This window comes from Oryza glaberrima, chromosome 1, assembly GCF_000147395.1.
Source record: "Oryza glaberrima chromosome 1, OglaRS2, whole genome shotgun sequence".
In the NCBI taxonomy this organism is placed as follows: Eukaryota; Viridiplantae; Streptophyta; class Magnoliopsida; order Poales; family Poaceae; genus Oryza; species Oryza glaberrima.
This window is the reverse complement of record NC_068326.1, coordinates 12,120,936-12,191,897: the sequence shown is the minus strand read 5'-3', so window position 1 is coordinate 12,191,897 and position 70,962 is coordinate 12,120,936. Positions and strand designations below refer to the sequence as shown.

The following is a 70,962-nucleotide window of genomic DNA, read 5'->3' as shown; positions in this document are numbered from 1 at the left end:
AGATATAATTGTAATGAATATAATGGTGTAATCAGATTAAAGAACGAATAAATATTTTAGATATAAGTTGTGATCCGATTGCACCGTTGAATTTGTTGCAGTTAAGTCTTTACAAAGAGATCTCACATGATTATATTTTGTATAAATAAAGCATATATATTTATATTACTAATCGAAACATTTCTATATTATAAATAGAACATTGATTTGTAACCGCTGAAACATTACAAAATACACGTTGAAATATCGGTTGAACAACACATGCAACAACCTAAATGACCTAGTGAAACATCTGCTAAAACATCCAAATAATACCATATGCAACATTTCAAATGAACTAGTAAAATACCTTCTGAAGCATTCAAATAACACCACGTGCAACACTTCGAATGAGCTAGTGAAATACGTTCTGAGACATCACAAAAATACCTTATGAAACATCCAAAGAACACGACATGGAACATTCCAAATGCAATAGTGAAATATCATAAAATACCTAGTTAAACATCACAAAATACCTAGAAAAACATCAAAATAATACAATGCAACACTTCAAAATGACCTAGTGAAACATTAGCTACAATATCACAAAATACCTTCTGAAACATTCAAAGAACACCACGTGTAACATTAAAAAAATGATACCGTGAAACATCAGCCGAAGAAATCACAAAATACCTCCTGAAACATTAAAAAACACCTTGGCAACATTTCAAAATGACCTAGCGAAAACATCATTAAATACCCATTGCAACAATTAAAAAATCCATTACAACAAAAAAATAATAAAAAAATATAGTCAAGTAAGATCTTGTTATGAAGATTTAATTGCGGTGAATACAATGGTATACTCAAATTACGGATTAGATAAATACTTTATGAAATAAGATTATTTGAAGTTATACATTAAGAAGTACAAACAAGCATATGAAAGGGAATAAAAAAAAGGAGAGGGTGGAATACTTTATGTCATAGTAGTGCATGCTGCATGCAGAAGTTAGAGTGAGAGGGGAGGGATTGCAACGGGCAGGATAAAAAACATACATCACACGGTTTAAGAAGAGACGCGTGGGTGTCCGAATTTTTTTCTACCATCGGGCGTCCGGATAGGAGCGTTTTCCAAAGGCTCAACTCTAATCTCATTTTTTGCGTGTAGGAATCCAGATCTTTGAGAGGATTATGTCCAGTACCAGTATTCAATGTGTAGATCCTAGAGACACCAGTTCGAGGCGTACGCGGAATTGGGTCGGGTCAAATCGAATCTCTTGTGCAAGTGTTCCTATCGTACATTTTGATTACCAAGGTTTAATGGAATATTATCTATTATATTATTAAAGGAATAGAAAAAGAAGCCTCCACGTTCGCTCTCATGGCATAGAAATTCTCACATTAATCGGAGAAAAAAAAGCAGAGTCTATATAGAAATACAATTTAGAAATAGCTGAAATTCGGAAATAAAAAATAAGGAATATTAGAAGAGGAGACTAGAGTCCATATAGAAATACAATTAGGAAATAACTGAAATTCAGAATTAAAAAAAAAGGAATATTAGAAGAGGAGACTAGAGTCCATATAGAAATACGATTAAGAAATAATTGAAATTCGGAATTAAAAAATAAGGAATATTAGAAGAGGAGGCTAGAGTCCATATAGAAATACAATTAGGAAATAACTGAAATTCGGAATTAAAAATAAGGAATATTAGAAGTAGAGTATAGAGTCCATATAGAAATACAATTTTAAAAAAATAGAAATTTGGAATTAAAAAATAAGGAATATTAGAAGTAGAGTATAGAGTCTATATAGGAATTTAAAACTAACTAAAATTTGGAATAAACATAATAAAATTAAAAGTAGAGTTTAGAGTCTATATAAAAATACAATTAACAAATAACTAAAATTCGAAATTAAGAAAAACATGGGAAAAAGAGTTTAAGGTCAATATAGGAATACAATTTAGAAGTAACTGAAATTCGAAATTAAAAATTAAAGAATAGTGAAAGATGAGTTTAGAGTGCACATAGAAATACAATTATAAATAATAAAAATTCAGAAATAAAAATAAATAATATTGGAAGAAGAGCATAGAGTCTATATAGAAATACAATTTACAGAAAATTCAGAATTGAAAAAAGAAATATTAAAAGACGAGTCTAGAGTCCATATAGGAATATATATAATTTACAAATAACTAAAATTTGATATTAAAAATAATTAATAACTAACACGTATATAAAATATAATATGAATATTACACATTAATAGTTTTGTAAAGTTATTACAAAATTTAAAATTATATTGTTATTTTAATATATTTGAATAATATAATGAGAAAACATATATGATATTATATGAGAGAAAATATAATAATGTTAGCCGCGCAATCTGCGTGGGCTAAAACGCTAGTTTCAAACATTGGGGCTGTTTGGGCTATAGTGAATTGCCCAATTGGATGTCTATATTTAGGACGTTCCATATTTATTGAGAAACAATCAATGTTTAAAACAGCCATATATTTTACACTGTAAGTTTGATATTTACGCTTAAATTTCTATATATATTTTAAAAAAAACTCAACTGACGGGGAGTTACCACATCATGGCTTTTTATTAAGAAGAAGAAACCTCAATTAAACCTTTGTGACGAAATTTCAGTGGCACCGAAATCTATGATATTTTGGATTTTCAGCAGTTTTTAGCATGAAATTATTTGAAATTTTGACTGAAGTTAAATAAATTTTAATCAAATTCATAAATAATTGAGAAAAATGAAAAATTTCAGGTGATATAGTTAGTTGCCGGGTATCCGAAATTTCTAACACAGAAATTGCAATCACTGATCTGAAAGCATGTGTGATGGTGAGGACCTAAGGCGCGAACCGCGCTTATGGTGTCAATGCAGATTAGAGTGCAAGGGCCCCATGCATATGTGTTGGCATGTAGCAGTGGACATGAGCAAGAACAAGAATGGGATGATGAGCATTCACAGGTTGTTGATCAGGTGGTCAAACATGCAGGTGGCATAGAAGTGGACGTTGATTCTTTGTTTTGCACGAAAATATTGATCCATGACAAAAGGGAGCTGGAGCTGGAGCTGGAGCTTTTAGAGCCCTAAATATTGTTTCCAACATCTGGATAATGGCGTGGATTTTTCTGATGAACACTCATCAGATTATGATTTGATTGATGCCAAGTTTAACTATGTAAAGCTTTCCAGTAAGCTTTGTGTCAGAACTAGTTAGAAGTTGGTACACCAAATCAAAACAAATTGAAGTAAACATGAACTATTCAGTTTCTGTACTAACTTCTTCCCACTTTCTAGAGGCCTGTGTAAGTGTAACACCAATGTTTGTTTGCACTGTTTTTCGGACTATACATGAACATATTCCAATTCTTGATGTTAATCATGTAAACACCAAAAACGAAGGGGTTAACCTGTGCAACGCATAACATCTTCCACTGACATACACCATTACTACTGAATTATAACACGGCTGTCTATGTAGTATGTACTCTGTATTTTTACAAAATTTTGACAGCAAAAATCTCCAGGTGAAGGTACAGATTCCCCTCGCTGACAAAACTGCTAAAACTCTCTTCTGTCAACTTCTGGAAGATGAACAGTGCCAGACTGAAAAAACTATCTGATCAATCATATATCTTCATTTGTAACCTAAGAGGCTACTAAGATGTGAGACGCAACGGCGACATCAGCTGAATCCGGCGGCCGCCCTTTTCCCCAAAATTGCCGGACTAATGATCTCGCAGTGTCTTTGCACCTGACTAGGAATTCACTAATGCATCTCCCCCAAATTCTCGCAATCCATGGACAGACTTAGACTTACTCGCAATGGCGGAGCTGATGCAGGCGAGATCAGCTCCCCCGATTCTTGGACTGCGTGTCGCTGGGATCGGCGGCGGCGCCACCCGTGCTGCCACGGCCACCGACTGGGTGATGCATCTGATCGAGGCGGTTGGCCGAGCTCTGCGTCGCCGTGTACGAGTAGTCGCCGACGACGTTGCTGAAGCTCCGCAAATCCGGGGACTGCGTCTGCGTGTTGCTGGGCTCGGCGCCACCCGTGCCACCGACTGGGTATTGCATTTGCATCTGATAGAGGAGTTGCTTGGCGTTGTCGATCTGGTTTCCGATCCCGTAGCCCGAGCTCTGCACCGAGTAGTCGCTGACGCTGACGCCCGTGGTGAGGAAGTTGTTCGGTGCGTTGATGAAGTCGGCGCCGGCGGTGCTGAAGGCGAGGGGCTGAGCGCGCGGCGCGACGAGAAAGCTGCCGTGGCGGCCGGTGTCTAGGGTGGGGGGATACCTGGCTGGCGCGGTGGCGGCGGCGGCGGCGGCGACGTCGATGCTCCCCGTGGCGAGATCGGGCAAGCCGTTGCCCGGGACTTGCGACGGGTAGCCTTCCATGGGCGCGTTGTATTGGATGCCGTGCTCGGGCTGCACCGCCTGCGGCTGGGAGGGGAAGGTGCCATCCCATTCCCACGGGGGGGGAACGTACTGCTCGGCGAAGCTGATGCCATCTGCGGCCGGCGTCGTCTGCATCTGGATGTCACCGCCCCCGCCGCCGCCGCCGCCGCCGCTGCTGCTGCCGATGTATTGGCCGCCATGGACGACAGGCACGGACTCGAACTCCTTGGCGTCGGAAGCGCTCGGCGGGACGTGCTGCTGCAGATCGAGTCCGCCGCCGTCGTCGCCGTTCACGCCGTTGTCGTCGACGTCGCCCAGCTGCAGACCCATCGCCTCCATTCTCGCCCTCGCGGCCTCGATCTTGTCGCTGAGGTACTTGTGCAGCTTCCGCGTCTCCTCCTCCGCGATGCCGTCGAGCGCGTCGTCCCACGGCTTGAACGCGCCTTCCTCCCGGACCTTGGCCAGCTTGGCCCTCTGCTTGCGGAGCTCCCCCCGGAGGTACTCCCGGTGCGTGAGCGAGCGCTTGGCGCGGACCTCGGGCGGGAGGGCGCACGCCCTCCTCCGACTCCCACGCCGCCTTCTCCGCCGCGCCGCCGCCGGGGTCGCCGACGACGACCGCGACTTGGGCGTCGCAGAGCACCGAGAGCTCCTTCGCCATTTTCATCACGGTCTCCTTCCTCCTCGCGAACGTCGCGGCGCGCTTCTTCGGGAACGGGATGAGGCCCATCGGGGTCTTCGCGCGCGGCATGGCGGTGGCGGCGGGTGCTCTTGCTCCTCCTCCTCCTCCGATCGAACGAACGGACAGCTAGATAGCTAACTTGTTTCGCAAGCTTTCAACTCCGGCAACGGCGAGCGGCGGGCGGTGGCGAGGAGTGTGTATATATAGGGAGAGAGAGGAGTAGGGGCTAGCTGGCTTAGTTATGTGCGTTAATTAGTTGGCTTAATTAGTCGAAGCAAATGATAATGCAGCTTAGTAGAAGACTCCACTTTAATTCGCATTTTTGCGTGTACAGAACGAGATTTTTGAAGGGATTATGGTAGTATGGAGATCAACATTTACGTGGAAGCTCAGGATTCTCGCTTTTCTTCGATCTGCCTGCTATTTTATTTGATAGTAAAACAAGTCATAATGAAATAAATGATATTTATATAAAAGTTTTAAATAAAATAAATGGTCAAACATTATATGAAAATTTAACGGCATCATACATTTTGAAATAGTGGAAGTATCAACTAAGGATTGCAATAGAAGTTCATATTTGTGCAGAGTCTTAAAAACGTAGACAGGTCATCGCTCATGAGGGTTGTAACTTGTAAGCTATCAATTCTGAATGTTTGATTCTGGTGTAGTAGTTTTTTTTTTTTTATTTGGGCACCGCCTGGGCGTCGTTGCGCCGGCCGCGTGTGTTGCCGCTGCAAGCTAGCCGCAGCGACCAAACCCGCATTACGTTACGTGCCTACGACGAGCTTGCATCAGCCAACGCACGCGTACATACCGACGCCGTGCACGCACAGCGGCGCGGGCGCGCGGCGTACTGCTGCTGCGCTGCAAGCCTGCAGCCTGCACTACCGCGCCAATCGACCACCGTCCTCCCCGGTTTCGACCCACGGCCCATCCACTCCGAGGACGCCCAATCGTGGTGTGGATTTCGCTGAGATGCACTCTGTTTATCGTTTTGGTACGTGAGTGACCTCTGTTTGTTCTAATTTCTGTACTAACGTCCTTCCACACTTCAGAGGTTTGTTTAACACCTTCAGTTGATTTGGACCATCTAAATACATTCGCTTTTTAGGCTTTGAACTAGAATCATGAAATGCCAACAAAAAAAAAAAGATTAACCGGATGGCATGTAACAAAGGGATTAAACAACCTGTACGCACGTAACAACTTCCACTGATATCACACATACACTATTTTTTATTACTGAATAATAATATGGTTATCCACTTTTACAAAATTGCCCGATCTTCTCCTTACTTGATTTACTGACAGAACTGCTACAGGCCTACAGCTCGTCTGTTTGACATAACTTATCATCTTCATTTATATTTGACATGTCTATCTAATAATTATCCCGTCTCCCTCGCTGGTTGGCTCAGGAACCAGGCGGCGGTGGCGGCGCGACGGCGACATCGGTTGAATCCGGCGGCCATCCTTCACCCAAAATTGCCGGACTCACGATGTCTTGCACCTGACTTAACGATGTAGTATCATGGACAATGCCGGAGCTGGTGGCGAGAGATCAGCTCCCCCAATGCCGGGACTGCGTGTCGCTGGGCTCGCCGCCGCCCGTGCCACCGAATAGGTAATTCATCTGATCAAGATGGATTGCGGCGTTGCAGTTGCACTGCGCCGAGTCGTCGCTCACGACGTTGATGAAACTCCCCCAATTCTGGGATTGCGTGTCGCCGGGCTCGGCGGCGAACGTGTCACCGAGCTGGAATCCTCCATCGGCCGAGCTCTGAGGCTGCGCCGCCGAGTAGTCGCCGACGTTGGTGAAACCGCCACACAGGCCCATGGTGAGGAAGTCGTTCGGCGCGTCGATGAAGTCGGTGCCGGTGCTGAATGCGATGGGTATGGGTTGAGCCGGCGCGGCGAGAAAGCTTCCGTGGACGGTGTCTAGGTTGGGGGGATACATGGCTGGCATGGCGGCTGCGGCGGCGGCGGCGTTGCACGAGCACGACTCGTTGGTGCACCCCGTGGCGAGATCGGGCCAGCCATTGCCCGGGGCTTGCCACAGGTAGCCGTCCATGGGCACGAAGTGGTCACCGGTGCGCATCACCTGCAGCTGGAAGGTGTCATCCCACGGAACGGCGCCGTACAGGTCGGCGCAGTTGATGCCATCTGCGGCCGGCGTCGTCTGCATCTGGTTGCCGCCGCCGCTGCCGGTGTATTGGAGGACGCCATGGCCAACAGGCACGACGACGGCGTCAGAACCGCCCGGCGGGACGTGCTCCTGCTGCTGCTGCAGATCTAGTCCGCCGTCATCGTCCACGCCGTTGCCGTCGTCCGGCAGACCCAGCGCCTCCCGCCTCGCGTTCGCGGCCGCCCTCGCCGCGTCGATGGACTCGAGCAGCGCCCGCGCCTCGTCCGCCGTGATGCCGTCGAGCGCGGCGTCCCACGACGGGAACGCGCCGTCCTGCCTCACCCTGGCGAGCTTGGCCCTCTCCTTGCCGACCTCCTCCTCGAGGTACACCCGGTGCGCGTGCTGCGCGCGAGCCTCCGACGGGAGGGCGCGGTACTCCGCGAGGACGCCCTCCTCCGACTCCCACACCTCCTCCTTCCCCGCCGCGCCGCCGCCGCCGCCGGGGACGACGGGGCCCGCGCAGACGAGCGCGACGCGGACGCCGCAGAGCGTGGAGAACTCCTCCGCCTTCTTCCTCAGGCTCTCCTTCCTCTTCGCGTACGTCGCGGCGCGCTTCTGCCGGTGCGCGATGAGGCCTATCGGGATCTTTCGTCGCGCCATGGCGGTTGCTCTCCTCCTCCTCCTCGATCCGATCGAATCGAACGAACAGACTAACTTGTTTCGCAAGCTTCCAACTCCGGCGCGGCGAGCGGCGAAAGGTGGCGAGAAGTATATATAGAGAGAGGAAGAGGAGACGCCCCGCGCCTCGGTGGGGGCTTAGCTAGCTTAATTAGGCGCTAATAATGACGTATTAGCCGAAGCAAATGATGGTGCAGCTGAGTGCAAGGCTCAACGCTAATTAATCTCATTTTGGCGTGTAGAAAAACGAGATTTTGAGGGGATTATGGCCAGTATGGAATGTGTAGATCGTAGAGAAATACGTAAGGTAAACCAGTTGGAGTCGTACACCGAATAATCGGATATCGAGTCGAATCTGACCGGTTTGCAATCAATGCAAAGAGCTGCGGATCATCATTATACATGGAAGCTTAGGATTCTGACTTTTCTTCGATCTGCCTGCCTTTTTTTTTCAGCGTTGACTGGGTAATACACAATGGAAAGTCTATTTCTTGCTGACATGCGGGCCCACCCAGAGCTATCTGCTGCTGAACTGCTGATACCTTCGGCCAGGTGAGCATCGACGAGCGTGGGCACGACCCGCTCACATGATCACATCCAGCCGTTTCTTCTAAATGAACGGCTGTGATAAAAGCAAGAAACCAGGCCCGTGGATGGCCATGTGCCAAATAGGCAACACGCCCCCCTTCTTTTGGGCCCCATATAAACATGAAGGTCCACTTCAGCTATAGCAATGTAAAACAACATCAGCTGATAGACAATAGCCCGTTAGGTAGATCAACAATGCTAGGCCTGGCCCAAATTCAAGAGGATATTGTGCGATCATTGATTTGGTCCTGTTGTTGGTTGCTGAGCGATCTAATTTCGCGTGGCGCCGATTTCAAAGACCGAGACGACGAAACGTCGATCCCAATTCCATGCGCAGTAACAGCGATACAACTTGTTGCTTGTGATTCCAACGCTTCAAGCTGCAGCGGCCATGGCTCTGCCCTGCTCCCATGTCTCGTCTCCTTGCTCCTGCCTTCCTCCTCCTCGTCTGCTCGTCATCGTCAACTTGAACCTCAACGGCTCGACCTCGGAGGCTCGGACAGGTAAGATTAGACAGTGATTGAGTAGATGATAGATCGTAAATTCATAATATTAGTCTATATAATTGAATGAAAATATGTTTTATTTTATATTAGACATGATTTTTTAAATTATAGGGTCCAATTTGCATTTCACCCCGGGGCCCCAAATTCCTAGAGACGGGTTTACAAGAAACGCTTTAGTGCTCCTCTTCAGCACTAGTCCTCACCGAGAATGTGTTTTTATCCCTCGAAGTGGTATCATCTCGTTTTGTGCATGTCACCTAAATCATCTCTACTATTATAAAAATTGAAGATGTTTTTGTCGGTATTTTGATACGTCATCCGTGTATGAGTCGATTTATAAGTTCATTCGCTTTTGGAAATACATATCCGTATTTGAAGTCGGTTTTTAATTTCGTTTGCTTTTGGAAATACAGGAAGAGTCGAATAAGAAAACTCGCATGCTAACTTTAGACGAACGGACTCCGAACCGCGGCTCATTATTTTCTAAAAATATATAGATCCAAGCGAATTCTCACAGTGAATGTCATCTTAACTAAACCATATAACAATAATAAGATTAAAATAGTTTTCACCCGTTATAACGCACGGGATTTTTTCTAGTCATCAAAAAAATTAAAAAACATTGGAAAATAGATTAATATGAATATATCATTGTACAAACTTTTACAAGTTATAACAAATATAGCTGTGAATGTATGATAACTATTTTCAGTTGAATTTATTCTTTAGTTGTAACTTGTAGAAATTGAATTTGGTTATGCATATGTTTGTGGATTGATATGTTTCATATTAATTTGTGTTGTTAATTTTTTTCAAAAAAAATTATAACTATTTAGATGACATTCAAACAACGAGAAGACATCCCCTCGAGAGATGAAAATTAATATCAGTCATCACCGTCTTCTAAATTGCTTCTAAGTTCTAAATGAACATCTATGCTAGGACAATCTTCCATGCCGTGCCTTGGAATTTATACACATCTTAATTAATTCTTGTAAATTATTAGGCCGCCTGATCAAGACAATGTTGTGATTGAAAGTACGCCTATTTTTGGAGGATGATAACTACCATTCAATTAGTCCTGAACTACTACTTAATTAAAAGATGGTATCAACAAGATCAAAACATATTGAACTAAGAATGAACTATTCCAATTTCCATACTAACTCCCTTCCACCTTTATACCTTTTTAGAGGTAAGCTTAACACCTAGTTGATTTGCACCATCTAAATGCATTGGTCTTTCACTCTTTGAACTTATTCCAATTCTTAATGTAATCATGTTAATGCCAAAAAGGATAAAGATGGGATTTACAACTTCCACTGACATAATGGCATACACTCTTTTATTAATAATAATAATATGGTTATCCAAGTATGTACTCTGTATTTTACAAAATTGCCCGATCTTCTCCTAAGTCCTAACAAAGTAACATTATGTCAACTGCTACAGCTCCTATGTTATAACTTCTGGAAGATGAACTGTGCCAAGCTGAAAAATTAGCTGATCATCATCTTCTCCCTCCGAGCTGAGCTGCTGCTGATGCACACAACTCTCCTGTCGATCATATCTTCACTTGTAACCTAAGATGTATGAGACGTAGCTAAATAGCCCGTCTCCCTCGCTGGTTGGCCAGGAAATTGCTCGGGAACCAGGCGGCGGTGGCGGCGCGACGGCGACGATCGAATCCGGCGGCCGTCCTTCTCCCAAAAAATTGCCGGACTCGCAATGCCTCCGCACCGGACTCTTGGACTCTCTAGACTTTAAGGATGCATCCATGGAGGATGCCGCGAAGCTGGTGGCGAGATGAGATGAGATCAGCCACCCCAATTGTGGGACTTCGTGTCGCCGGGCTCGGCGCCGCCCGCACCACCGAGGCAATGCGTCTGATCGAGATGGATGTCGCCGCCGTCGACGCCGAGCAGCTGGCACTCATTGGCGGAGCTCTGCGCCAAGTAGTAGTCCCCCCAGCTATGGGACTGCGTGTCGCCGGGCTCGGCGCCGCCCGTTCCACCGAATGGTGGGTAGTGCGTCTGATCGAGCTGGTTGGTGGCGTCGCTGAGGTGGTGGAACTCGTCGGCCAAGCTCTGCGCCGAGTAGTCGCCGACGTTGATGAAGCTGCCGCCGACGCCCACGGTGAGAAAGTCGTTCGACGCGTTGATGAAGTCGGCGCCGGTGCTGAAGGCGAGTGGTTGAGCTGGCGCGGCGAGGAAGCTCCCGTGGACGGTGTCCAGGGTGGGGGGATGATACATGGCTGGCACGGCGGTGGCGGTGGCGGCGTTGCACGAGCACGACTCGTCGGTGCACCACATTGCCTCATCGGGCCAGCCATGGTAGGCGTTGGCATCATCCGGGGCTCCCCCCACGTAGCCGTCCATGTCCACGCGGTAGTCGCCGGTGCATTGGAAGCCGCACGCGGGCAGCATCACGTGGGCGTTGTGCGCCTCGAAGGTGTTGCCATCCCACGGGAGGATGTCGTCGTACTGGTCGGCGTTGCGGGCGCCATCTCCGTCGGCTGCCGGCGTCATCTCCTGCTGGCTCCCGCCGCCGCCGCCGCTGCCGCCGATGTACTGGACCTGGACGCCGTGGCCGCCGACGACAGGCGCGACGGCGTCGGAAGCGCTCGCCGGGACGTGCTGCAGATGGAGCCCGCCGCCGTCCAGTAGAGCAAGCGCCTCCTGCCTCGCGGTCGCGGCGGCGATCGCAGCGTCGATGGACTCGAGCAGCGCCGGCGCCTCCTCCGCCGTGATGATGCCGCTGAGCGCGTCGCGCCCCCACGACTTGAACGCGCCTTCCTCCCGGACCTTGGCCAGCTTGGCTCTCCTCGCGCGGAGCTCCCGCTCGAGGTAGCCCCGGTGCGTGTGCGCGCGCGTGGCGCGGACCTCGGGCGGGAGGGCGCGGTACCGGTCGAGGACGCCCTCCTCCGACTCCCACACCTCCACCGCGCCGCCGACGGCGCAGACGAGCGCGACGGGGACGTCGCAGAGCACGGAGAGCTCCTTCGCCATTTTTATCACGGTCTCCTTCCTCCCGGCCATGGCGGTTTGCCGTTTCTGCTCCTCCTCCTCCTCCGATCGAACGAGCAGCTAACTTTGCTTCGCGAGCTTCCAACTCCGGCGCGGCGAGGCGACCGGCGGGCGGTGGCGAGGAGGAGTATATATAGGGGGAGGAGACGCGGATGGACTCCGCGTCTAACTCTCGCTCTGACGCCGCGCCGCTAGAGAGGCGCGGCTTAGCATTAATTAGGTGTGTTAAGAACGAGATCTTGAGGGGATTATGGCTATTATGGAATGTATACTACATAAATTACGTATAGGTAAACCAGTCGGAGGTCCTGCACTCAATTTTGACCGTATAGATAGATCTATCCAATTGAATCCGATCTGTTTGGATATAAGGAATTCTCTTTTTCTACTTACCAATTTTCACCGTTTTACTGGGGGCATTGGAACTACGTAACGCACCGTTTGACGTTTGTCCTGCGAATGTGGATAGAAACTTAGAAAGTACACAATCTCGTTAAAGGGTCAGCCCAGTTCAAAAAGGCCCAGCACGCCTATATGTTGGGGCTTAGGGGTTGTTTGGTTCTTAACTAATATTGCCATAACTCACTTTAGGTAATGTTAGGCAAGTGTGGCTTGCCACACTTTTTATGGCCTACAAATTGTAAGCCACACTTGTGGTAAAGTTAGGCAAAGAATTGAGTCTATGACATGTGGGGTAAGATAGTAAGAAAGTGTGGCTTGCCATAACTATAGCAATGAACCAAACACAAGGCTAAGGAGGTGTGGCAAGTTGAAGTAATGAACCAAACAGCCCCTTAGTAGCGGTGGTGACCAAATCATCCCTACCACTAACTTATGACCTTACGATCTATACTACTCTCTCCATTCCAAATTGATCTATATATTTCATAGGTACACCAAGACTAAAAAAAACTAATAACTCTCTCATACTATATTTACTCTAGCAACAAACTCAATGCATGCACCATCCCCACTATTTCCTAGCCAATAGCAAATCAAGATATTGCCTATGGATTATAAATACTTGTGTACATGGATGCATGCATCAATGTCTATTTACTCCAATGCACAAATAACGAATAGACTTAATAAATGAACACAAATATGTAGATCATTTAGGAGTAATCTCAAAAAAACTATATGTAGATCAATTTGGAATGGAGGGAGTATTACACCACCATTCAACAAGGTCACTCCTATTTCACTATTCACTATTGACTCCCTCCAAATTTCAAAATCATATATTTGTTCAATAGGAAAAATTATAGTGTTACCTAAATAAGTGCTTATAAATTGATTTAATAAGCTAAAAACTTAATTTTTTTTTGCAACGCATGGACTCTAGGCTAGTAATCTGAAAAGCTATAACCAGGAAAAGAAATCACACTACCACGTGCTAGCAGCACGTAACACATCCTAAGAATCCACTAGCACCAAATCGACCATCGTGGAGAGTAGCCGAACGTCGCTAGTCCTACCCCCCGGGGGGGGGGGGGGGGGGCGGGGGGGGGGGGGGGGAGCACCTGGCAGAACGTAGGCTCCACCCAAAAGATCGCCATACGATAAGTGGCTAAAATAATCCTAAGTTTTCCTTATTAGCTATAGTTATTATCGCTTATCTCTTCTTGCTTAATTTTTTTCATTGATTAATTAATTTACGATTCAAATGGTATCTTCTCTCTCTTATTTTTTTCTCGCAAACAGACATCTTAATTAGGTCCCTCAATTAAACTTTTTTTAATGATTAACCAAAGTGCATACACAAAGCAAGTCATGTCGTTTAGCTACAAAATGATTCATCTCCCACCTATTATCTAAAATTGTCGTACTAATTTTGTAATGATTATCGAAAGTGCATTATTAGAGCAGATACAATAGGGATATTAGGAAGGCTCCAAAACTTATTAATTAGCCTAAAACGAGATTAAGGAAAGAAAATCACAGATTGAGAAAGAAGCCGGCTCGCGCCGGCGCTTGCATAGCGCCCCACGCTGTATCGGCCAGAGGATACAATAAAAAATCCGTTTGTGGGTCCTACTACTTGTTAATTCGTTTGAACCAAGATAATTTATAGCTAACTTGTAGTTAGCTTGTTGTATGAGTTACTCTTTAAGTTAGCTCTACCTGAGACAACAAAATTTTAGAGCCTACTGCTAGCTGCACTATTGACCTTGCTCTTAGGACGAGCACTACATGGCTAACTAATGCAATAGCCACGCGGACAGATGTTAGCTCTACCTGAGACAACAAAATTTTAAATTTTGGAGCCTACTGCTAGCTGCACTATTGACCTTACTCTTAGGACGAGCACTACATGGCTAACTAATGCAGTAGCCACGCAGACAGATGTTGTGGAATATGATGCTACACTCCGTATGTCAGTATGGCGTCGCTTCGTTTGTGAATGGCCAAGAATTACACAAGTTACACTAGTTTTTTTTTAACAGCCGGGTGCGGACCAGGCAAAGACACCCAATGCAAATTACTTGCTATGTCCACGGGTGCTGCCCTGGCCAAAAGTTCTGTACAGGCAAAAGAACACCATTTGGTGCATTCAGCTTTGAGCGATTCAGACCCATGAGGGTACTTTATTATCAGACTGAAATTCAATGTCGTAACATGTATCAAGGTTAACATCTTTCTCTCCACCTGACAGTAAACCCCTATTTTTTTTACTACAAACTGAATCCATGTAACCATGAGCAAAGAATTAAAACATCCGCACCAGGCAATAGGATACATGTATGCTTAAGGGAAAACCCACAAAATTAGTTCTACCGCCAACGGCCTCTCATGAACACATTCCTAATCTTTCTGTCATTTTCCCTTATACCTATATCCCAAAGATAAGAATGGAGTTTGACATCGCCTTAGGAAGAGAAGGTTGAAAGGACGTTCTTCTTGATGATGAATTCATCGGCCTTTGATGGGCCGATGGACTGCAGGAAGCAAAAAAAATAAAAAAGTATTGTATAAGTACAAGTCGTTCATTATGTAAGATGACAAGTGATAGTAAAGTTTGGATTGGCGATCACGGTTTCCCACCTTCTCCAACATGCGTTCAAGCCTCTCTGTTTCCTTCTTGGTATAGTCGTGACCTTTGTCCAGGATTTTCTTTGCAATGGCAATGTAGACCTTTCCATGCCTGATTTAAATATGTAAATGCCAAGGTTCAACTTGCATGTACAGATAACGTCATTGCAAAAATAATAAATGCAACTTAGACTAGAGTTTACTTTGCAGCAGAACCACTGAGCTTCACAACCTCCTCTTCCATATTGGAGAGGATTTCCTTCCGCTTGTCATTGGCAGCACCAAGGAACTCCTTTGCGAGGGCATCCAAACTTGCTATGCGCCCCGCCTACCACAACAATAAACAATGTATAGTCAGAACAGGTAGTCTTTTGCATGAGCTCACCCATGCAAAGAAGTTTTATATGCATTCAACCAACCTCTGAAGTAAGTTGGCCCTTAGTATCACGGCTGGTACCACACTTCTCATTAATGAACTTGACAAAGTCATCCAACTCCCTGCCGCCATCGTAATCTTCACCAGCTTTGTTTCCCTTTGGGAAGAACTTCAATGTAGGATAGCCAGAAACTCCATATCTAAAAGTCATAAAGCAAGTCAAAACTTATGTAGTGCATCATGAAATCAAAATATAGAACAAGACATGAGTTTAAAGTGCTGGAAGCATGCCCATAACATGAGTTGTTTTGTGTCCATGGGAAAACTGTAGCATCTCAGGGCACAAGATTAACAGCAATAGGAAAAACAGAACGCAGATAATAACATTACGGATAAGTCAGAACATACTTTTTGGCCAAGTCTTTGTGTTTGTCAGCATCAAGGTTAGCAATTACAACTCCATCGTCCAACTTATAAACAGAAGCCAGCTTCTCATATATCTAAAATAATAAGAAGAATATTAGTTGGCACGTCGAGAACAACTGAAACTTTCAAAAGTAAACATAACATGTAGAACAAACTTTGGGTAGAGTTATCCACTAACCGGAGCAAGATGCTTGCAGTGGCCACACCTATGGATCAAAATTAGCATCCAGTCAAAATTCATTCATGAAAAATCATGCAAAAATTGTGTCAAGATTATGGAGGAAAAAAGTAAGACAACTTTACAAAAGCATACCATGGCGCATAGAACTCCACAAGAATGTCTTTGTTTTCATCAAGAACAATTGAGTCAAAGTTGTCTGGGCCAAGCACTACAACACTTGAAGGAATGGTTGCCAGCTTTACATTAGTGCCTGAAATCAGGAAAATTCATGATTATATGCTGTTGTAACCGAGTGAATAGATAAATACAAAAATGAATTAACTCAAGAAGCTGTTTGTGGAAACTAAGACTTGCACACCAAACAGAATTTTCAAGGAAATATGAGATATCCAGAACTCCCAGCCCATGACACCATACCAGCTACTAACCGTCTAACTCTATTATTATAAGTTTGAAGTGTTACCTCCTTCAGTGTTAACAAATTCAGCAAGGGCCTCTGCACTGCGTTGTCCTTCATACCTACATGGTTGTAGTGATATAAATCATGAAAATTTTGTCTGGTGTAGATGTTCAAAAGTATTTGAACAAAAGTTATGCAGCCTCACTTTTTGGGCTCCAGGGATCCTTTGGGGAACCATTGAATTGTTGGGTACCCAGAAACTCCATACTTGCTGCACACACTCTTGTGCTCATCGCAATCAACCTAAAGCGAGAAATAGAGTTGAAGTGAGAATCCTTAATTTTATCAAACCAAATCAAAATGAGGATGGCAACACATTTCATGAATATGCATGTTCTAACCATTTTCTGACCACCTCTGAGTAGCAGGATGGAGATGAGAAAACATTTTCAAGCAATGCCCAAATAATTAGCAGGTATTGAACTTGAGAATATACCTTTGCGATAAAGACAGATTTGGCTTTCTTGAAACTTGCACCAAGCTTTTCATACTCAGGGGCAAGCTTCTTGCAGTGACCACACCTAACCAGATAGATAGACCGATGAGTAACACTAGATATCTTTGAAATGCTGAACTGATGCACAAATATTTAAGCATGGTTTTTCTAGTAATACATCTGAGAAGGCACAACAACAGGAGCAAATATGGCCTCACGAGCACTGTGATAAGCAAACTATAGAAGCTTCTCTATGAATATCTCCAGATCAGTTATATTCATATAATCGCATTCAACATCTCACAAGACTCCCTCAAGATATAATGAACTAAAACTTGCTGCATTTACAGGATTCAGCAAAAATCAATCGATACAAGTTACTAGGTATTTACAGCAGTGTTTTGTTTCTAACACAGTATAAATATCCCGAATCGCACCCCTTAGCAATCATGAAATAGGAAAAATATAATTTTGGCCTGCTTCTTTTGTGAATCCATTTAATAGATAGTAACATAAATACAAAGTTATGGTATTCTATTATTTCCATCAAGAGGCAAGTGCAAAATTAGCCGGAATTTTACAAAACCTAAACTGCGATATCATAAACAGAGTCAGGTATTAATTAAAAAATGAAATGCCAAATTGGATTTACGTCACTAGTAGAAGTAGAGCACAAGTAGACTGCACAACAAGTAACTAAGCTACAAGGCACATTTAAACCTCCTGCTTAAACCCTAACAAAAAATTTGCCATGTGTACTCTAATTTTTGTTTTTTTAGATAAAAGGCTTAGAATGCGCCCTGCTTTTATAGAAATACTCTAATTTTTGTAACCAACAACAGTATTAAATTTCCACCCATCAATACCTGATTTAAAATACTACAAGTCGAAACAAGTTTACAGCTGACAATCTAAATCCAGATAGACAAAAAGGATCGAATTCGTATGGATGATTCTTTCCAGTAAGGCAGCAAGTTTATAACTATCCAATCAATTTCATAAGATAAGTGCAAATTATGAGAAATATATAGAGAGAGAGAGAAGAAAAAATCTAAGAGTCAAAGTCCGCTAAACCCCGCAAAAACGTAGAGATCCCCAGACCTCGCATCCCGCATCACTATTCACGACCCACACACGGATCCGATCCGACCCGACCCGATCCAGCCGAATTACGCAGGGATCTGGCGAGACAAAGGGGACGAGAACGAACCAGGGCGCGTAGAACTCGACGAGGGCGCCGCGGTCCTGGCCGACCTCCTTCTCGAAGGTGGACTCCGTGAGGGCGACGACGTCGTCGCCGTCGGCGAACGCCGGGGCGGCGAAGGCCCAGGCCAAGGCCAGGGCCAGGGCGGCGAAGAGGGGCAGGGTTTTGCGCGGCGAGATACGGGGGATCGCCATGGCTGCGACTTGTCTGGGTCTGGGGGCGGCTTGGCGAAACAAGGCCAAGCAGCGAGGTGACGTAAGCGGATATACGGTTCTCGCCTCGCCTCCTCGGCTCCGTTTTAGGAGTATTTGGGCTGTCTTAAATTTATCCGGGATATACTAGTAAAATACTGCCTTTTTCGCGTTTCGTTGAAAATTTCTCTCCGTGTCTTATTATTACTATAGGAGTAGTAGAGCAAGTTTAATAGTATAGCCAACTACTGGCTTTAATTCATCTATAGCCAATCTAATAGCTCATTCATACAATAGATACATACTACATTATTAATATCTAGTCCTACCTATCATACACACTGCGTCTTGGAGTCAGTGCTACAGTTAGCTATAAATCTGTAGCCCACTGCCCTTATGTTTGCAGCTGGCTTATAGCCTGCTATTGTACCTGCTCTTATTAGGCTGTATATCCATTTATTAATTTAGGGATTATTATAAATACGAAATAGAATAATATTACTCTTTTCGTTTCATATTATAAGTCGTTTGATTTTTTTTCTTAGTCAAATATCTTTCAATTTACCAAGTTTGTATAAAAATATACTAACATTTCTAATACAAAACAAACATATTATCAAAATATATTCAATGTTAGATTTAATAAAATTTGGTGTTATAAATAATGTTATTTTCATATATAATTTGATCAAACCTAAAGAATTTGACTAAAATAATAGTTAAACGACTTATAATATGTTATAATATGAATACCTCTTACGGAAAAAAACAAGGTTACATTGTTAGGGCTTATTCATTTCAAAGGATTTGTACAGGAAAAGTATAGAAATATCCAATCCTTTGGAATGAGCACTATACTATCATTCGTATCAAAGGAATGCATCAAAGGAAAAATTCCTATCCCTCCACTTTTAGGGGGAAAACAAAGGAAAAAAATAATCCACTCCAACCCAATGTTTTCAATCCTTTAGATTGTTTGCAACTCAACCATAGGAAAATTTTCTATGTTTTTTAATCCATATATTTGCACATGTATTCTCATATTATTCCTATGTTTTCCTTATTCCTTTGGTTTGAAAATCCTACAAACTGAATAAGCCCTTAATGGTTGACTGTTTTGACCAGTCAAAATGTACTGAGAAGGTAAAATAACACCTAAAAATCTATTGTCATCTCGTGGACATGAAAATAATTAGGCACTATCTGTTTTTCTTTTGATTCGATCTAGACCCTATAATCAAAAGAAAAAAATAAAAAAAAATAAATAAACTTGATTTTGGAAGCTAATTCTCGTAACTAAAATATATTCTTAATTCCTAAAATCCAAAAGATGATATGGAGTTGCTTTTGTGGATTTTGAGTGATGATATTGTTTTCTAAAAGAGAAAATTCATGAAATGCCATCGACAAGCACTCTAATTCTAGAAATAACATCGACAAATGCAACTTCCCAAAAATATCATTGCTCAAGCTTCATTCTCCCAAAAATACCATCACCGTCAACCCCACACCGTTACAACCGTTATTTTTTTTTATAATGACCATTTTTGCCCTTGGTGCAAAATATACCTAGTTTTCACAGTCAAAGAAAAACAGAGATGAAACAATATTTCTAACCCTAACCATACCTATACCGATTCAGCGTTCTCACGGCGGCGGTGGCGCCACTATGCCGGCGGTCCACAGAGGCGGCGCGGCAGCGCGCGGCGAGGAGGTCCAAGGTAGCGGCGTGGCGAGGAGGTCCACAGGGGCGGCACGGCCGGGCGCGGCGAGGAGGTCGCAAGTTGCGGTGCGGGGGCCGTAGGGCCAGCGAGGAGAGGCCCGCAGGCGCCGGCGAGAAGGGGGAGGAGAGGCCCATAGCCGCAGTCGCTGAGGTCGCCATGGAGGAGGAGGTTGCAGTCCTAGCAAGTTCTCTGATGTTGAAATTTTTTTTCCCTTTTGTTTGATTTCATTTGAACCCTTCATTTTGTGAAAATTCATGTTGATTACAATTGGTACTTTGTGTGTTGATTGCCATGATGTTTTAGCTCAGATTGATAGCAAAAAATTTCTGAAATTATTGATAGTCCTAGTCTTGTGGTGGTCTCTGCTCTGAAATTTGATTTCTGTTAATTTAATTATGAAATAATTTGATTGATAGCAAAATAATGATGTCTGTAAATTTAGAAGCTAACAGAAATATAATGTTGTTGTGAGCAAACAATGCAAAATGATGTTGTGTGAGTAAATGGTTGCCTTAGGGTAAGATTGTCTTTTCATACAATTTAACGGAAAGATGTTAACATCAGTTTGACGGTGATGGTATTTTTGGGAGAAAGAGACTTATGCAATGGCATTTTTGGGAAGTTGTCTTTGTCAATGGTATTTCTGGGATTAGGGTGCTTGTCGATGGCATTTCATGAATTTTCTCTTTCTAAAATTGTTGCTATGAGTATCAATCATATTAATTGTGAGTTTCATTTGTATCAAAGCCAAATTCACAATCAGCTTTTAAGAATCCACTTTGTAAATTAAAATCACGATTCCAAAAGCAGCATATAGTACTCAAAAGAAAAAATAACAAACACGGCCTTAGAGGTGGTGAAAGATGTCTAATAATCCATGAGGTATATGCACAAAGGTTAAAAAGACGTGAGACCACACGAGTATCACGTTGACCAACGAAATCACCAACAACCTCTAAATGATTTTGAAGTTTTACCGATATAAGTGGTCTTCAAAACCAAAAGAAAATAAAATAATGATGATATTGCTCGATCCATAAATCTTTAATTCAGAACGTACGGCTCTAATTCCAAGTATATTTTCAATTTTTGTTTAATGGCGCTTTATCCCTTAAGATTTGCTAAAAGACTTCCAACAGTTTGTCTTCCTCAAAACTTTTAAATTTTCGATCATTGGATGTACTTTAAGATTTGTGGTGGTGGGTAAGAGCATCTCCAACAGTCTCTCCGAATCCGACTATCCAAATGTCTATTTAGCCAACTCTCCATTTAATCCGGCAAGTCAAATTTGTTGTTTACTCTAATAGTCTCTCCATTCATCCTCTCTATTCTAAGTGTATGACAGTGGGACCCACATGTCAGCCTCAACTCTTTCTTCTTCCTCATTTTTCTCCCATTTTCCCGAGCAGCGGCAGGAGCATGTGTGAGAGAATGGGCGACATATGTGCCGGCCTCCAAGCCGGTCCCCCGTGGCGGTGCCGCGGGCGGCGAACGGCGGCGCGGCCACCGCCGATGGTGCCAGGGCTCGTGCCCCCGCCGCAGATGTACAGGGCAAAGCCAATGTAGGCGGCGGCGGAGCCGACGCGGGTGGTGCTGCACGTGCTGCCTGTGGATGACGCTGGTGGTGGTTGGGCTAGTGTTCCTCAGCGCCATTGTAGTCTCTCATCTCTTCGGCGGAGGGGCTTGACCCGGCGGCGACACTCCTACCAGCGGCAGTGGCGAGCACACGTGGAGGATGTAAGCGAGCGACGGCGCGCCTTCTTCCCCGTAGCAGCGGTAGGCACAAGCGGAGGGAGGAATGGCGCGGCGATGAAAGGCAGAGGGAAGGAGGGCACGGGCAAGGGATGGTGGAGATGGTGGGGAGAGAGGGAAAAAAGATGGTGGGGTCCACGAATGGCCAGTGGCTGAGGGTGGCCAACGGCTAGCCACATTTGGCCATCTCGAGCCCATCTTTGGCCATTGATATATTTTTTTTTGAGGGGAAACACTGTAGGGGAAGCCCCCACAGTTAATAAATTAAATTAAAAGAAGGAATACAAAATATTTACAAATTGTATTTTGGCCATTGGTATATTTTGGGAGACAGCCATTCTGTTGGAGTGGATTTTTTTTTCTAAAATTGCTAAAATTTAGCTTGGAGAGTGGAATGAAGAGGCTGTTGGAGATGCTCCTCCTGTTCTAACCTCATAAAGATACAGATTTTTCCTCATTTTCCGTTAGCACGTTTTTCAAACTGCTAAATGGTGTATTTTTTACAAAAACATTTTATATAAAAGTTGCTTTAAAATATCAGATAAATCCATTTTTCAAGTTTGGAATAATTAAAACTTAATTAATCACGCGCTAATGGATTTCTCGTTTTGCGTACCCGCACCACAACAGTGCAAGTCATGTGTTGCTCTAGAGAGGGTATATATAGATTATTAACAAAATTCCATCCAAAAAAAACGACCTTGAAATACCAAATAAATATGCTCCTGAAAAGTGCTTTGCTTTCACCAATTTTAGGCCACGATTTTTTTTTTTTGGAATAGTAACCGGAGGGGAGAGGTTCCCCTCCTGAATCTTCCATTGAAAACCATTGTTTAGGTTACATGGGGGGTACATGCTTCAGCCCTAGGGCTAGCTATTATGGGTGTAGAGAAGACAGGCTATTTGAAAAAATATTACACCAAACATTAGCCTCTAATCTGTCGTTAACTTTAAGACGCTCTGCCCATAGCAATGATTCTTCCTTGCAGCGTAGGATCAACCGTTGGACTGACGGTTGGAAGTCACGGAAGACGACATCATGTCTGCGATTCCAGAGACCCCAAAAGCAGAGTAGATAGAAGGTCTTGAAGTGTTTTGATGGAATGTTAGGTGGCCGGGCTAAGAGATGGATGTTGCTCACTTCGGTCACATTAGGCGGAACTCTGATTGTCGTCCAAAAAGCTGTTGCAAAGGGGCACATGAAGAAGAGATGATTTGACGTTTCTTCCCCTGTCTGGCAGATTGCACATTGAGGTGATTGCAGGATTGTTTTGGTAAATAGGTTTTTGGCAGTTGGCAATCGGTCCTTCGAGAGCAACCATGCAAAGAATTTAAGCTTTGGAGGTGAGGCATTCTTCCAGATGAAGTTGTGAACTGGATCTGTTTCTGACGGTGGCAATAGGGCATGGTAAATCCCCCTCGTAGTGAGATCACCTTGTTGTGAAAACGGCGATAATCTGAGGTCCTCTTCCTCCGAGAGGGAAACATCTTGCAAAGCCAGTGTGAAAGTGCATCTAGGCCCCTAATGATTTTGGTGATTAATTACAATGCGATTAGAGAGGACTAACATTTTTATTTAAGCAAATGTGAAGGTTGTTATGTCCTCAATGAGTTAGCGTAATGCATATCCCGCCGAATACGTTGATGTGATGTGATGCGGCAAATGAGCAAATGGCATTTTGTACGTTTTCGTTTTTCTTGAGTTAATAGGAAAGCCGCACTATTAAGAGGGATGATGCATTTACATACGAGGAGTGATCAAAGTGCTCAAAATCTTTTTTTAAAAAAAGTGTTTCTCCTCAGTTTGGTGTGTTCTGGATTTTTTCGGAGTTTTCCGAAACTCATTTTCGGACTTTCCGAAAACACACAGAACCAGTTTTTCGCTTCTGGAAATTTTCGGATATGTCTGAAAGTGATTTTCGGACTTTCCGAAAAAGACTGCGAAGGCAAAAGTGGTTCTGTATATTTTCGGACTTGTCCGAAACTAATTTTCGGATTTTCCGAAATTCTTCAGTAGAGTCATTTTCGCTTCTGTATATTTTCGGACTTGTCCGAAAGTTATTTTCGGACTTTTCCGAAAACATCCAGAACGATGTTATTGGTACTGGAAATTTTCGGACTTGTCCGAAAAGTTTTCGGAATGTCCGAAAAATCCTTCGTTTACTTTGCTGTTTGTGCTGACTCCGAAAATTTTCGGATATATCCGAAAATTTCGGAAATATCCGATAATTACTACTTCCGCTTTTAGTTGATTTTTGAATTAGCCTATTCACCCCCCCTCTAGGCCTAATTGACACTTTCAATTGGTATCAGAGCCTAATCTCCTAATTAGGCTTAACCGCTTGGAGAGATCATGTCGGGCCAAGCGGGGGATGGGAACGATGGTGATAAGGGAGCTAAGATCCCTTATGACTATCCCTCTACATCTACATCTTATGTGAGTACCTCTAGCGGCAAAGCTCCGTACTTCAATGGTACGGACTACGCCGCTTGGAAGCATAAGATGAAGATGCATTTGAAATCTATTAACCCATCTATTTGGAGAATAGTCGAAAGAGGCTATGTTTTGCAGAATCCCGAAGATCCCACCAAGGAGGACGACGAGAACGAGCACAAGAACGCTCAAGCCGCTAATGCAATACTTAGCGCCTTAAGTGGAAGTGAGTTCAACCGTGTGGATGGCATTGAGAGTGCCAAGGTGATTTGGGACACGCTTCGGAACTTGCATGAAAGCACGGATAGTGTTCGTGAGTCCAAGGTGGAGATCCTCAAGGGGCAATTTGAGAGATTTGTGATGTTAGATGGTGAGAGCCCAAGCGACATGTACGACCGGTTGAGCAAGATTGTCAATGAGATCAAGGGACTTGGCTCCAAGGACATGACCGATGAGGTTGTGGTCAAGAAGATGGTTCGAGCAATCACTCCAAGGAACTCTACCTTGGTGACCATCATTCGTGAGCGTCCGGACTACAAGACTCTCACACCTCATGATTTGCTCGGACGTATTCTTGCCCATGACATGCTCGTGCAAGAGTCCAAGGATGTCATCCAATATATCAATCAAAGTTCAACCACAAGCATCAAGAAGGAAGACTTGGCGTTGAAGGCGAAGGAAGAAGAAGAAGAGATCCGCAAGAGCAAGAGCAAGACAGAGATCGATGATGAAGAGATGGCTCTCTTCGTCAAGAAGTTCGGCAAGTTCATGAGGCGAAGCGGCTTCTTCAAGGGAGGTTCTTCCAAGCACTACTCCAATAAGTCAAGTGGAAGACATTCTGCAAGAGTGTGCTACGTGTGCAAAGAGCCCGGGCACTTCATTGCGGATTGCCCCCATCTCAAGGATGGTTCCCACATCAAGGAAGATAAGAAGAAGGGTGAGAAGAAGGATGAGAAGAAGAAGCACAAGCATAGCAAGCGGGAACACTATGGTCAAGCTCACCTTGGGATGATCTTCGGCTCCGACTCCGAGTCAAGCTCAAGTGATGAAGAAGGAGTCGCCACGTTTGCCGTCAAGCCTTCATCACCACCGAGACTCTTCGACTACTCAAGTGATGAGGATGCTCCCATTTGCGTCATGGCAAAGGAGCCTAAGGTACCTTCTCCTCTCAAGTCATTTAATGTTGATTTTGTTAGTGACGAGGAGGATGAGGTTGAGAATGAGGTTATGGATGACGAGTTGCTTAAATCTATAACCAAGGAATCCATACCACACTTGAGTGAGTTGCTTGGGAGAATTGAGGATCAATATGCAACACTTGAGAGGCAAGAGGAATTGCTCATTCGTGAGAAAGAGCGATCTCATGAACTCAAGTGTGAACTTGCTAAGGAGAGAGACAAAAATGAGGCTTTGGTACGGCTTTACAAGCAAACCAAAGAGTCTCATGCTAATCTTGAGGTGGCAAACGCTCAACTTCAAGAGAGAGTGGATGGATTGGATAAAGCTTACCTCTCTCTTGAAGAGAAGTTTGAAACCTTAAAGAATAGTGTCTCTCTCCCTAGCAAGGCATCATGCTCCAAAATTGCTCCAAGCAATGAACCTTGTGCAAGATGCAAAGATATTGATATTGAAGCTTGTGCTACTAATTCTATCTCCTTGTGTACTTTGCAAAAGCAAAATGAGAAGCTTATGGGACTCCTTCACAATGGCCTACTTAAGTGCCATATGGGTAGTAAGGCCCTAAAAGAGTACCTAGGCTATCAAAGGGACAACTTCAACCATGAGGGTCTTGGGTATGTTCCTCCACCAAAAGGAAAGGTGGACAAGAGTGTGATGATCAAGAGGCCCCAAGGTCTTAGCAACTTTGTTAAGGCCAAAAGTATCCTTCCTAATGATTGTGTCTCACATTGTTCTTTTGATGCATCTTATGTTCTTAGGAAGAGTACTAGTGGTCGTGTTGTTGCTAAGTATGTAGGTCCAAGGGGCAAGAATATTTCAATCAAGAGAGTACTTTGGGTGCCTAAGGCACTTGTTACTAACATGAGAGGACCCAAGCAAGTATGGGTACCTAAAATTAGAAATTGATCTCTTGCAGGAATATGTCTCCGGTGGAAGAAGTTGGGTGATTGATAGTGGATGCACAAATCACATGACCGGAGAAGAATCAATGTTTTCAACTCTTGATCCAAATGGCACTTCACAAGATAACATAGTCTTCGGGGACGATGGAAAGGGAAAGGTTATGGGATTGGGAAAGATTGCAATCTCTAATGATCTTTCCATTGCCAACGTTCTCTTGGTAAAATCTCTAAACTACAATCTTTTGTCCGTTTCTCAATTATGTTCTATGGGTTACAATTGTCTTTTTACCGATGTTGATATGACCGTCTATAGAAGGAATGATTCCTCCGTGGTCTTTAAGGGTGTTCTCAAGGGAAAGCTTTACCTTGTGGATTTTTCCTCAAGTAAAGCCAAACATGAGACATGCTTAGTGGCTAAGTTCAACACGGGGTGGCTTTGGCATCGGAGGCTAGCCCATGTTGGTATGAGGAATCTTCACAAGCTTCTAAAGCACGATCACATCCTTGGACTAACAAATGTTCAATTTGAGAAAAATAGGGTGTGTAGCGCATGTCAAGCCGGCAAACAAATTGTTGCACATCACCCCGTCAAGAATGTGATGACCACTACAAGACCATTGGAGCTTCTCCACATGGACCTTTTCGGACCAATTGCTTATCTAAGCATTGGAGGTAACAAATATGGTCTTGTTATTGTTGATGACTTTTCACGCTTCACGTGGGTGTTCTTTTTGCATGACAAGAGTGAGACACAAGCTATCTTCAAGAAGTTTGCAAGAAGAGCACAAAACGAGTTCGACCTCAAGATCAAGAACATTCGAAGCGACAATGGCAAGGAGTTCAAGAACACGAGCATCGAGAGTTTCCTTGATGAAGAAGGCATCAAGCATGAGTTCTCGGCTCCATATTCACCTCAACAAAATGGAGTGGCCGAGAGGAAGAATAGGACTCTTATTGAGATGGCGAGGACCATGTTGGATGAGTACAAGACATCGAACCGTTTTTGGGCCGAAGCCGTCAACACCGCATGCCACGCCATCAACCGCCTTTATCTTCACCGCCTTCTTAAGAAGACTCCCTATGAGCTTCTTACCGGTAACAAACCAAATGTCTCTTACTTTCGTGTTTTCGGTAGTAAGTGTTACATTCTTAATAAGAAGGCTAGATCATCTAAGTTCGCTCCTAAAGTGGATGAGGGATTCTTGCTTGGGTATGGGTCAAATGAATGCGCATACCGCGTTTTCAACAAAACCTCCGGTATTGTTGAGATCGCGCGTGATGTGACATTTGACGAAACTAATGGCTCTCAAGTAGAGCAAGTTGACTCACATGTGTTAGGTGAAGAGGAGGATCCGAGCGAGGCAATCAAAAGATTGGCTCTTGGGGACGTACGTCCTAGGGAGCCACAACAAGGAGCCTCTTCCTCAACACAAGTGGAGCCACCTACATCAACCTAAGCCGACGATCCCTCTATCTCAAGCTTGGATCAAGGTGAAGAAAGCGAGCAAGTGCCACCCTCACCGATCAACTTAGCTCGCCCAAGAATCCATCAAAGTATCCAAAGAGATCATCCCACCGACAACATCTTAGGAGACATCAACAAGGGAGTATCCACTCGTTCTCGTATTGCAAATTTTTGTGAGCATTACTCGTTTGTGTCTTCTCTTGAACCGCTAAAGGTGGAAGAAGCTCTAAATGATCCGGATTGGGTGATGGCGATGCAAGAGGAGTTAAACAATTTCACCCGGAATGAAGTGTGGACTTTGGTGGAGCGACCTCGGCAAAATGTGATTGGCACAAAGTGGATCTTCCGCAACAAGCAAGACGAGGCCGGGGTCGTAATAAGGAACAAGGCGAGGTTAGTGGCGCAAGGGTTCACCCAAATCGAAGGATTAGATTTCGGTGAAACTTTTGCGCCGGTAGCTAGACTTGAGTCGATTCGCATATTGCTTGCTTTTGCTACTAACCTCAATTTTAAGCTATATCAAATGGATGTCAAAAGCGCCTTCCTCAACGGGCCTATCAACGAGTTGGTATACGTGGAGCAACCACCGGGCTTCGAGGATCCAAAGTATCCCAACCACGTGTACAAGCTCCACAAGGCACTCTACGGGCTTAAGCAAGCCCCTAGAGCTTGGTATGAGTGTCTTCGCAACTTTCTTGTGAAAAACGGCTTTGAAATCGGGAAAGCCGATTCAACCCTCTTTACTAAAAGACATGATAATGATATTTTTGTGTACCAAATATATGTCGATGATATTATATTTGGTTCTACTAACAAGTCTTTTAGTGAAGAGTTTAGTAGGATGATGACCAAACGTTTTGAGATGTCTATGATGGGTGAATTGAAGTTCTTCCTCGGCCTTCAAATCAAGCAACTCAAGGAAGGAACCTTCATTTGCCAAACAAAGTATTTGAATGACATGCTCAAGAAGTTTGGGATGGAGAACGCCAAGCCAATTCACACTCCCATGCCATCAAATGGCCATCTCGACCTCAACGAGCAAGGTAAAGACGTCGATCAAAAGGTATACCGTTCCATCATTGGCTCACTTCTTTACCTTTGTGCATCTAGGCCCGATATTATGCTTAGTGTGTGCATGTGTGCAAGATTTCAAGCCACTCTGAAGGAGTGTCACCTTGTGGCCGTGAAGAGAATTCTTAGATATTTAGTGCACACCCCTAACCTTGGTCTTTGGTATCCTAAGGGAGCGAGGTTTGATCTCATTGGCTATGCCGATGCGGATTATGCCGGGTGCAAAGTGGATAGGAAAAGCACATCGGGTACTTGCCAATTCTTGGGTAGGTCCCTTGTTTCTTGGTCTTCCAAGAAGCAAAACTCCGTCGCCCTATCCACCGCCGAAGCGGAATATGTTTCAGCGGGGAGTTGTTGTGCTCAACTTCTTTGGATGAAGCAAACCTTGAGAGATTATGGCCTCAATGTATCCAAAATCCCACTCCTATGTGACAATGAGAGCGCCATTAAGATAGCCAACAACCCCGTTCAATACTCCCGAACCAAACATATCGATATTCGCCACCATTTTTTGAGAGATCATTCCACAAGAGGCGACATAGACATCCAACATGTGAGAACCGACAAACAATTGGCGGATATCTTTACCAAGCCTCTAGATGAAGCTAGGTTTTGTGAGTTGAGGAGTGAACTAAATATTTTGGATTCTCGGAATGTGGCTTGATCTATTGCATGCACGTTTGCTTGGTAGAATAGGTTTGCATACCACTTTGTGACAAAATGGTCATTCAATTCATGGATGGACACTAGTCATTTTTTTTTGTGGAGATTTTTGAATATATGTGTATGGGGATCTCATTTTTCAATGAATCTTGGTCCTAGCACAACTTGAAATAGATTCACACATTCCCTCTCTCAAGGGTGAATTATCTTGTCTCATGGTAATTCCCTCTCTTTTGATCCCTTGGATCGTCCATTTGACTTGTGGCTATTGTTTTGTGTGATTGATTGTGTGCTAGTCACAAGTTCAAATGGAGTCTCTAGTGCTCGACCATCCCTTCCCTTCTAAATCCTATCAAAAATCCTTGTAAAACTTGTTTTTGTCAAAATTCCCAGTGCTTGTCCTTTGTAAACTTCCTTTAAAATGTTTGAAAAATAGTTTCATCAAAATTCCCGGCGAAATCTCATTGCAAAACTGTGTTTTCCAGGAATTTTCGGACTTTCCGAAAATTTTTCGGACATTCCGAAAATCTCTGTCCTGTCGATCTTTCAATTGCTGCAATCCCAGGATTTTTCGGACTTTCCGAAAAATTTTCGGACATATCCGAAAATCTACAGCTCCGTGTGCCTCTCTTCTGTATCCTTTCGGAAATATCCGAAAATTTTCGGAAATATCCGAAAAATTTCGGGGTGTTCATGTTCCACCCCGTGGACTCCCTTCTCTCTCTTTTCACTTTTTTTCTCCTCGGATTGACTTCCTCCTCCTCTCCGGCGACCTCCCGCGGCTCCCCTCCTCTCCAACCTCGAGGGCCACAAGGACCCTGTTGTTCTTACGTGATGATGATACCCTGAAGCCACTAGCAATTGAACTGAGCTTGCCACACATCGAGGGCAACCTAACAACTGCAAAGAGCAAGGTCCATACACCTGCATCAAGTGGCATTGAGTCTTGGGTGTGGCAGCTGGCCAAGGCTTATGTTGCTGTTAATGACTCCGGTTGGCACCAGCTTATCAGCCACTGGTACGTACTGGCAGTGGCAAACTGTAGTTCTTTCCTGAAAGCAGTAAGCTAACCTCATCATTGATGTAAACTCTTGTAGGCTCAACACACATGCTGTGATGGAGCCCTTCGTGATCGCTACAAACCGCCAGCTCAGTGTGACACACCCTGTGTACAAGCTCCTCCAGCCACACTATCGCGACACGATGACAATCAATGCATTGGCACGCCAGACACTCATCAACGGCGGTGGCATTTTCGAACAAACTGTCTTTCCTGGCAAACATGCTCTGGCAATGTCTTCAGCAGTTTACAAGAACTGGAACTTCACGGAACAGGGCCTTCCGGATGATCTAATAAAGAGGTAATTAAACACCGAGAGCCACATCACAACAAGAACCAACAATAACATAACTTTGAATAACATCCTAATTTTGTAATGCAGAGGCATTGCCATCAAGGACCCATCAAGCCCATCCAAGGTGAAGCTACTGATCAAGGACTACCCTTATGCAACAGATGGCCTTCGGGTGTATGAATGCGGAGAGGCCCAATGGGAACATTTGGTTGGTGCGGCGGCGTTTGCGGTTGACGGGAGGAGCCCTCACCATCACCACCACCATGAGCATGAGTAGACCGCCGAGCCACCCGCGCAACCTGAGGAACCGCATCCGCTTCACCGGACCAATCACTGTCCGAATCACCATGAGAAGATGGAGTAGGAGAGCGATCCCTCAGGCGCTTGGACTTGTGGGAGGTTTGCTTGCGGGGAGGCATCCTTCAAACAAGAGAGATACAAGGAATCAGGTATGGAAGCCAAAGAGACAAGAAACAAGTGATTGAGGGCAAGAAACATGCAAATCCGAAGTGATAGGGGTCGGCCAGGATTTTTCGGAGATATCCGAAAATTTTCGGACAAGTCCGCGCTCCCTTCGCCGCACCGCCACGGATCCGCGGTTTTGGACTCTCTTTCAACAAGACTTTTATGAGTCTGTGATTAAGTCCAAAGCTCATCCCACTGTTCCCATGCAATGGATCAATTGGGAGGAGTTGCAGGCACACAATGATCCGGTGATCAACTCTGTGATTGCCAATTGTGATCTCATGGGTATCCGCTCCTTCATGACGTTGCAGCACAATTGGTGCAACGAGATCATTGCTCAGTTTTATGCCACCGTATACTTTGATCGCTATCGTGCCATGCACTGGATGACTCAGGGGTCCTGGTACTCTGTTTCTTATTAGCAGTTGGCTGAGATCTGGGGCTTCCGTCTTCGTTCTTTGCTCAACCTTGATGACCTTCATAATCTTCAAATTCCTGTCAACACAGAATTGCTTCCCCTTTACACTCCAAATGATCCAAATGTGGTGTTAGGCAAGGTTGATGGCCTCAAGCCGTACTTTGCCTACTTGAACCGGATGTTTCGCCGGTCTTTTGTGCCTAAGGATGGTGATGCTAGCAGCATTAACCATCTCTCTAGGACCGTGCTTCTCCGGTTTGATCCCCCTCCTCATCGCTTCCATGTCTATCACTTTGTGTGGGAGGAGATCCGCATGGCTTCAATTCAGTACAAGAAGGGGTTGGTCTATGCCCCTCACATTATGCGGATGATCGAGACTGTGACTCAGCTCCAGTTTCGCCATGATGTGACTCATTCTCAGCTTCACTTGCGCCTTCTTAAGGCCCCCCGCTCCTCAGCTGCTCGGGACATACCCTCCTCTTCTACTCAGCCGCCTCCTGCTCCTGAGCGCCCTGTCTCTGTGGCTCGTCGTGAGCCGTCTCCTTTATTCCGCATTTTGCGGAGTCTTTTCGGTCTTTGCTCCGCGGAGGCGAAAAAGAACCGCCGATTGCGGAATTCGGCGAAGAAGACGGCTCGTGATGTCAAGTTCCTCAAGGAACGGTATTATGAGGACCACCACATTGCTATCCCTCCTTCTCCTCCGGGTTTCGAGGCCGAGCCCGATGAGCCAGAGGATGAAGAGATTGAGGATCCTTTTGCCGGGTTGCCTTCCGACTTCGACTTCTTTGGATATGGCCATGGCTATGGCTATCCTCCTCCACCACCTCCCGAGGATCCTCCTCAGGCGCCCTTCGCTTGAGTCATCGTCTCCTCGTCCTCTCTTTTTGGTGTCTTGATGCCAAAGGGGGAGAATATCTATCATGGCTTTAGTTTATCTATCTTGTCCTTAGAGTCGAGCACTGTTGGTTTTTATCTGTATGAGACTATTGTGGTTTTTATGTTAAAGTTTAAAGCTTTGTAAGTCTATTGTTTAATTATGAATGCTTGTGATGTAATGGATCTTATTATATTTAATGTGGTGCAATGTCTTATCCTCCTTATATAATGCTTGTGATGAGATGTAATTATTCATTTGCATGTGATGTGTTGGATGTGATAAGCATATGTGATATATTTATTCTCTTGTGAGCTTCAATGTGGATGCAATGATTTAGGAGGAGCTCTCCACTTGCTTTTATGCACACTCTTAGGGGGAGCTTTCACTAAAACATTGCACCAAAAACCTTAAATTATATTCATTCTCTCTTGTGTTCTAATCGTATTGTCATCAATCACCAAAAAGGGGGAGATTGAAAGTGCATCTAGGCCCCTAATGATTTTGGTGATTAATTACAATGCGATTAGAGAGGACTAACATTTTTATTTAAGCAAATGTGAAGGTTGTTATGTCCTCAATGAGTTAGCGTAATGCATATCCCGCCGAATACGTTGATGTGATGTGATGCGGCAAATGAGCAAATGGCATTTTGTACGTTTTCGTTTTTCTTGAGTTAATAGGAAAGCCGCACTATTAAGAGGGATGATGCATTTACATACGAGGAGTGATCAAAGTGCTCAAAATCTTTTTTTAAAAAAAGTGTTTCTCCTCAGTTTGGTGTGTTCTGGATTTTTTCGGAGTTTTTCGAAACTCATTTTCGGACTTTCCGAAAACACACAGAACCAGTTTTTCGCTTCTGGAAATTTTCGGATATGTCCGAAAGTGATTTTCGGACTTTCTGAAGAAGACTGCGAAGGCAAAAGTGGTTCTGTATATTTTCGGACTTGTCCGAAACTAATTTTCGGATTTTCCGAAATTCTTCAGTAGAGTCATTTTCGCTTCTGTATATTTTCGGACTTGTCCGAAAGTTATTTTTGGACTTTTCCGAAAACATCCAGAACGATGTTATTGGTACTGGAAATTTTCGGACTTGTCCGAAAAGTTTTCGGAATGTCCGAAAAATCCTTCGTTTACTTTGCTGTTTGTGCTGACTCCGAAAATTTTCGGATATATCCGAAAATTTCGGAAATATCCGATAATTACTGCTTCCGCTTTTAGTTGATTTTTGAATTAGCCTATTCACCCCCCTCTAGGCCTAATTGACACTTTCACAGTGTAAGCTGGGACAGCTCTTGTGAACAGTCGTGGTGCCAAAGTAGAGCCGATGGACCTTGAAAGCGTCCAAGACACCGACGCCGCCTGGAACAGGGAGTGCGAGAAGAGAGCAGGGTACTGTAGACGTAAGCATTTGTCGGTGAGCCAGCAGTCATTCCAAAAGGATGTGCGAAGTCCAGGGTTGGCATGCGATCTGGTGAGGATCTCGAGCTGGGGCATGAGCTTAGATATAGAATACCAATGAGGTCCAAGCTTGCTGAGCTCAACGAGCGATTTTAGGCCACAAATTAGCAAAGCAACATGAATACAACCATTAGCATTCAGAAGTTCGTAGATGAAATACTCATCAAAGCTAGTAGTGCAATTCTCGCTATAACTTTGGTTATATAACTACTTTGTGATACATCGACTCCGAAGAAATCATAGTTACAAAATTCTAGATTGGTAAGAGAGTGTTAATTGCTCAGCACTAATCATGTCAACATCTCTGTTGATGAAGTGAATAGATATGTGCCCAGCCATTCCAACCCCAGCTCGGTATGCAAAACTATTACCATAGGCGGTTCTCAATTATGGTGGAAACAATATATTTCATTGTTGCCTGCAGAAGTAACAAAATTGTTTGAGATACATGCACGAGAATACTATTGATTCCAATGCAAAATAATGGGGTCTAACCTCAGAAACACTGATATGCACAGTACAGTCGACCATGCTTGCTGATTTGGCAAGATTCAGGAGAAAAACACGGAGAATTACAGTCATATGAAGGGAAGTTCAAATAATACCTGGGAATGATCCTTCAGACCAAGAGATATCATCAATGACCGTGTCTGTAAGAAAATGGAGTGTGGTACAGGTGCCAAAGGACAGTTTACAAATCAGAGCTGGACAAATTATGTAACTAACTTCAGCAACCGAAGTGTCACAATAGTTGCTTGAGATAAAAAAATCATTGACCACAATTAAAAGGGCCATTGCTGGAGACATTTGCATCTAAGGATGTGTTCGTTACTTCTTGTTGGGAGCAAATCCCTCCCGCACAAAAAACGGAGCGATTCATTAGAGCATGATTAGTTAAATATTAGCTAATTCTTTTTTGAAAGATGGATCAATATGATTTTTTTAAGCAACTTTCGTATAGAATATTTTTTGCAAAAAATACACCATTTAGTAGTTTGAAAAGCGTGCGCGCGAAAAACGGTCAGAGTGAGTTGGGAACTCATGCAAACGAACTCAGCCAAGAGCAGCTTAGAAGAAGTGGAGCTTATTGGTGAAAATTACATTCAAAATTTAATGGAATCATAGGCAGATGCAGACACAGTTTCAATTATATTTCTTATCCACGAAATTGGCATGAAGTTTAATTTTTAGTTGCATGAGAAGCAAGCATATATCATACAAGAAGTTCTTCGGATATATGGGGTGGGGTGGGAGGGAATCTTACCTTATGTGTTCGATAAGTTGGCGTGCACAAGCTAGTAGTAACGGCTGTGATCACAACAATATGCACATTCATTAGATCTATCTATGGTCAGACCCTACATTGAACAGTATAATAACCTTACCTCATCCCTCTTTCCAAAAAGAACATTGTAGGTTGGATCAGAAAAAACACTTTCATCTTTCCTATTAATGAGCAAGAAAGCATGATCAGAAATACTAAAGTGGCAGGAAATACAGCACATAATAACAACTACAATGGTACATCATCAATAAAGTACTAGCTGTCAACTATCATCTATCGTGTTTAAGAAATAACAGAAGCATTATCCTGTATAAACTGTAGCATCATGAGGTTATGAGTTATGACCTGACATGCACTCTGAAATCTATGCTCAACAGTTTCCTAGCCTTTTTGCAACTAGGGGATAAACGCACCAACATATGTATGCGGAATTGTGGATGGATTCTCACTGTTCTTTCAGAAACATCAGCAAAAAGCTGAGAGCTAAAGGTTTCAAATTTCGATAGTACTAAAAGCATGGAAAGAATTGTCTATCCTGAACTAGCAATGCCCAAAATAAACCATGTTATATGGGAGAATAAAAAACATACCTGGCAGCTAATATGGTTCCCATGCATCCTATTTGTGTCACCATCACCTGTAGATTTTATGATTAGGTGAGCATATTTTATATGTGAAAACTTGTCATCCAATCGAATAAATATCACTTGCAAGGTGTAACTAACCATAAAGCTACCCTCATACTTGCTGATAACAATATCTGTCTTATTGCCCTAGAAAACCAAGAAGGAAAATAAGTTAGCTGCACGCAAAGAACTGAAATAACTAACACCAAACAATGCAGATGTGGTTCTTGCAAGGACTAGACAGTGACAATTTGCCAAAGTGATAACAATCGACAAAGCAATGATAGCCAATGCAGATCATGTTCTGATCCAACGACAGAACAAACTTGTTCTTACGGGCAATGGCTAACGATATGCGATGACATGTTGAATTGAGTTCTAATCCAGGAACAGTTTATCAGACTGTTTTCTTGAAGGTGTTTTTATCGCAATCATATGCAATGCACTCATCATATATGCTTAAAAGTTACTAGAGCAAAGGCTCTTACATATATCCAACGAGAGGGACTTGTGCGGCACATGAAACTGAGCATTTGGCTGCACAGAATTCATCCCCATCTCCATCTGTGAAACAAGCACCACTGCAAGTAATCAGAGAGACCGCAAAGAAGGTCATCGACACACCAACACATAAGAGAACCCAAATAAACTTCTCTTCACTAAACAGAAGTTACAGAACAGCCACGCAGCTTCTAAATCCCTAAATCACAGCGTCTGCTTCGAGGAATCCCGGCGGAATTCCCAAATCAAGAGAAATTTAGGGGGGGCAAAGTAAGTGGGAAGAGAGAAGGGGGGCTATGGCCGTCGGGAGCCGTGAGGCTGGTGGCACACTCGACCAATCCCCCTCCTGCGCGGCGGCGGCCGAGGAGGGGAAGCTGTCGGCGAGTTCACGGCGGCGAAATCCGTCGCTAGAGGGAGGGGACTGAGCAGGTGGTCGAATCAGGGGAGCTCTGCGAGAAAATCAGGAAGAAGGTCATACCGGCTCAATCAGATGGCGAGCTCTCCGTCCTTCGCCGCCGCCGTCGTCGTCTCCGGCTGGCTGTCATGTTGCATACCAAAATTGGAAATAGCAGCCGGTCTCTTACATCATATTTGCACCGTATTCCTACTCTTACTCCCCTTCAATTTCCCCCCAAATTGAATTCGAATCAAACAGCCGCCTCACGCCCTCCCCTCAAATATGCAGCCCTCGCCACGCCACGCCACGCGCGAGCGCCGCCGCCGCGACTGATCACGGCTCGGCTAACTCTCTCTATCTCGCTGACTAATTAATCCTCTCTCCTTCTCCTGGTTAACTATAACTCTGACCAACCAACCCGCCCGCCATGGCAGAACAACCACTAGGAGGAGGCGGCGGCGATGGCAACAACAATGGGAAGTGGAAAGGGAAGGAGAAGGTGGTGCCCGAGTACGGCAAGAACCGGCACGGCATGCCTGTCGGCTGCTACTTCGTCCCCAAGGACCTGGAGCTCTTCGCCATCCTCAGATGCAAGCTCGTCCGCAGCCAGCTCCCCGGCGCCCTCAACAACATCTTCGAGCATATCAGAATTCTCGAATTCCACCCTGCCCTCCTCCATGGTATGCCCGCTTCGCCGCCGCCTCTCTACCTCTCTCTTTCACCCTTCATCAATCACCGTCATCCTCCTCTTCTTCTTCTATGGTGATGATGTGTGTAGAGACGTACATCGGGAATGAGGAGGATGGGTACATCTACTTCTTTAGCAGGAGGCAGTTCGCGACAAAGGCAAGGAACAAGAGGCGGCCGACACGGGTGGCGAAGGGCGGGACATGGAAGGCGTCTGGTGGGAGCAAGACGTTGAGGAGCAAGAAGGTTGGCGGTATCGACGTCGGCCAGAAGCTCACCATGGTGTAATTGGGGCATGCACGAGTTTACCAAGATCATTGATGGCTCCAAAAACCAGGTAGTCCTTGTTGATCTAATTCAAATTTAAACTTAAATCAATCTGCGTTACGTTGCAATCTACTTCCTCCATTTTATTTTGTATTATAAGTCGTTTTGACATTTTTTTCAAGTTAAACTCATTTTCAACATCTACAATATAAAATCATTTTCATTAAATGTAAACATTGAATATTAAATATATTTTAATAATATGTTTGTTTTATGTTAAAAGTATTATTATATTTTGGTAAAACTTAAAAAAGTTTAACTTAAAAAAAGAGAGTCAAGATCGACTTGTATATAATATAAAACAGAGCGAGTATATTTAAACATTTTGTTATGTTCGTCTTGTAATTTACTAATTATGCTCAAGTGGATTGATCGATTTTTGTTGTTTGAATTTGAATTTTGGATGCAATTTGTGCTAATTTGGGCGGATCAATTTCTGTGGATTTTGCCAAGCTTGAGGACCTTGCCGTGTACCGCTTGTACAAGATCAAAAGGAAGGAGGACGAAGAACCGGTGAACGCTGCCGCCGCGGCGTCGAGCACGGACGAGCCCTCCACGTCGTCGGCACTGCCACCTCCTACGCCACCGCGGCCATTGCCGGACATGGCCGGACCATCATCAGCAACGCCGCTACTGCCACTGCAATTGCCGGACATGGCCGGACCGTCGTCATCAACGCCGCTACTGCCACTGCAATTGCTGGGCTTGGCCGGATCGTCGTCGGCGATGTCGCTACCACTGCCACTGCAATTGCCGGGCCTGGCCGGATCGTCGTCTGCGATGTCGCTGCCTGCACAGCAGATGCCGGGCATGGCCGGGTCGTCGTCGGCGATGCCGCTGCCACTATCATTGCCGGGCCTGGCTGGAGGGATGATGTCCATGGCGGACCAGGCGAACATGGCCTCGACGTCGCAGGCGTCTACACCGTCGTCGGAGCTCCTGCAAGACTGGTACGACGAGTTCGAGATCACGTACGGCGCCGTGGCGCCGCCGTCTCCTAGCACGATCAGCTGGGAGGCGCCGCAGAGCTCGCCGACGGGGTGGTGGCCGTCACCGAACGGCGAGCCTGTGCAGCACGACGGCTACCTCGGGATGGCGGCGAATCCAACGTCGTACATGCTGGAACACCCGTTGCCCACCGTGGCGATCCCGCCGGAACCGATGACGCCGCCGACGAGCTCACCGGCGCCACCACCAGCCGTCGACAACCACCACCGGCTCTCGCCTCCGCATGACGCCGCCGGCAGCAACTACAACCACCCGGAGCTCGCCGGCTACAACGGCGGCGTCCAGGCGCAGCACGAGCATCAGCATCAACCGCAGGAGCCGCAGCCAGCGTTGCTTGTGGATGGCGAGGGCGGCTACGGCGCCATAGCCGACGGCGACGGCGACACACAGCTGGGCGTCGCGGAGCTTGACACCGAACGAATAGCCGAAATGGTAAACCATATCATGGATGGCGAATTCGAGTTCAAATTCGAGGACAACACCGTCCTTAAGTACAACGAAGTCTTTCCGGACGACGACAAGGTGGTGGCGGCGCCGATGATGATCGACGGCGGTGGAGACGGCGATGGCGCGGATGGAGGTGATGGAGGCGACCCATTCGATAATTAGGGCCCTGTTTCAAAAACCGCTGGAATTTCCATTTTCCCTGGCTATAAATTATTTATCTACAAATTTTACTCCATTTTTGTAAGTTAATGTTCATATTTACTATTTGCTCCATGTTTTTAGTTTCGTTCAGACCTTTGGTAATTTTACTACTTCACTAGTAGTTCTAGTTCCATGCGAGGCTGCAATTGTATAATGTTGGTTACTTTCTTCAAGTTATAGGTGGACAAGAATGTTATATAAATGTGAAAACATAGATTCCGTTTTACGAATGTGTGAGTGATTGTGCATACTCCATATGATATATTTTGTGGAAAACATACATTACTAGTAGTAGAGAAAGGTTAAGGGAAAAAACAGGATCAAAACGCTGAACATAAAGATAAAATGAAAAGAAATCATGACACTAATAAATTAAATAAGACGAAAATAACATATTAGGCTCAACAAGCTAAAACATACATACATACACGGTAGATCGCTCATGACATCTCATCACATCTCACAGAATGCATGGCAGGGGCAAATAGAGCTCTCGCAGTGTTCTTTACTAGGTTAATTAGCTAATTAATTACTGCCTAGCTAATTGGAGTCCGGGTTGGCGCCGGTGGGCACCTGATGCTTGCTCACGGCCATCAACGTGGCGGCGCTTCTTCTTCTTCTTCTGCTCCTCCTCCTCTCCTTGCTCCACGGATGAGCCGCCACATTCACCTGCACGGAGTGCAGCTGCAGCGCCGGCGATGGGAGAAACCGCCGGCCCCGGCCGGCCGTCGCCGTCACAACGGGGTCGTCCCTGTCGACGGCGTCGGCGGCGGCGGCGGCATGCGCCAAACAGCAACTGAGCAGCGAGCACTGCACGACGAACAGGAGGAGGAGGAGGAGGAGGCCGCGGATGCTCTCGCTATGCACACGCAAGGGATGGACTGGACGAGCAGTGTCCATGTGCCACAAGAGACCATGAGAGGAGGAGAGAAGAATCAGAGAATGGAGAGGGGATCTTGCAAAGTGGGAAGGAAGAAAGTGTGTGTGTGAGAGGGGGAGAAAAAGCCGAAGGTTTGGACTTTATTCAGGTACGTCAGTGCGAGAGGTTGTCTGAAAAAGAGACAGAAATTAACACGGAAACACATATGTACAGGGAAGCCGGGACAAACAAGAGCAGCTGCATTGCATGCACACACATGCCGTCAGTGCCGCTGCTAGTGCTGCCTGCAGGCTGGAGCTTAAGAGCAAGTTTAATAGCTAGCTACTAGCTTCAAATTATCTAAAATCAGTATAATAGTCAATTCATACAATAGTTATTTACTATACTATTAATATCTGGTCCCATCTATCATATACATGTTACACCTTAAAGTCCGTGCTGCAGTTTGCTATAGATATGTAGTCCGTTGCTTTTCTTTATCTTTATTTATCTCTTTAAAATATATTTATACTGGCTTATAGCTAGTTGTTATTGTACATGCTCTAATTAGCAGCGCGACGTGAAGACTGAAGACGCTGGGGCTTCTGCTGCCTTCCTGTCATAAATCTCAGCACTCGAGTTAACGTTGCTCGGATGGGCAGGTTACCAACCTATAATATCTGGTTCGAGTAAGTTTGTGAAATTGCTAAACGGTACTCCCTCCGTTTCAGGTTATAAGACGTCAAACTGTATTAAGTTTGACTAAGTTTATAAACAAACATAGTAATATTTATAATACGAAATTAGTTTCATCAAATTAATAATTAAATATATTTTCATAATAAATTTATCTTAAGTTAAAAATGTTTCTATTTTTTTCTATAAACTTGATCAAATTTAAAGCAGTTTGACTTTGACTAAAGTCAAAACTTCTTATAACCTGAAACGAATGGAGTATTCTTTTAAAAAAAATATATTTAAAAATTACTTTAAAAACATATTAATCTATTTTCAAGTTTTTATTAGCTATACTTAATTAATTATATGCTAATGAGTCACTATGTACCTATTGGTTCGAACTCAGCCCAGAGTCCCAGACTGATCACCATGTAGAGAGATATATATTTAAAGGACCTCTTTAAAACGTAGCAATAGAATATCATACTCATTGGGTTTCTATGGGATTTTAAATCATAGAAAAATTTCAAACTGTCATTTGATTAACGCACGGAAAAAAAGAGAAACTCTATAGCCTATACGTATGAAGAGAAAAACATGTTTGATCTAGAATGGTTCATTTCACAGGAAGGGCAGACAACAATCCTTTATTTCAGATAGCTCCATAAAATATTTCAGACAATAAAATTCTTTATGGTTTTTCCTTGTTTCAAACGAGGCCTAAAGGCTCTTCAATCCATGAGTGTGACGGAAAGGGCATTTCCTTTTGCCCTTGTCAATGAATTGACGCCATGACGGAAACACTCGTGCCTACTGTACAGATAGCTAGCTGAGTATTTTTAAGTAGGTTTCTGTTCTTGCTTTACATCTCAATTGTGATTTTATCTCTATTTTTTAGGGTTTGTGATTTTGCCCCTGCTTTTTTTAAACGAAGCAGCTGCCTGCCCCTACTCTGTTAACTGATGGTAACGGTGTTAAATGTGTGATGAATTGACAAGTATACCCCTGGACATGTTTTGGCTTGCACAGGATACATGTTTCAAGTTAATTTTGAGCAAATTTCATATGGGAAATAAATGTTCACAAATTTTGTAAAAGTTGATATAACACAATATTTTGGATAATTTTGATAGAATTTTCGCAATAATTTGAACACAGTTTATAAACGATGTCAGAACAATATTTTTGACAAAATTTTGATAGAAATTCATCAATAATTTGGACACAAATTATAGAAGATAACAGCACACTATCAAGGACAAAATTTCAGCAATAATTTTTGCTCGCTGCTTGCTAGCTCGCTGCAAGCACACTTCCTGCTCGCGGCCGCCGGCCGTGGCGTCTCCCTGCGCGTGCAACACCGCGGGGCCGCGCCTACGGAGCCGCCGCGCCGACGCGCCGACGGAGCCGCCGCTCCTCTCCGCTGCTCCTCGGCCGCGGGGCCGCCGGCCGCCGCGTCTCCTGCGCGTGCAACACCGCGGGGCCGCACCGACGGAGCCGCTGCGCCGATGCACCGACAGAGCCGCGCCGCTCCTTTCCGCCGCTCCTCGGTCACGGGGCCGCCGGCCGCCGTGCCTCCCTGCGCTTGCAACCCGCGGGGCCGCCGCGCCGACGGAACCGCCGCTCCGCAGGGCCGCCGCACTGCCGCGTCGACAGAGCCGCCACTCCGCAGGGCCGCCGCACCGCCGCGTCGACGGAGCCGCTGCTCCTCGGGGCCGCCGCGCCGCGCCTGCCCACGCCCGATTCCACCGCGTGCTGGCCCGAGCCGCCGCTCCTCCCTGCCGCGCGCCGCCGCCTGTCGCGTAAGCCCCTGCCGCCACCGCTTGCATGGTTTTTCGATTGGATCGGGGACAGCAAGGTTTGGGGATTTGGTTGTTTCATTGAAGCAAGGCTAGAATAGTCATTCACAAATTATAATAGCATTTTCTTTCATCGTTTAATTCGGAAATCCCGGGCCCACGAAACTACCGTCCAAACCAGGGGCAGACGGCTGCTTCGTTTCAAAAAAGCAGGGGCAAAATCACAAACCCTAAAAAGTAGGGGTAAAATCACAATTGAGATGTAAATTAAGGGCAGAAACACAATTGTCCCTTTTAAGTACTGCACTATGTATCTGGTACTGGTATATATGGGCGTGTATGGTTAATTGGTTATCTGTCTGTATGAGATACGGAGGGTGAGAGGTCGTGGACTTTACGCCATGCCATCCTCCCGATGGTATGTTCTCAAATGAGCATCTTTACCTTCCAACGGTCGATACCAGTACCGACCGGTACCAAAATCCTGGTCGTTGGATCTGATCGGATCCAACGGCTGGTAGAGTTTGGTACCGCAAGGTACCAATTTTGTTCCTGCTACGGTACCTCCAGAGAACAGAGGTGGAAGGGCAAAAATATAACTTCGCGTGTAACAACTTCGTGGATCGGCGACTTCAACGCCATCGCCGCCTAGATCGACGCCACCACCGCCACTAGGAACGATGAGCCACCGCCGCCGCCAGGAACGATGAGCCGCCGCCGCTTGGACTTCAACTCCGCCGCCACTGGGAATGACGAGCCGCCGCCGCCTGGAGTGCCGGGATCGACGAGCGCATCCCTTGGCGCCGGGAAGAAATCCTCCATCTCCGCCCGCAGGTGCCGGGAAGGACTCCTCCTCTAGCCTCCCGTCGGAGCCGGGATTCCTTCTCCTCCGCCAGTCGATGCCGGGATTCAACTCCGCCAGGATCGATGAGTCCTCGCCGCCAGGATCGATGACTTCAACGCCGCCGCCGCCTGGACTTCAACTCCACCGCCACTGGGAACAACGAGCCGTCGCCGCCTAGATCAACGGCGCCGCCGCATGGACTTCAACTCCACCGCCACCGGGAACGACGAGCCGCCGCCGCCTGGATCAACGACGTCGCCGCTTGGACTTCAACTCCGTCGCCGCCTGGACTTCAACGATGCCGCTGCCTAGATCGACAACGCGGCCCCGCCACCCTTGCTCATTTTCTCTCCCGATCCTACCCATGCCGGATTCAACAGTTCGATGATTTTGGTACCGGGCGATACCAGTATCGAGCGCTGGACCATAAAAACTCTTGTTCTTAAATACCATCCTTCCAAATAACTTGGATTATTTGTCACCCAAGCCCATCAAATTAGTTTTATTTTACCATTTTATCTAGCCAACTCAGCAAACTGACGTGGCAATAAGTCGCAAATGACCACGTTGCCCCTTTTCTTCCTTTTACCCAAGCCCAAAAACAACGACAAGATCTGGCAGTGGTCCCACGAGCCCCTCCCCTCCAACGGCAGCCTCATGCCCAACCCCCCTTCGGTAGCGACCGCACCGTGCCCAGTTCCTCTCTGACGACAGCGACAGCTGCGTCCCTCCGGTGGTAACGGCCCCAGGCCCCGCTCCCCTCCGACAATGGTGGCGGCCATGGGCCTCCCTCCCCTCTAACAGCAGTGGCCCCAGACGTCCTCCTCTCTAGCAGTGCCTACACCAGTGTCGATCATTCTGCCTCCTCCTCAGATACTGTTATCGGCACGTCGTCGTTGCTATAACCACATTGAAGTTGAGAAAGAAGAGGAGCGCCAGTGCCTTAGGTTCCTGCCGCCGCAGCCCTATCCTCCGTTATTGCTTCTCCGCATCCTCCATCTCCTTCAAGATTGGGTATGCAATAGGAAAAAGATGAGGGCAAGGTGGTAATTTTTCATCTGATTTGCTGAGTTAGCCAGTCAAAATGGCAGAATGAAAACAATTTGATGCGCCAAGGTAGCAAATAATCCGATTATTTAGGAGAGTGGTATTTAAGAACACACCACACCATTCATGAGGATAACATAAAATTAAAAAAACCCACTCGCATGGGTGGATGCAAACAATGGTTGTACGTTTGGTTGCCCCAAAGAGGATGTTTGGCCTAGTTCGCTCAGGTAAAACACCTCACCGAACTAATCCCTCAGGCTCAGAAAAAAAATCCTGCAGCTATTGCCGTGGTGATCTTCCTCTGCCTCAAAGAGGTAAATCGGTGAAACATTAATATAGAATTCAGGATATCCTTTAAGTTTATAAATTGAAACATTATTAATATAGAATTCAGGATATCCTCGAGTTGTGAGGGTAATTAACCTCATCACGCGTGAGAAGAGTAACCATATTTCATCTAATCCAGCCAATCAAACAATTTCTCTCCCTAAAAAAAATCAAACAATTTATCTTATATACAATAATTCGGTCATACGTTATATACAACCAACCCAACAGGAAGTTCCATCGATGAGGCCCGATATTGTAAAGTCTGATCTAGATGATCATGCATACATGTTGAGTAAGACAGGCACTACCGAGCCGACGCTTCCACCAATCATAGTGAGACGCATTTTACTCATTCACGACTAAAGTGTGGACCGGATCGACTACTGGAGCAAATGCTCTGCATACGCTCTCTGCAGAAACATCAGTGAGATCATTTGGACCCATCAGAATATCACACCATAACAATATCACCTACTCCCCCGTTCCAAAATATAAGAGATTTTAGATGAATAGCCCCATTTCAAAATATAAGAGATTTTAGATGAATAGGACATTTTTTAGTACTACAAATGTGGATAAAGAGCCTGCCTATTCGTAATCCTAATAAGTATCACATCCATCCAAAATCCCTTATATTTTAGGATGGACGGAGTATATCACAAATCAATTATGTATACTAACATAGGAATAGTAATATCCTATACCATACATAATTGATTACCAAAGGACATACCATAGGACTTTACTATTCTACCAGTACCATAGGACATTAATATTCCTATGCTAGTATACATAATTGATTTGTGATATACTCCCACTATTTTTTTATGTAGTCAAATATTAAAGGAGGGGGGGGGGGTATAGTACTATTGTGTGAATGTACGTATTCTTTTGATCGTGCTCTTTAATTTATACCATGTTCTAATTAAGATCGATCTAATATGTCTGATATATGGATGCTTACGTGTACTGAAACTTTTTTTTTAGGAAAGTAGCTTTCATTACCCGGATTTGAAAGGAAAGCCCGAAAACAAACATAGTAGAACAACTACTGAATAAAACTAACTGGTGATTCCAGTTCAGACCCAAGGACCAAAGCACCATCCTGTTTTTTACTCACAGATCAAAGCATCGAAACCAAAAGGCAAGAGACTCAACCTACTACTACAACTTACATCACCCATCAGCAGGGGCAAAAAGACTAGGAAATTTGAACAAGGTAGCACTGAAGACATAATTGCACGCACGTTATCACGTTGATCATCTCTGCTCCTCCATCTACCAAAGGTCGTTAATTTCACGAAATGTTCAAGCTCAGTTAACTCAAAGTGGTGGGGCCTTATCTGTGAAGCGTATACACATCGACATCGAGAGATGGGGACCTAAGTTGCCAAGCGTGCATGATGCAGAAGAAGCTAGCTTGATGGACCAGTAGCGACCACAGTACGTGCGTGCATGTACATATGCAAACCAAACCCTAGTGCTTGTCTTTTCGGCCGGTCGCCATGCTTGTGTCACTTCATGCTGGAAAAAGATGGAAGCATGGTGTAGTAGTTAATTTGCATGCACAAAGGCTATTCATGCTTTATCTCACTAATGTGTTGGATGCAGGGTTCGTAGGGGGTTACGGCTATAACCAGAGGCAGAGATACGGTGGTACCTGTGTGGTTATCATGAAAACCATAAACTTAATAAGAAATAAAGGATTTTAAAAAAGAGATGGTTACCAGGTAACTGCGAGGTAATCTCACAGTATGCTAAATATTGGTTTAGAGATATAGATGTGTCCACAACATATATGCTTTAAAGATTGGTGAAATTTTGGTTTAGACAAAAGCTACTTAAAATGTTTTTTTTATTTTGCATACAACCCCTTAGTTTTAAAAAGAGGGTATAGTTATTTGAAAAAAAAAGAGAGTAAGAGAGTAAGAAATTAAAAAGAGGGAGTGATTTGAGAAAAAAAAAGGTGAGTAAGAAATTAAAAGGAGGATATTGTGATTTGGGAAAAAAAAGAGAGTAAGAAATTAAAAAGAGAGTGAGTGATTTGAGGAAAAAAAAAGGTGAGTAAGAAATTAAAAAGGAAAAAAACAAGGAAAAAAGAGAGTAAGAGAGTAAGAAATTAAAAAGAGAGTGAATGATTTGAGAAAAAAAAGGTGAGTAAGAAATTAAAAAGAGGGTATTGTGATTTGAGAAAAACAGAAGAGAGTAAGAGAGTAAGAAATTAAAAAGAGAGTGAGTGATTTGAGGAAAAAAAAGGTGAGTAAGAAATTAAAAAGAGCGTATTGTGATTTGAGAAAAAAAGAAGAGAGTAAGAGAGTAAGAAATTAAAAAGAGAGTGAGTGATTTGAGGGAAAAAAAGTGAGTAAGAAATTGAAAATAAAAAGAGAGTAAGAAATTAAAAAGAGAGTAAGAAATTAAAAAGAGAGTGAGTGATTTGAGGGAAAAAAAGTGAGTAAGAAATTGAAAATAAAAAAAAATAAGGCGCTAGAAGGAGGGCTTGAACCTCCGACCTTGTGGTTAACAGCCACACGCTCTAACCAACTGAGCTATTCCAGCTGTTGGTATCTAAAGGGAATATATTTTTTTTTTATTTCTAGCTTTGCATATACCGTTGTCAACTAACTTTCCAGTCCAACACTAACTCAATGAATGTATAACTGAGATATTAATTCCAGCACATAGTATGTGGATTTATCAAATTTAATTAGGTTAATCAATGTCAATTTGTACTTCATTTGGACTCTCATTTTTCGCATTTTAATGTTGTAAAAGTTTTATAGTTGGGAAATAATAAATGTAGAATGTACTAGCTACTAGATATGGAGTCTCAGTTATATTATTTTTATTATTTATTTAATAATTCTGAAATTCATAGTTAATAAACACCAAATTTTACTGAATACTGATTTAATAACTCTAAATTTCGGAATTAATAATGACCAAGTTGTACATAGTATATATAGAGTGTCAGTTATAGTATTTTCTTTCTTGATTTAATAATCCAAAATTTGAAATTAGCATTAACAATTAAATACTTAATTTTGAGTTATATTTGGTCTAGAGTCTCAATTAGTTTTTATTATTTAATATTTTAGAAATTTAAAGTTAATAAGTACCGAGTTGTGCTTAATGTGGAATCGCCATTATGATATTTGTACGATTTAATAATTTTAAAATCTGAATTAATGAATACTGAGATGATATATTAATTTAAAATATGTAGCACACCTGCACATGTTGATATGTAGTGTATTTTAAAAATGTATTACATCGGTCCTAAAACATAAGAGTTATGGGGTTGGACATAGGGATTAAGAAAGTTGGTAGAATTGAATGTGAGAGAGGTTTGATTGGTAGAGAAGAGAAAATATGTGGAGAGTTTGAATGGTGAAAGATTTTGATTGGTTGAAAAGAGAATATAGGTGAAAAAGTTATTATATTTTGGGATAAATATTGAATGCGGACGAAGTGAGTAGCTAAATACATAAACATGTGCATACAGCATATGTGCTTCACTATGGATTAAAATAAATTATACGTGTGCTAATATTGCTGGGAACAAAACCTGTGTGGTTTTTGGAACAATTTTGCCACCACGGAAGAATTTGCATAATAAACTTGTATTTTGAAGAGAAATAGGATAGAATCATACATAAAAGAGTTATTTTCAATAGTAAAGCACACATGCAATTAGTATAAATATAGGGGAAAAAAATCCGAATTACACCCATGAATTATTAGATGAGTACGAATTATCCTTCTTGACCTGAAAATCAGACATTTTTTACCCTTAACTATTAATACCCGTTGAAGAACCCTCTAACTCAATATGCAGTTGTTTTGGCCCTACTTTTTTTACATTGGATTTGGTTCTACGTGGCAGTTCAGTCAATATTTTTTAAAAAAGATTGATGAGACCCACCTATTATAGAGAGAGGGTGAGAGGTAGGGGAATCTGATGGGTGGGTCCCACCGAATTTTAAAAAAAGATGGTTGGACTGCCACGTAGTAACAAAACTACCCCGGATTAAGTTAGGGAAGTTATTCATCCGGTATTAATGATTGAGAGTAAAAGATATTTGGTTTTTGAATCTAAGGGTAATTCGTACTTTTTGTAAAACTAGAAAAGATGCCCAACCAATTTAATTTATATATATGTCGGTGGATAAATAATCACAACCCATTATTTTGTTTATTCGTGCTTATCCGAATCACTTATTACCAAATAAAAGACTATTTTTGGGCAAATATTTTATATACATGTTTGTAGCGACTCAAAAGCAAATGATATAAATAAAATACGATAAAAAAACAAAAAAGTTGAAATTTAAATTTTGTCTTATAGGAATAAGCATAAGCCAAATAATGGGGCCTTCAAACACAAGCTCGATTTGTCGTCTTGCTTTATCTGAAGTCGAGCAGAAATTGATGACGGACTTAATCGGCAATTTCGATCATCCTTTATTTCAGTTGGCATATTCTTTTCGAAAGTAAAACTGATCCTTATGGATTATTGCAACGGTATCCCTGATAGTACGTATGAGCATATGTGGAGACGACTTGAAATCATGCTAACATGTCCCAGAAATCACGCCGTGTAAACATGAATAGAATGGATGATCTGGGCAACATCGTACGTGATATCCACACGGACTTTACGAGTTACATTATGTTGGTATCCACATCACAAGGACTCTTTCGCAATTCGCTGACGAGTTAATTAATGTTACGTGGGGCAGGAATCAGATACGAACGACATACCATAGTTTTTACACAAACATCTTTAATTTTTAAATTGTGGGCGAGGGGGACACAATTTTAATTGAACATGTGGCAAGGGAAAATCGTGCGCGAGGGCGTCATGGGTCCAATCAAGCATGAGAAAAATCACACATGCGAGGATGTTACGGGCCCAATCGAGGCAGCGCGCAAAGGGCGCGTGTGGAAAATGGACTTAGGCGTGGACACGATCGCCACGTGAAAAGGTGCAAGCCAATTAATTCATGCGCGTCTCGGATAAGAGGAACACTATGGTGTAAGAAAAAAAAAAGAAAGGATTTAACATAAAAAAATGAAACCGATTCAATACGGATGATGTACCAAAATTCTGATAAAATCATCTTTAATTTTTATAATAGTAGAGATAGAGATATATGGAGTAGTCGGGAATTAAATTCTAAAATATACTTTTTTATTGAAATATAATTTGCATATATATCTCTGAAATATTTACATTTTCCACGCAGCTCACAGACGGAAGGAGCACTCGCGCGACGTCAACACGCGTGACTGCCTCGATCCCGCGCGACCAATTCGCGGGACTCTGTATCGGTGCGCGCCTCCGCCCTGGTGCAGCATCACCTCAACGGCGTGCCAACTGCAGCGGGTCCCGCGTCACGGTCGCACGCCATCGCCCGGAGTTGCAGCATATTGGACTGACGACGCGTCGACGCCAGTACTAGTTGGTGACTCTTGCATGGCCCCGACTGCCGAGCGCTTGCGCGCAGCTGGCCAGCGCCAACGCGGCTGGTAGCGTGGACTAGCCGCGCCACCGTTCGCTCGGGCTGGAAATCAGCGCACATGTATAGGAAAGCAAACTAAGCAGCTTAATTTGTTGGTTGTTGCCGTGATTAAGCTTGTTTGTTTACTGTTTTGTTTCTAAGTTTATCTTCAACAACTAATCAAAGAAATATTCTATGAGATAATTAACCTCTTAATCTCTCTTTCTTTATTTACTTCACTATTCTTCCTCCATGGTCACACACCCAAGTCATGCGCATTCATGGAGATGGCATGCCAGAGCAGAATTCCTAATCGGGATTTTTTTTCCGTAGCGCATTAACTAATCTGTTAGTTTTAGCGTGTAAAAAAATCCATTAGTTTTAGATAATCAAGATAAGATTTGTTTTTTATGAAGATTTTCTTTAAGTAAAGATTGAAAAGAAATTTATACGTGAATTTAAATTCTAAAAACTTTCGACCCAGATTTAAAAACTTTCAACTCAAATTTAAAATTTTCAACCCATATTTGAAAACTTTCAACTCAAAAATTAAAAACATTCAACTCAAATTTAAAAACTTTCAATACAAAATTTGAAAACATTCAAGTCAAGATTTCTAAACTTTGAAGTTAAATTAAAAACTTTTAACTCCACATTTGTAAAGAGGTGTGCGAAAGATTAAAAAAATTAGAAAGAAACGGCGAAAAAAAAGAAAAACGTGTCCAGATCCGAGCGCCAAAATCGGAAAAAAAAACGAGAAAGAAAGGGGAGGGGGCAAATGACGTGCGTGCCAGCTGGTGCGTACGCGCGCATTAGCCACACCCGAGTATAATATATGTGTGTCTAGTAAGTATGCGTGTGATCATGCTTCAAAACAATTTTGGTGCTTTGGACAATTTCAAAAGTGATTAAAATAAATTCAAAACAGTTTTGGTGCTTAAAATAAATTCAAAACAGTTTTGTTGCTTCGGACAATTTCAAAAGTGATTAAAATAAATTCAAAACATTTTTAGTGATTAAAATAAATTATGTCATGGTTATGGATACCACATACCTAATAGTAGTTGACTAAACTCACAAGCCCCACCATATACCATGTCTTATACGGAAACAAATCTCGTATATAGAAGGAGTTTCGGATAGAGAAGGACAATTAGAGTTCTATATGGAAATAACAAGGATTAATCGGATTGTATCTATATTGGTTTCCCTAGTTTTACTTGGATAAGGGGGCACCTATGGGTATAAATACAAGCCCCCTTGGGCGGCGCCTACGGAGGCTGGCAAGAGGGATCTAGCGCCATCTCTGATCTCGCCGAGTATGGATTCAAGGAGGAAGACTACCCTGTCATCGACTATGTGTTGGTTATCTATGCCACCAAGCCGACGACAGCTAGATAGGTTATCCCAGTTATTGTATTTGTATGATTTAGATGAATAAAGGAGCAACACCGGCTTCGGCCAACAGGATGTAGGGCTATTATATGTCAGATAAGGGATCCGAACTTGTATAAAAATCCATGTCTCCATCTCTTTTACCTTAATCTCGCGTATACCCTGGTACCAATGATCTCCATACCATCCAAATACCGTAGTCGCGGTACCACCCGTCGACAAATTCAAAACATTTTTAGTGACTAAAATAAACTCAAAACAGTTTTGGTGCTTTGGACAATTTCAAAAGTGATTAAAATAAATTCAAAACATTTTTGGTGCTTTGAATAAATATTTATCTGGCGCGTACGCGCGCATTAGCCACGCCCGAGTATAACATATGTGTGTCCAGTAAGTATGCGTGTGATCATGCTTCAAAACAGTTTTGGTGGATGCTTTGGATAAATTTAAACATGTCAAAAGGAAGACAATAAAGTGATTAAAATAAATTCAAAACAGTTTTGGTGCTTAAAATAAATTCAAAACAGTTTTGGTGCTTAAAATAAATTCAAAACAGTTTTGGTGCTTTGGACAATTTCAAAAGTGATTAAAATAAATTCAAAACAGTTTTGGTGCTTTGAATAAATTTAAAAGTGGTTAAATAATTTGGACAATTTCAAAAGTGATTAAAATAAATTTAAAACAGTTTTGGTGCTTTGAATAAATTTAAAAGTGGTTAAATAAAAAAAAGAAAAAATACGCTAGAAGGAGGGCTTGAACCTCCGACCTTGTGGTTAACAGCCACACGCTCTAACCAACTGAGCTATTCCAGTTTTCAGTACGAGACTTTTATATTATTTAGTGTTGGTTTACGACATTACCTGATCTAAACAAAACTAGACTTACAGATTTAAAGATTATTATCATGTGTAAACGATGAAAATTCCAAGAACAAACTCAATTTTGCTGGAAGATCATTAGCATTCCAAGGCATTCATTGCACGGTGTGAATTTTGTATCTTTCAAATGAAAGAAAGTTGTATCGTAAAAAAATTCATACAGTGATACCAATTTTCCTACATATGATATCTTTCTTTTCAGAATTTTCATTGTATTACCACTCCTCGGAGTTCTCCATTAGCCTGATCTACTCTACATGGTTGTATTCGGATTAAAAAAACCTTTGACTTAAGTCAGTCACCGACATGTGAACCATGGTAAAATCTAAACCGATACCACTCTCATTGCTACTTAGTACATACAATAGTGCATATTTTATTTTTCTTCTTATAGAATTTTATCTTAAACTATTTATCCGATCTACAATCCGATTATACCATGGTGTTCGTTGCAATTAAATTTTTATAACAAAATCTTCCATGATTATATTACGATAGAAAAAAAATATTTACGTTGTAAATTGCTTTTATTATATATATATATATATTTATTTACTTTTGTCATATATATATATATATTACTTTTGTATTTGATTAAATTACTTTTTAGACATTAAGTGAACTGGTTACTTTATTAGTTAGTTCTATAATATGGTTATTAAATATAATTTCTAGATAGATGTATGTTTTACCCCACAGTAGATTTACTCTTATTATCATGACAAGTTACTTTCTTTTTCTTTCAAGTTACTTCTATAGTAAATTACTTTTAGGCTTTATTAAATTTACTTTTATATATCTAAGAAGTAATTTAATGAAATCTAAATGTAATTTAGATTCATTATAATAGTAATTTAACATTTTTATCAAAATATAATCATGTGAGATCTTGTTATAAATCGAATAGTAAATCAAAAGAAAACTCTATAAGAAGAAAAAAAAAAGAGAAGCACTGTTAGGTGTACTAATAGCAACTGAACCTGAGAGTGTTTCCAGCTACCGTCTCGTCATAGTCACGTCCGTTTGTTATGGATCCATGTATCTTTGACTCTAAACTTACTTGATTTATTCTTTAAAATAATAAACTTACTTGATTTAAGGTAGGGCATCTCAGTCTGTTTGTGCTCCTCCACGATGACCGTGGAGGTTTTTGGGAGTAAGTTTAGTCCCTCTCTCCCAAACACCCCCTTAGTATTGGTCGTTAGCCACGTCATCACGAGATACTATCATATGCCACTGACCTTTTATCCTTCTCTTTTGCCACGTCATCACGAGATACTATCATATGCCACTGACCTTTTCTCCTTTTCTTTTTCCACCGAACCATATGGAATCTCCTCTTATATGGCTGTATATACATGGTTCCAGTCGAGTTGGTGTTGAAATTCCGACATGGCAGGATGAGGACACGCGCCACGGCCCAACTTTGCACATGGTATTAGAGGCTGCACATTTTTTTACAACGTAAATGAGGCTTTACATGTAGTACTAGTGAAATAAGGAAAAAAGACATTTTTTAAATCTGTTTTTTTTCACTAAAGTCTACAAATTTACCCGTAAATAAGGAAAATTCACAAACTATTTACAGTGGAAATATTTTTTACAACAAAAATAAACTGTAGTTTGCCCCCAAAAAACAGTGCTTAGATATGAAAAACCCATATTTTTAAGAGATAATTGAACTTCATTTCACTTTATACCAAATTTTTGTAGGTTCTTTTTTTTCAATATACAGATAGTATTGTTTTCTAAGAATTTTTTAGTTTAGTTACTTTTCAAAAATTCAAACACATAACACATGGTTGAATTTGTATTTGAAATTTTAAAATTAAGAATTTATTTAAAAAACTTCGAAAATTGTCAATTGCACAATTGTGTATATCAAATATAAATTATTTGGATAAATGGAAAAAATATAAGTTGTTCCAAGCATGAAAATTGATTTTACACAAATTAATTATATAACTTTTTTTAACGCTAATTACTATTTATATAGCCTACAAAAAAAGTAATCTAGGTTATTGTGTAGACCAACATATTTTTAAGAATTTTTATTTCAGGAACAAAAATTGAGAATTTGAAATAATTTTCATTGTCAACAAACCTCCATGTCGTCCAATACACACTTGGGAGTATTACTTTTGAATCTAGCCAAGATTGAAAAGCGAATCGTGTGGGGATTTCAAGGATGAACAGTGTGTTGTTTTAAAGTTTACTGATAAATGTTAAGACTTTCATGAAAGTTTAGTGATGTAAAGTAGACCTTTTCGTTAAAACAAATAGACTGCACTTTGCACTGAAAGTTCACACTGTTTCATCTTGCTTTAGTGCATCACGAATCACGATTCCGTATCCTATAGAATAGAGTGAAACATTTTGACCGTCTCAGAATTTTAACCTTGTTTCACAGAGTACCATTCAGTCCTCATCGTTTCGCTTATTCTTATGCTTATCCGCATCATTTATTAACAAATAAAAAAACATTTATGAGTAAAACTTTTATATTTGTGTCCTTAGTGATTCAAAGCAAATATTATAAAATAAGTTCTAAAATTTAAATTTTAGCTTATAAATATAAGGATAAGCCAAACAATAATGCCCTCAGGTTTTACAAAAATCTAATGAAATTCATACTGGTTCCACGATGTATTTATATATAAAAAGTACTAAAGGAATAGGTCCATCTAAGGTCCATTAACTTATCGACGAATCTGAATTTCGTCATTTAACCGAAAAACCAGATACATTGGATCCCTCAACTATCAAAACCGGTGCAAAATAAGTTCTAAAGTGGTTTGGATGGCGGTTTCAGCTGATGTAGCATCTACGTGGCTAATTTGACTCAATCTTCATCTGACGTGAGATTGACATGGTGCTTACGTGGCAATTTAATTTAAAATAACAAAAACTATGGTCCCACATGTCAGTTACACAAAAAAATAATTACAAAATGGTGGGGCCAACGTTGGCTCCACATGTCATTCACGCCCCCTCCTCCTATTCCTCCTCTCTCCCCATCTCCCCTCTCTTCGTCGCTCTCTCCAAGTGTCGCTGCCATTGGCGAAGTAAGGTGGCTGCGGCCTCGAGCGGAGCGGCACGCGGTGGTAGACTGGAGACAGGAGATGGGAGACGGGAGAGGAGGGAGCAGTGACCGGAGCTACACGATCTCGCCCCCGCCACCGCCGACTCCTATCGCCCGCCTAGCTCCGGTCGCTGCTTGCCCACCGTCGTCTTAAGCATCATATCGGTGACGACCCAGTTGCCATCGTCCCGTATCCTGGCCGTGCACGATCCTTTCACCGCCGCCATCGGCGAGACCAACCACACGACGGTGGAGTTAGCGTCGGCGAGCTCGCAGCCGCAGGACATGGACAGCGTGGCGCCAACGGGCCTGGGACCGGGTCGGCGCGGTTGACGACCTAGATGATGGTGCAGCGGGAGACCCACGCGTACCACACCCTGACGTAGGTATCATTGGAGCCCGACGGGTTAAAGAACTCGATCTCAAAAACACCATTGTCCACCTCCGCCCCTCTGTCCTGCTCGACGCCTTCCTCGCCAACACCCTTATCCGTGCCCATGCCACCTCCCTATCCCCTCTGTCCGCGTCTGTGTCACTGCCTTCTTCCTGTTGAATAGTATAAGGAAGCCGTGGAGGTGAAGCCATAGTGACCCGACCAACGGGCAGCGCAAAGGAGACGCCGGAGCTGGGGAGGGGGGGGGACCTCCATGGCGGCGAAGCTAGTGTTGTGATGAAGATGGCCCAGGCGGGCAGCCGCTGGTGGGCCCATGTGGGCCACCATTTTTAAATTATTTTTTGTGTAACTGCATGTGGGACCACATTTTTATTATTTTTCCAAATTAAATTGTCATGTAAGCGTCATGTCAATGCCACGTTAGATGAAGATCGAGTTAAATTAGCCACATAGACATCATGTCAGCTAAACCGCCATCCAAACCACCTTGGAACTTAGTTTGCACCGGTTTTGGCAGTTTAGGGATATCTGGTTTTCCGGTTAAAGAACGAAAATCGGATTTGTTGACAAGTTAAGGAACCACAGATGAACTTATTCCATTACTAAAACATTCGGAATAAGTCTATTTTGCCTCCCTCATCTCTTGCGCTTGTGTGAATAACATCCCCCACCCAGAAAACCGGGGTATAACGCCTCCTTCATCTCTGAAAACCAGAGCAAATCACCTCCCTCGGTGGTTTTGCTGGTGGTTTCCTCTGACGTAGCGTTGTTGACCCGGTTGACAAGCTGACTCGGCGTGGTGGGCCCCACATGTCAGTGTGTAACACTCTCTCTCTCCCCCGGCCTTTTCTCTTCACCTTGGCCGGAGGGGCGCGCGGCAGTGGTGGTTGGGACGGCGGTCAGAAGCGACGGCGGTGGCGGTGGGGACGGCGGTAGGGAGCGGCGGCGGTGGCAGTGGGGATGGCGGTCGGGAGCGGAGAAGGAAGCGGCGACAGTGGTGGTTGGGACGGCAGCCGGGAGCGGCAGCGGTGGCGGTGGGGACAGCGGTAGGGAGCGGCGGCGGTGGCGGTGGAAATGACGGTCAGGAGCGGAGAAGGAGGCAGCGGCAGTGGCGGTTGGGACGGCGGTCGGGAGAGGCGGCGGTGACGGTGGGGACGGCGGTAGGGAGCGGCGGTGGTGGCGGTGGGGACGGTGGTAGGGAGCGGAGAAGGAGGCGGCGGCGGTGGGGACGATGGTCGGGAGCGGAGAAGGAGGCGGTGGCGGTTGGGACGATGGTAGGGAGTGGAGAAGAAGGCGGCGACGGTTCCCTCGCCACCTTCGCGTCGGCCGTCACCGCTCGGGTGCTCAATTCCCCCTCTTCCAGTCCCCAATCCACGAAGCCGCCGCCATCACCACATCCCTCACATCACCGCGATTCCATTCCAGCCCTCGCCGAGGCCCAGTAACCACCACAGCTAGAATCCCCAAATCCTCTCCGCCGCTGTCGTGGTCAAGCTCGCGAAGCCGCCGCCATCTCTTTTCCTCCCTCCGGCGAGCTCCCCCTTCTCTTTTCCCTCTTCCACTCCAAATTAACACCTCTAGTACTCTCTCGGACACGGTGAACTTTTCTTCCCCGTAGCCGCATTCCTCCGCCGCTGCCCTCGTCCTCTCGTCGTCGGTGTCCGTAGTTGCCCATCTCCACCATCCGAGCCGGCCACCGAGTTCCCCGTTGTCGAGGAGTAATCCTCTCTAGCGGGTGGTCGTGAGACCCCCCCTTTGTGAGTTCGCCCGGGGGAAATGGCGCGATGATCAAGGGCCTACTTCCGCTTGCAGTCTAATTGCTAGATCGCTCTCGTGGCTGAATGGGAGATCGAGGATTATACAGGTTCGGGTCGCAGTCGAGCGTAATACCCTACTCCAGTGTGTGGGATTATTGTGAATTTTTACAAGAGGTTTTGAGCTCTAAGGGAAACCTAGCTGTTCTTCCTCCGAGCTCATGTCCTCTGAGAGTCGTCCCTTTTCTCGGTGGGCGAGGTCCCCCTTTTATAGTTCAAAGGGATACCACATGCACCGTTTGCCCCTACCCCTCCAAGGGAGGGGGGCACATGGCCCTATTCATACCGCTATCCTTCGCTTCAACCGGAAGCAACATAGTCGCCTGGCTTCAGGTGGGACCCAGCGCCGCCCCCCGCTTGACACGGGGGACATCCCTGTCATTCCCTATTAATTGTGTGAAGACTTTGGCGGCTCACCACGCGCATGGGGCGCCCCTGACAGTGTGCCGATGGGACAGGGCATACCTGCCCCCACTCCGCCTGACACAGGACGGAACGTGGGGGCACTGCCACCCGTCCCGTCGCCTATGACTGGTCACAGGCCGGTCAAGCTCGATTGACATGGGTTAATCGAGTGGCGCCGCACGTCCCCTCACGCCGTATTGAATGCGGCGTGGGACGGTTGGGGCGCCGCGCATTAAAGGCGCGGAGCAGCGTCTTTCGCCACGCCCGCTCTCCCTGCCACGTGGTGGCCGGGCGAGGGCCTCGGGGTAGCACGCCCCGAAAGCCCGAGGGGTGCGGCGTGGCACCCCGAGGCCCCCTGGCCACCTCAGCGCTACCCGAGGGGCGGGGTGAGGCAAGGCCGCGTGGCTACGCGACTAGATGGGAAGGATATTTTCCTCTACTGCGCGTACCCTCGGGCCCATTTCACCGACACCCGTCCCTCACTCGTTCTTCATTCGTTTCCCGTTACTACTACCTCGCCGCCGTTCGTTGGCTTGCAGTTTTGCGTCGCCGGCCGTCGATCTCCTCGGTGGTAAACTGCTGTCGGTCCAAGATGACGTGGGCACGTGGCTGCCACACTGACATGTGGGTCCCACCACGCTGAGTCAGCTTATCAACCGGGTCAACAACGCCACGTCAGACGAAACTGCTAGCAAAACTACCAAGGGAGGTTATTTGCTCTGGTTTCCAGAGATGAAGGAGGTTATACCCGGTTTTTCGGTTGGGGGATGTTATTCACACAAGCGTAAGATATGAGGGAGGTAAAATGGACTTATTCCAAAACATTCTTACCTAACACACCTAGCAAGGCTCAAACAAATACTGGCCTCGAACCGGGCCGGCCCAGTAAATCCTTCTCCCCAGCACGCACGGCCGTAGAATTTTTTTTATTTATACATTTTTTATTAAAATATTTACAACAATAATTTTTTTTTGAAAATTTACAAATCTAATCGCCTGCCGCCCTTTGGGAGGGCGATTTTTAAAAATCGCCCTTACAGTGGGCGGCAAGGGAGCTAAATGCAAATTTTTCAGCACAACTTGTTAGCTCTATGATTTTACAATTTAAAATTATATTATATAAAGTCAGATGAAATAAAACTTTATATCAAAATTGTAGATTTCAAGGAGATCTACAACTTTATAGTTAACAACTTTTTCATTTAAGATGTTTTAGATATCCAAATATTCGTTACAAAATATAAAACACATTTAAAAAAATCTCAGATCTACATTTCAAACGATGTTGGATGGAGATAAACTTTATATAAAACTTTGTAGTTTATCAGTTTTCCATTTAAAATCATTTAGAGTATCGAATAAGCATTATTAGTTTTTAAGCAATTAAAATCGGTGGAAAGGGTTTAAACACAAATAAAAATTTTACATTTAGGTCCCTTACCGCTTTTTGGGAGGGCGATTTTTAAAAATCGCCCTTCTTGAGAGCGGCAGGCGATTAGATTTGTAAATTTTCAAAACAAAAAATTATTTTTTAAATATTTTAATAAAAAATGTATAAATAAAAAAAATTCCCGCACCTCTCTCGTTGCGCGTGCGCCACCTGTTATCCACCACCACTCCGTGAGATCCATCCATCAATCCAAGACGAGACGACGCACACACAGCCAGGCAGCGACAGCGAGGCGGCCAGCAAGCCACCAAATCGACCAGACCAAACCAAACCCAAACCAAACCCAACCCAAGGAGAGAGTAGGCTTAGGCCTAGCCATTCCCATGACCAACGCCCAGCCCCAGCCGCAGCCGCGCCACCACCACCAGCCTCGTCAATTCTGAGGGCGCCGCCAACACCAACACCACCACCATCGGGTCCTCCTCCCCTTGCGGATTGGTTGCCTGACCCTCCTCCTCCTCCTCCTCCTCCTCCTTCTCGTGTAGATTGATTGGTTCTTGGTGGTGGTGGTGGTGGATCGGGTGGCTTTGGCTGAGATGGTGGTGGTGACGGCGGCGGCGCCGCCTCTCGGCATAGCGTTGGTGGGGCCGACGCGGGCGAGGCGTGGAGGAGGGTTGTCGCTCTCCTCCTCCTCCTCCTCCTGCTGCTACCTGTCCATGTGCGGCCGTGGCGTCCTGCGAGGGGGATGCGCGAGGATGAGGGAGCCGCTGCCGCCGGCCCCGATTGGGCTAGACCGGGTACTTGCTTCTCCCACTCGTATTGCTGTTTCCTTTCCATCCTTGTTGCGACCTGTGCTTGCTTGCTTGCTTCTTCTTCTTCTTCTTGTTATCGTCGGGATAGGATCATGGACTTGTGTCCGCGGGGGTTTAGATAGTTTATATATTTCTGAAATTACCAGAGGCAAGGCAGTGTTCGTTTTCCCGGTTCTTGTCCTTGCTCGACGACAATTTCCTGATGCCAGTGAGAAACTAATCTTGCACAATCTAGTGAAATGTCAGTCCAATATATTCATCTCAAACCGAAAAATATGGGAGGAAAAATGGCTATTGTGGGAATTATGGTCTTGACTGAGCATCTGTTGTGACATCAAACTGCACCCCAGTGATATTCTGCCTCAGTTTTACACAAGTTACTAATATCCTATAGTCCAAGAAGACACTAAATCTTAAGGGGGGAAAATAATGATAGTGCTAAATGACCATACATACCTCTATTGGATGGCGTACAACGACTGTGCAGCCACTTAATTGCATTAGTTTAGGGGCTGAGAATGGACAAATTAAAATAATTGTGCACTTGATTTCTTCGGTGGCAAATTTGGAACGATACATCCAGAGAGAGTGGACAGACATTGTGAAACCGAAGGAGCGGTATGATGGATGTGACATTTACTGAAAACTGAAGCTTTTTTACATTCCACAGTAATCATGGTCTTGTTACTGTTCTTTGCTAGGATCTAGATTCTATGTAATGGCGCCACTCATGACTTTCCACCATGTTCGCTGTTTCAAGTGGATAATTTCCCACCTCAATTGCAAACATTGGTTCATAATTAAATGGTGCGTAAGCACTTACTGCAGTCATTTGAAGAAATCTTTATGGTTGGGATTTTTACCGTTTGAGTATTATGGTCTGGATATCAGAACCCACAATGCACTAGAGTAAAAGATTCTGCGTCTAAGTAATGTACTCTACATGAAAAAAAGTTCTCATTTTGCACTACTTGCCAGATAGAGAATCAAAGTGTGGTATGCTATGTCTCAAAGGCTAACCTAGAGTCACTTTACTGTTGATCTTGGCCATTTAATCTAGCATACCTTTAGGGAGCTTGTTGGCTTGAAGATTGAGTCCATGAACCATTTAGTTTTTTGTTTGGGGAATGGAATGAGTTGGTCGGTCATCCCTCAAAAAACACATCCGTGTACATAAATGATGAATGGGATCATCTTACCAAAATCATGGGATTATCCCATGTTGGACCAACTCATCCTAGTTTGGCTTGATTCCTCAAAACAAACATTCTCCACTAGTATTTTTCTTAGTTTTCCCACAAATGTTTCTTCTAAAGCGGCAGGGTGCATGCTGTCATTCCAGAACGACTTGATGAGTTTGGCCAATTTTCACAATTGGGAAAAGGTGCAACATAAAAAAAGTTAGATTCATTGATGCTAGAATGATGTAATATAATCGGTTTTCACTAATGATTTACTGCCAGGGGCTGTTTTTATTGTGCTCGTATAGTTTCTCTGTGGATACATGCGAAGAGATGTGCATGAAGATGGTGAAAGGAGTCAAGGAATAGAGGATTCTCTTATGTTTGGGCCAGACGATGATAATGGTTCAAATATTCCTACTCAAGTTGAGACACTTGTTAGGGGTACTGCGACGGTTGCTACTCCAGAGTATAAGTCGATTCCAGATCTAGATTACCTGCAGGTGGCTTTCTCTTTCCTTTTTCTATTGTGTCCATTCAATTTAACAAAGTCAGTTTTTGCCTAGTAGTTTCTGTAAATATGTTTGGGGCCAACAGATATCTTCCATGCTGTTCATCCTCATCCAATGAATGATAAATAGCATAACATGTATGAAATTATTTATATTATAGAATGATCTTATTCACTTAGTGGTAATGCAGGAGTTGCTGGCTATTCAGCAACAGGGACCGCGGGCTATAGGTTTTTTTGGTACCCGTAACATGGGGTTTATGCATCAACAGCTTATTGAGATCCTGAGCTATGCTATGGTCATAACGGTATGTCACAGAGTCTTATGGTATAATAGTTCTTCCAATATTTGATTCATGTACTACTCTAATTAATATTATTTGTTGGCTGCAGAAAAATCATATATTCACATCTGGTGCTTCTGGGACTAATGCAGCTGTTATCCGGGGTGCTTTAAGGGCTGAAAAGCCAGAGTTGCTCACTGTAATTTTACCTCAAAGTCTAAAGAAGCAACCTCCTGAAAGTCAAGAGCTTTTATCTAAAGTAAGATTTCATGATATTCCAGTCCCGAATTGATCATTTCTTACCTGTTCCATTTTTATCAAAATCGTTTACTAGAGAGCTCTACATGGACCAGTTTCTCTTCTGTGATTTTGTATTGCTAGATGCTGCTATAGGCACAGAAGTCCCAACATTTTTGGCAATAAGTTATGGGAAGGATTTATTAAGTGGGAACTCCATGTCAAATGGGAGAAAATGGACTCTGAATCCTTTGATCAACTTGTGGACGATTTGTGTTTATAGAATCTTTATTATGGTCAAAGTAGATGATTATCACTACCACACCAATTAAATAGCTTGCAATTGTAACTCATGAATTCATGTGCTTCCATTATCAGCAGAGTTTTCACCAGAACTTAGAAATGAGGCCCCTTGGAACCCAGAAAAGCATGCATTTCTTTAGTAGTGTTCCTCTATTACTAAAAGGTTGTTTAATCAATTATGCTAAAATTCTGTCTTGTCATCTCCAGTCCTCTATCCTTTTGGTTTGCCATAGGTTCGGTCTTACATCAGGTATTCATGGTCTTTTTGTATTCTTTGGATATTTCCTAGCTATCTTTATCAAACATGAACATCATTTTTTTAAGGATATGAGTTCAGGTTATTATAGATGGTGTGAGAATGAAATGTATCATGAATTCTTCATACACCATCTGAAGTATCCGACAGTTCTTAGAAGCTGACCAGACCTTCACCGTAACTTCTATTGAATTCCAACAATGTACCTCTGCAGAAAACATCATTGTTTTGCTTTACCATGTAAAGCTAATCTTTTGTCCATATGGTAAGCTGAATATGATTCGGTGGGATTTTGAAATTTTGTAGGTACAAAACTTAATTGAGAAGCCTCAATATGACCATTTGCCACTAATTGAAGCGAGCAGGTATGTCAGCTACCTTTTCAAGTTATATTTGTGGTTTTTTTACTTCTCATTAAATTTATGTCATTAGGTATTGTCAATCATCATAATGTAGTGTTTTCTGAAAGCAGTTAAAAATTGCTGCAGCTTGCAGCGACTTTGTGCTTCGGCAGCCGCAGCGGCTGCAGCTGCTATGGCTACCGAACAGGGGCCATTTTATAGACATAGGATATTTGATACATGGTCCTCTATAATCCTGGCAATGGGTTGGCCTCATCTTTTATTTTCATCAGTTGCTTGCTGTAATAGAGATCATGATTTTCCTTAACTAATTTTATTCCAGACAAGTGCTTAAGATATGAAACATTTGCTTGTGCCATTACACAAATATATCATATACCAGTTCGGTAATCCTTAATCCACTGGCTCCTGCATAAACAAAACATTCTAATAGCTACTGGTGCAATTAGAATTAGCAGCTATTGGTGCTTAATATGTATCACAATATTCAGGTTATGCAACATGGACATCATCTCGAAGGTCCAACAGGTGATTTGTTTTGCATTCCATGACAGCAAGCTGCTGATGGAGACCTGCCAGGAGGCCAAGAATCTCCGGAAGATCGTAACCCTATTCTACTTGGATTAGCTCCTCAGGGGCTTCGCCCCCATTTTTGTCTGTAGGCTGGTTGGTGATAGAATATTTGGTTCAGTTAGCTGTGTTCACTCTGAAACTCAGGAATGACACAGCCGAATAGGTGCAACCTTCAAATCGGGGAAGATCCTTTCGACCATTGTTTTGAATTTTGTATAAACCAAATAAGCTTGTCGATATGTCTGGTTCATCATTGAATGGAATAATTTAAAGTTCTTACTATTTCTGACCTGTGGCCTGGCTACTTTTTATTTGAGAGGGTTTAGCTATTATTTTGCACAACTTTTGCGATCAATTCAACTATCTGTTCCGCCATGTGGACAAATAATGCTCCTTTGGAATTCCTAGGTTTGTTTCGAATCCCAACTCGTGAAAGTTATACACATCGGAGTAAGGTTTAAAGAGTATATTGCACATAATGTTGCCTATGCAGCACTATAATGTTGTAGTAAAGAACAATATTTTTCCTTCTGTCGAACAGCATGTTAATATACATATAGGGTCCGAAGCTTTTTGTGTGAACTAGCTAAATGCCCCTGCAACGGGATTTTTTTTATTAAGAAATACAATCAAAGACAGTACAAAAGTAAAATTATTTTCATCCTCCGATTTATGGTTTGGTAATATTTTTTATATTTGCTGGCTCATAAATTGTTTCATGTTTTATTTTTTAGCTATTCTAATTCGCATAAAAATATGGTTTTAAATATGTTAGTATGGATTTTTACCATTTGAACTATTATTAAACATGAAAAAGGTAAAAAGGAAAAGAAACAAAACGAAGTACTCCCTCCGTATTTTAATGTATGACGTCGTTGACTTTTCGATCAACGTTTGACCATTCGTTTTATTCAACTAGGGTGGAAGCTAGCTTGCTAGCAGGTTGTGGGAGGCAGAAGGCTGTGGGAGGGAATCAGGGCATTGTTGAAAGACTCCCTTCGGTGGCCCCATGTTTCGGTGGTTGTGGGTGGAAGAACCACCACCATCGCTTTTCGCTACTGTGTTTTAATTTTGTATAGATAGCCGAATTAGTCCTCCAAATTTTACTTAACGCTTGGTTTGGTCCTTAACGTTCAAATTTATCCATCTTTGATCCAAGTTTTCTGTTTTAGTTCAAACTCGTTCTTGAGCCTACTAAGGAAGCCACATGGCAAAATATAATCAACATCCCTTAGATCATTAGACAACGATTGTACCACTCGTTCACATATATTGGAAGCAAGCCACCATGAGGCCCTTCAGCCGGGTTGCTGAAGCAAACAAATCCAAAGCATGAAAAGTTGGGCGAAAGATGGCGAAGCATGGAAAACCTCAGTGAGACGGCGGAGCCCAGCGGGGTGCGACGAAGTACATAACGAAGCTCAATGAGTGGCAAAGGTTAGCAAAGCCTGACGAAGCCAATCCGAATCGGGTTAGGTGGCACGCTAAGTAAAAGAAGATGGTGAAGGGCCAAAAGCGGATAACTGCAGGACATGCCCTATAAGGGGTTGGCCCAGTAGCAGCGCGATGTGGCCTACGAGAGCCCAACAGAATGAGAAAGATGTAAAAGAACAGTAATGTACCTACAAATATTCCTATCATGGGATAAGTATGTAATTGTTGACGGAAAACATGGCGGCTTGGGAGATTTGTTTCACTCCAGTGCATGTCCAAGGCTTGCCTCAAATGTCAAGAGCGTGCTAGCTAGTTTTATCCAACAGCCAGCAAGAAAGACAAAACGTAATTAGATGAACGATAGCTGATCGGCTGATGGGGCGATGATGTATCGTTAGGACCCATGCAATACGGATAAACATAATCGGATGCAGCTTTACGATAGTCAATTAAAGCAAAACCCTAAATATGCCCTATCGGCTATAACACTATCTCTTTGGTTTTTATCAATCATTTTAAGACAGTACTATAGAAATAGCCGATAGATCAGTATTTAGAGCAAATATAGATATTGTACTAGCTAATACTCCAATACAGACTTGTATAAATATACTAATCTATATAAACACACCAAATGACAATCGATCACCAGATATCTAGTTTAAGCGAGATCAATCTATCTTGATGTATTTATATAAAGCAGTCTATCTATATAAGTGGAAAATATATATAAACAGATCATGAAACATGCGGCTAAAACCCCGATACCGTCGTTAGTTCTGATTAATTCTAGGTTAGTTTTTATGATTCTAAACACGGCTAGGGATGATGCATCACAAAGTATGCAAAGAATTATAAAGTCTAAACAATCAAGGAATTAGCCACTTTTTAGGATGGTAGATACCTTAGCTAATATAATCTAGTAAAGCAATTTAGCCGATACCGGCATAAACCATAAAGCGAGAATTAGCCAATATGACTAAATTGAAATACTAAGACTAGATTAACTAAGACATATGATAGCAATGACCACGATAAAAGGACTAATATATCTAAAGCGACATAGGAGCCTCGATAGCGCAAGCCATCGAGACAAGTTACCTCTTGTCGACAGATTGTAGCCGATGTCCCGACTTGAAGCAAGAACTCGTCGAAAAGTAAAACAAAATTGTGGCGATGCGCCGAAAGTTGTATTGATTGGATTGTCTCCCATATTACAATGATCTATGGTTTATTTTTGTTTTTTTGACATGAAACAGCAGGAGAGGCTCCTACTGCGATATATATTAATATAAAAAATAAAGGGGAGAATTCACAAAGGTTACAAATAATTATAGGGGAAAACTAAAGGAAGTTATCTAGCCATGATTGCCAAAGAGGGATGTCAGCTTCCTTTGCTCTATGCATATGCAAGGCAAACTCCTGTTTGAAATCAGCTTTCCATCTGTCTAAATTGTAAGCCACATTATTGAAAATGAGATCATTTCTTCTGCTCCAGATGTGCCAACAACTAAAAGCCATAACCTCAAAGAAGAAATTGTGAGGAAATTGGTTCTGTGCTGATGTATTCATGTTCATGAAATTAGTAGCGAGATTCCATTGAATTCCAATCAGTTGCCAGCATTGCTGTGCTGCTGGGCAAGCAAAGAATAGGTGATGCATGTCTTCATCTAACATAGAATTGCACGGTACACAGTGTGTTCCTCCCTGGATATTGAATTGTTTCATGTGCAGCATTTTCTTTGTGTTTAGTCTATTCATTAGTAGTAGCCATAGGAACACCTTTAGTTTCATCATGCATTTGCTCTTCCAGAGGAAGGTTAGGGGTTTATCCGGTTGCTGATGTTCAAAAAACATTGAGTATACTTTCTTGGATTGATATCGATCTGAGTTCATATAAAAGTCCATTTGTCCGGCTCATTGGTATGTTGTACACTTTGCAAATTGTCGTGTAAAGTTTCCCCATGCATAGCTTGGTTTGAGAGAGGGAGATGAAAGTGCATATCCAAATCAGATGCCATAATGAAATTCTGAATTGAGGTATCCTGGTTTTTTGCATATGAGAACAAGATTGGGAACTCATTTTCTAAGTAGCTGCCATTCCAATTATCTTTCCAGAATAAAGCTGTGTCGCCTTGACCCATATTAACCTGTGAAAAAGCTCTAAACAAGGGTATTAATCTGAAGATGTCTTTCCACCAGAAAGATCATTTTTCTTTGTTTGCATGAGGGGGTTTGTCTGATTCAAGATAATGTTTGTTCCAAATCAGATGAGCCCAAGGTAAATCTTCTTTGTTATAGAATTTATCCAGATGTTTGATGAGTAAGGCAATATTCTGAAATTCCAGATTTATTATTCCCAGTCCCCCTTTTTTCTTTGGTTGGCAAACTATATCCCAAGCTGCCAAAGAGAGTGTCTTGGTTTCCATTTCAGTGTCTTTCCTCCATAAGCAATGTCTTCGGGCACGATCAATGTGTTTTTGGGAGCTTTAGTGTGCACATATAGTATGTTGGCAGGGATGATAGAACTGAGTTTACCATTGAGAGCCTTTGTCCATAATTCAGAAAAATTGTTGTGGAGGGGAGCCTTCTCTCTATTCTGTCAATTAGAGGAGCAAAGTCACTGATATTCGGTTTAGTGGTTCCCATAGGTAGTCCAAGATATGTAAAGGGCATTTTGCCTATTGAGCAACCAAAAGTTCATGCTAAGATTTCCATTTTGTTACTGTCTGTGTTTATCAGGATCATGCAAGATTTATGGAAATTGATTTTCGGCCCCCAGTGCAAAGGGCATAGGTGTTGAGCAGGGCTTTAAGGGTGAAAATTTCCTTTTGGTCCGCTTTCATAATTATCAGAGTATCATCAGCGTATTGCAGGATTGGAAATTGGCTATCTCCATTTGAGATTGGGGCAGTGAGGAGGCCCAAAGTTTGTGCTTTGTTTACAATGGATTGCAGCAGGTCTGCGGTTAGAACAAACAACAGTGGGGAAAGTGGGTCACCCTGCCTGACTCCTCTCTTGCATTTAAAGGTTTTTCCAGGTACTCCATTCAGCATCACAGAAGTGGAAGCAGATTTCAAGACATTGTTGACCAAGTTGATCCAAGATTGGTTAAACCCCTTAGCCTGCAAGATTTGCAGGATTGCTTCATGTTCCACCAGGTGGAAAGCTTTTTCAAAGTCAATTTTCATGATAATTATTTCTCTCTTGGTTTGCTGGCATTGGTGAAGATATTCAAAAGTCCATGCTAGGCAATCTTGAATGGTTCTGCTTTTAATAAAACCATATTGATTTGTGGATAAGATTCTGGATTAATGGTTGCAATCTATTAGCCATGATCTTTGTGAGGAATTTTAGAGCAGAACTTTGCAGGGCAATTGGCCTGAAGTCATTTGCAGATTCAGGGGAAGGTTTCTTTGGGATGAGGGTAATGAAAGAGTGGTTCAAATTATCCAAAGGCATATTGCTTAGAAAGAATTGGTGAGCCAGCTCATAGAAATCTTGCTTGATTATATTCCAACATTTATTAAGAAACATACCATTAAAACCATCTGGCCCAGGTGCTCTGTCGAAAGGCAAGTGCTTTATAATCAAATCCAGTTCATCATTTGAAGGTATTTCACTTAGAGCTTCCAAGTCTTGAGATGAATGTAAAAGATTTGAGAGGTCAAGTACCATTTGCATTATTCCCTGGGTTCCCATTTTGGATTTGTATGATGTATACAGCACATGTGCCTTCTCAGCATGAGAGGTGATGATTGTTCCATCTTCAAGAGTTAGGTGAGAAATTTTGTTTCTTCTAAGACTATCGGTTGCAGCAGCCTGAAAGAATTTGGTATTTTCATCTCCAAATTTTACCCATCTGATTGTACATCTTTTTTTTCCAAAACTCATTTTTGTAATTCAGCAGTTTGAGGATGTGTTCTTTTAAAATGATCCTAAAGTTCCATTCCAGAATGACCAATGTTCTATGTTCTTCTAGATTATCAAGGGCTGACAAGACCTTATTGCAATTTGCAATCAGATTGTTAAGATTAGAAAATCTTTTACTCCAAGCTTTAAGGCCTCTTCTTACATTTTTTTTTAACTTGGAGTTTATTGTGATGGCCTGATTATTTCCTCTGACTGGTATATTCCAACAGTGCTGAACTACCTCCAGGAAACCTGGAATTGACACCCAGTAGTTTTCGAATATGAAAATGCTTGATTTTGGAACGGAAGTTTCAATTGAAAGTTGGCAAGGAGCATGGTCAGATATGTATCTTGAAGTTGTTGTGGCCATGGTATGGGGGAATTTTAAAGTCCATGCTGTAGAGGTGAAAACCCAATCCAGTTGTTGCAATAAGGGTTGATCTTGCATGTTACTCCAAGTATAGGCTCTGCCTTTTAAAGGGATTTCTACCAGCCCTGTATTACTAATAATCTCATTAAAAATAAGGATATCATTCATGTCTCCTCCTGGCAAGTTTCTGTTTTCCACTGATCTTATAAAGTTGAAATCCCCCATTAGAATCCAGCACTGATCAGGCTCTATGTCAAAATTAAACACCAGTTTACAAACTCATCCCTCAACTCTCCTGCGCATGGTCCATAGATATTGGTGAGGTTCCATTTCTCAATTAAAGTGGATGTTGATGTAAATTCCACAGTGATAGCATAGGGCAGATATGAGATTACATTTCCAGTTACTGTTGCGCTGTTCCAAATGATAATGAGACCTCCAGATGCTCCTACCGAAGGATGATAGACGAATTTGTTAAAACGTTTTGAGCAAAAGTTCCTTAAGTATGAGTGATCAAAATGTTCCCTTTTTGTTTCTTGAATACAAATGATAGAACAGTTGGTTTCAGCAATTTTGTCTTTGAGAGCTAGCCATTTTTTAGTAGAGTTGATTCCCCTAACATTCCAACAAAGAATATGGCAAGACTTGTTGTGGTTTTGATTATTCATCAATTGGCTTATAAATCTTGAAGAGTGATGGAAAACAGTCTAGCTGATGTTCCATAATGGCATTCTC

The 70,962-nt window shown here is 43.2% G+C and overlaps 4 protein-coding genes, 2 non-coding genes and 1 pseudogene across 8 annotated transcripts; 2 read left to right on the top strand and 5 right to left on the bottom strand.

The window, feature by feature from the left end:
• Positions 1-14,583: 14,583 nt before the first annotated feature.
• Positions 14,584-18,432, bottom strand: LOC127752399 (protein disulfide isomerase-like 2-2). Its single transcript, XM_052281070.1, has 11 exons — positions 18,147-18,432; positions 16,937-17,021; positions 16,646-16,743; positions 16,504-16,559; positions 16,173-16,290; positions 16,038-16,065; positions 15,842-15,933; positions 15,477-15,633; positions 15,261-15,385; positions 15,070-15,169; positions 14,584-14,963 (listed from the first exon to the last, which is right to left on the bottom strand). The coding sequence occupies exons 1-11, from the start codon at positions 18,332-18,334 to the stop codon at positions 14,895-14,897; spliced, it is 1,116 nt and encodes a 371-aa protein (XP_052137030.1). The 5' UTR covers positions 18,335-18,432; the 3' UTR covers positions 14,584-14,894.
• Positions 18,433-33,798: 15,366 nt separating this feature from the next.
• On the bottom strand, positions 33,799-37,125 carry LOC127760319 (uncharacterized). Of its 3 annotated transcripts, XM_052284560.1 has the most exons (8): positions 36,985-37,125; positions 36,494-36,569; positions 36,105-36,152; positions 35,970-36,016; positions 35,480-35,540; positions 35,359-35,402; positions 34,590-34,699; positions 33,799-34,512 (listed from the first exon to the last, which is right to left on the bottom strand). In XM_052284560.1, the coding sequence occupies exons 2-7, from the start codon at positions 36,536-36,538 to the stop codon at positions 34,591-34,593; spliced, it is 354 nt and encodes a 117-aa protein (XP_052140520.1). In that variant the 5' UTR covers positions 36,539-36,569; positions 36,985-37,125; the 3' UTR covers positions 33,799-34,512; position 34,590. The 3 variants fall into 3 exon arrangements, with proteins under 3 accessions (XP_052140520.1, XP_052140521.1, XP_052140522.1); XM_052284561.1 differs by having other exon boundaries at positions 33,799-34,699; positions 36,494-36,586; XM_052284562.1 differs by lacking the exon at positions 33,799-34,512 and having other exon boundaries at positions 34,571-34,798.
• A 205-nt stretch (positions 37,126-37,330) lies between these two features.
• LOC127760317 (NAC transcription factor NAM-B2-like) lies at positions 37,331-39,762 on the top strand (annotated as a pseudogene).
• A 140-nt stretch (positions 39,763-39,902) lies between these two features.
• LOC127760318 (uncharacterized) lies at positions 39,903-40,554 on the bottom strand. The gene has a single exon (XM_052284559.1). The coding sequence runs from the start codon at positions 40,471-40,473 to the stop codon at positions 40,114-40,116; it is 360 nt and encodes a 119-aa protein (XP_052140519.1). The 5' UTR covers positions 40,474-40,554; the 3' UTR covers positions 39,903-40,113.
• Positions 40,555-47,615: 7,061 nt separating this feature from the next.
• TRNAN-GUU (transfer RNA asparagine (anticodon GUU)) lies at positions 47,616-47,689 on the bottom strand. Its single transcript has one exon. It is a non-coding gene; the product is annotated as a tRNA-Asn (tRNA).
• A 5,078-nt stretch (positions 47,690-52,767) lies between these two features.
• Positions 52,768-52,841, bottom strand: TRNAN-GUU (transfer RNA asparagine (anticodon GUU)). Its single transcript has one exon. It is a non-coding gene; the product is annotated as a tRNA-Asn (tRNA).
• Positions 52,842-60,335: 7,494 nt separating this feature from the next.
• LOC127754506 (uncharacterized) lies at positions 60,336-64,793 on the top strand. Its single transcript, XM_052280066.1, has 6 exons — positions 60,336-60,789; positions 62,294-62,488; positions 62,688-62,804; positions 62,890-63,039; positions 63,883-63,941; positions 64,430-64,793. Exons 1-6 carry the CDS (start codon positions 60,589-60,591, stop codon positions 64,563-64,565), a joined length of 858 nt encoding a protein of 285 aa, XP_052136026.1. The 5' UTR covers positions 60,336-60,588; the 3' UTR covers positions 64,566-64,793.
• The last annotated feature ends 6,169 nt before the right edge of the window (positions 64,794-70,962 follow it).

Excerpts from the sequence above, each read along its gene's own strand:
- LOC127752399 (XM_052281070.1), bottom strand. The coding sequence starts at position 18,334 with ATGGCGATCCCCCGTATCTCGCCGCGCAAAACCCTGCCCCTCTTCGCC. Across the intron at positions 16,291-16,503 it reads ATTTGTTAACACTGAAGGAG|GCACTAATGTAAAGCTGGCA; the intron begins GTAACACTTCAA and ends TCCTGATTTCAG. Across the intron at positions 15,934-16,037 it reads ACTGCAAGCATCTTGCTCCG|ATATATGAGAAGCTGGCTTC; the intron begins GTTAGTGGATAA and ends TTATTATTTTAG.
- LOC127760319 (XM_052284561.1), bottom strand. The coding sequence starts at position 36,538 with ATGCTCAGTTTCATGTGCCGCACAAGTCCCTCTCGTTGGATATAT. Across the intron at positions 36,017-36,104 it reads AGTATGAGGGTAGCTTTATG|GTGATGGTGACACAAATAGG; the intron begins GTTAGTTACACC and ends TAAAATCTACAG. Across the intron at positions 35,541-35,969 it reads GGAACCATATTAGCTGCCAG|GAAAGATGAAAGTGTTTTTT; the intron begins GTATGTTTTTTA and ends GCTCATTAATAG.
- LOC127760318 (XM_052284559.1), bottom strand. The coding sequence starts at position 40,473 with ATGGACACTGCTCGTCCAGTCCATCCCTTGCGTGTGCATAGCGAGAGC.
- LOC127754506 (XM_052280066.1), top strand. The coding sequence starts at position 60,589 with ATGGTGGTGGTGACGGCGGCGGCGCCGCCTCTCGGCATAGCGTTGGTG. Across the intron at positions 62,489-62,687 it reads CAGATCTAGATTACCTGCAG|GAGTTGCTGGCTATTCAGCA; the intron begins GTGGCTTTCTCT and ends GTGGTAATGCAG. Across the intron at positions 63,040-63,882 it reads GTCAAGAGCTTTTATCTAAA|GTACAAAACTTAATTGAGAA; the intron begins GTAAGATTTCAT and ends GAAATTTTGTAG.